Below are 72,089 nucleotides of genomic sequence, written 5' to 3' on the forward strand. Positions count from 1 at the left end.
AGCTAGAGAAGGAAAAAAAAAGTATGGAAATCACATTCTAACTTTATTGTTCTTCTCTCTTTCATACGATATTCTGTAATTAATGACTGCTGTACTTCAAGTTCTCATTGAAATGTCTACTGTACTCTCTTCCCTGCTGGTAACTTTCACAATGATTTGTTTCTAAAGTCAGAGGCAAAAAATAATACTACAAATTAGGCCGCCTAGTCATAAATGACTAATTGACCTCCCCCCCCCCCCAACACAGAATACAGTGCCTACAAACTTAGCCAGTCTCTAGTACTGGCTTGAAGTTACTCTCTACCTCTGTTCAAGAACAGTACTACTATGAATCAAATTGTCTTTAGGGACTCTCTCAGTAAGCCCATTAGAATTGATCATGAGGTAAAGGCTTGATTTTACTCTTTCTGCTAATATTATTTAGCTGCCAGGTTACCCACTTCTCTGGTCCTGTCCTCCTTCTGCACAATGCTAATAATTGTTGAAGCTAGGTCATATCTTCAAAAGTGTTCATTTTACTACTTCTTAGTGAATGTTTGAAATTTTCCAAAATACATTTTAAAAATGCTAAAGAGATTATTAATAATCTTTACATTTTACCAGAAGTTTTATTCAAACCTTTTTTTGTTAAAAAATTTTAAAGATTTTTGGACAACTTATCAACCTAGGAAAGTTTTAACAACTAATCTATGTATTCACCTCCCTTTCCTCTCCAGCCTGGTAAACCAACATATGGATGAAAAGGATAGTAAGAAAAAAGGCCATAATTTCTCCTTCAGTGTGAACTCTTATTAAGCACTAGTGAACTTTTAAATTGGACTGTCATAACTTAAGCACTCCTCAATGAATTCAATTTAAATGTCTTCCTACCACTCTAGAACATAAAAGTGAGCTCGCAGCCAAGCTTCTCTGCAGTGAGTTAACAACACTTTATAAAAAGATATCTAAATTCCTTAGCCAAACCTAATGCTTTCTTTCCCATAACTTTTACTTCCAATCCTTTCCTTCTCCATGCTATCTTTTAACATGACCCAGTAAAGTTAAATAACTTTGGAATAGTGGAGTCCTATTTCACATCAAACTCAGGTTCTACATTTACTTCATAACCAGAGTCAAAATTATCCTTGCAAATTTTTATATATTTCATCTTCATTTTCACAGACAATGCAACCTTGCTTAATAATGTCTTTAAATTTACAAAATAAACAGTAAAGTATATTTTACCACATAAAAGAAAAAAGGAGTGGAAAAGATGGACGAATAGTAGAATAAAATGCTCAGGATCTGTAAAACTGTCAGAATTAACCATATCCTTGCTTCTTGCCAGTTTTAAGTGTTTGGGACACATATTCATACAAGTAACAAAGTTCCTTTCTTTCTCTCTTATTCTCCTTCCTTCCTTCCTTCCTACCTACCTACCTACCTAATTGATATGAAGAAGAAAAGAAGTGGAGAGAGAGGTATAACTGAATCAGTTTAAGTTAGCCTATGATACAGCTTTATTATTTTTATTTTTTCTAGTTGAGCAATAAAATCATTTTTCAGAAGTTCAAAGATTGTGCCTGTGAATTCTCCTCTCCTCTCTACTTGCAATGTAAAACACAAGGTCACATACCATCATCTCATCAGTGTGTGCATAGACCAGGTCCATGAGACGCTCATTCTCATTTTACCATTAATGTTCTGGAATTTTTAAGTTTAATTTAGCAAAGTAAGCACTCCTACTATTTACCTGAGAAATGAATGCTGGTTATAAATGACAGAGACTTTAAATAGCTTAAGTGATAAAAAGAAGTACCTTAGTTCTCTTCACTGGGAAGGATCTCATGGTGACACAAAATCAAAAGAAGGGCTACAAATTCCAGGGCCTCCATAGCTTGAACCAGGATCTAGTTAGCTGCCAAAGAGTCTAGACACACATCCCTCAAGCATGGCAATCCTAGAAGAAATGGAGCTTCCTTTCCCAATGTCTCAGTATAGCAATCCCAGAGGAACAGACTTTAATCTTGCTTGGGTCTGCAGCTTAGCTCTACAATATTTATTACTACCTAGAAGATGAGTTACTACAATTGGCCATACCAAAACACACATCTATACCTACAGTCAGAGGGATGGATCTCTTATAAGAGAAAAAAAAGAAAAAGAAAATGAGACAGAGAGTACAGTTGACAGTCAAATATGATAGCTGCTTTGTGGCCCTTGAAATTTTCATTAATATACAAAATCAGCTTGTTTTGTAATTCTCTGTAATGTGTACTATAAGCATGTCCACAAGTGAGTCTCTAAACAGTCCAGAGATTTGCATTCTTAGAAAAAAAAACACTTTTATTTAAAATTCTACATCTCAGTTCAATGCTAATATGATGAGCTAAATATGTTTAGATAGATAACTGGGACTGCACACATCTGGAATTTTAAACCATGTACTGAGAAGGGAAAGGGCAGGGTTTTGGTGGGTCTAATGAAATGCAAAAAAAAATGTATAATAATAATAAAAGAATTCTGCACCAGAGAATAGAAAATTAAAAGTAATAATTATGACAAAACATTTAATTCAATCTCATTATACTTTCTTAAAAGTTCTTTGTCAATTAAAGAAACTATGTCAAAAAATTGGGTTAAAGCAAAATGGACTAATCGATAAAGAAACTTAAAAGAACGCAAATCAATAGTCTAGTTCCTTTCCAAAACCAAAAGCCACAAAACTAAAACTCATCTCATTTTTGTCAATAGTTTTTTAGAGTACTTTGGAAAACCATAAAGGATCGTTATCATAGAGGCGAATAAATGGCCTAAAATCCTGAATAATCAATAGCATATTTTTTCTTAAATTTATAAATATGTTTTGGATATCTTCTGCAAGATCAGAGAATGACTGGATATAATAACATATTTAACTGATTATTCAAAATCTGAAAAAAGTAATTAATCTTTAAATTCTTAAAATAAAACCACTTCATGAAAATTCATAAGCTATATACTCTTGTGTAAGGCCAAATATAAGTGCATAAAATATTCAGCTTTTTGAATTTAACATGACTTGTTTATACTGCTATTTAGTTTATTAAAGTTCCAGTCTCACATACAAATGCCAAAGCTTTACCCTTTCCTGTCTAAACAAAGTGTACAATGAAAATCCAGAAAATTATTAGGGTGTACATAGATATATCTGTCACAATCTTGACAGTAAGTTACTGATATTCTCATTGAAAAATAAGATTGATTATTTTCAGATGGTCTAAGAAATGGTAAATTGTTGGGCAGTTACTATGTGCCAGTTATTTTTAAGGCAATTTGAAACATAAATGCTTTATAATAAACAGTTCATCATAGAAATTAACATATTTTATCAATAAAATGTCTAAAACTTGGAGACAACCTGTAATCAACATAGCCAGAATTGAATCAGGCTTGACTCCAAAGCCAGTTGGAGTTATACACTAGACTCCAAAGCCAGTCTAGTGTTATACACTAGAGTAAATTGTCTCCTAGTTATATGATTATACTGATGGGGAAAATTGTTCCCAAATCTTTTTTTCATTCCCTCTGAGAGTATTAGACAGCTCTGTCCACTGCCATGTGATTTACAGCAGCTCCCTGAAAATATATTTCTCTTCTAAGTGTCAAGCGTGTCCATGTGACTTACCTTGATCCATGGACTGTGAACATGTGTGATGCATGGTATGTCTGAGCAAAAGCTTAAAGAGACACTGAAAGTTTCCACCACTTGTTCTTTTCCCTGTACCTTGAGAACAGCATGTGGCAAATTAGTTTGCTCCTCTTACCTGATTCCCAAAGTGAAAAGATATGTGCAGCAGAAACACAGCCAACAACATTCGGTATCAGTGAGAAGTGCTAGTTGGTGTAAACCTATGAGATTTGGGGTTACATGTCATTGCAAATGTCTGATGAGTACAATACTGTGAATATGGATGAACAGAATATTTGTTATCATTCCAAAAGTTACAAAACAAATATGGTGTTATTAGAATATTCTGATTTCCATTATAAAGATTAAATTTCAAGTGGAGAAAGATTTTGCATTCGCTGTGAAATACTGGTGATTCTTATGCCTGGCAGTGCATCTTGGGAACATGAAGACAAAACCACTTTAAGGATGGTGTAAAAAGACAGAAGTAATTTGGATACCCTGTGGCACTGCTGAGTTACCATCTCAGGTCTGGATTACAAATCTCCCAACTTCTTCTAGAGAGAAAAATAAACACCGTACTCATCCAATCTACTACAGTTAGGATTCTGTTACTATGGCCAAATGTAATCTTAAGTGTAACAAGAGGCCTTTCAAATACCTAAGGCTCCTTCATGTAATGCCTTTGAAGTATAATAGTGAAGAAAAGAATGAGGGTAGAAAGCAAGGAGGAGAGGAGAAGAGAGGCACAATTAGAAAGTTAACTAAATAAAAGATACAAGCTCAATTACAACACATTTATTTCTCCTAAATGCATCATTCGAGAATTTCCACAGAATAAAAAGATGGACCATAAAACTGCATCCTTCTTGAAAATCATTAATTATACTTGCCAAATATTTCTTGGAAATATTTCTTTCGTCCCCTGTGGAATAAAAACTTCAGACATGTTGATAGAATTTCTCATATTAAATCATTCTTTACTTTGTGATAAAATTTTGCTTGGTCATAGTATATTGTCATATATTACCATTATAATATATTATTCCTTAAATAAATTGCTATATTTGCTAATGTTAATGTGATAAATGTGATCTAAATTCATAAGTGAAATAAATTTATAGTTCTATTTTTTGTAGTATCACTACGAAATCATTATCAAATAGAAGGATTTCCAAATTTTATGACTTTGCATATTTTAATTAGTGTGTACATTACCAATTCAAAATATTAGACAAAATTAACATGTGAAGCTATTTATGGTAATCGGTATGTTTTAATGTTCCACCTATTGTCAATTTTGGACATTTGTATTGACTATTCTGCCAAGTCAGATTATTTGACCATAAAATTTGCCCATTCTTCCTAGGTTTTAATTTTCTTAAGTTATTTTTGAGAACAGGTTTAGACTTACAAAAACATTTAGTGGAAAGTACAGAGTTCCCATATAGCCTCTCTCCCATTCCTGCCACTCCCCACTTGCCCCAGATTTCCCCTTATTATTAACACTTTGTGTTAGTGTAGTACATTTGTTACAACTGAGGAGCCCATATCGATCTGTTAACTAAAATCTAGTTTACATCAGTATTCACTCTTTCTGTTTTACAGTCTATGGGTTTTGACTAATGTGTAATAACACGTATTTGCTATCGCAGTATCATACAGAATAGTTTCACTGTCCTAAAAATCCTCTATGTTCCAACTATTCATATTTCCCTTCCTCCCTTAACCCCAGCAACAACTGATCTTTTTACTATCTCCATAGTTTTGCCTTTTCCAGAATGTCATACAGTTGAAATCACAAAGTATGTAGCATTTTCAGATTGTTTTCCTTCACTTAGCTATATGCATTTAGGTTCCCTTGATGTTGTCTTCACAGGAGGCCTCAAGCAGCCCAGTGTAAAGGTGCTAATGAAGAGAAACTAAAGCCTTATGACAAAAGTCAGTAACAACTTGGTAGCCATGTAAGAGAGCTACCTTATAAGTAGATCCTCCAATTCTAATCGAGCCTTTGGATGACCTTATCCCTGGCTGACATGTAACAGCAACCTCATGAAAGACACTAAGCCAAACTGTGCACCCAAGCCCCTCAAATTTCTTACCTACAGTAACTCTGACAGATAATAAATGTTTTAAGAAGGTACGCTATGGTGTATTATCTATATAACAATAGATATTTCAGGGCTATAAAAGTTTTCTCTAAGAATAATTTTTGCTATGTTCCACATGTTTTGGTAAGAACTAATAAAACCATTGCAGTGTTTTTTTTTTAAAGCTGTATTCTCTCTTCTCATTTTCTTCTTTGCTATGTAGAATACATAGTTCAGAAGTCTGAGTGGCAAGGGTAATGGACAGGAGTAAACTGATGCTCATACTGCTTACTGAGCTGTGAATAATAAAATCTTTCATCTCTGTCCCAGGAGTTTCACGTTTCCTGTCAACATCCATGAATATTGTGGCCATCTAACATGTTAGCTTACAAGTATGGTAAAATCCCAGACCCTTCAGAGTTTAGGCACACCCTTATAACTGCCTAAGAATTACTAAGAATGTTACTTTTTTCCTTTTATCTCTTCTCAACAGAATATTGAGGGCATATACGTATGTGATCACATCAAATCTAAATTTTGAATGTACTGCAGACAAATTGTATAGACATGAGCCCAGTCAGGATTCTGGCCATGTCCAGGGTCACAGTTTACATGCATTGCTTAGGGTTCAGGCTGAATACTTGATAAAAGTGGAATAAAAGAGATAGGATGGTGGGTTTAAGTCACTATTTTCTAATGTACAAAAGAATACTGAAGATCACAAAGTTCACAATGACAAATAGAAAAATGATTAATATCTGTTAAGATTGCAGCTATTATATTCTGCTTCTAAACTGAGCTCTTTTTTTCAAGGTATTTGTGACATAAGCTAGGCAAATTCCAAATTATTAGCTCTTCGCTCCTTTTTCTTCTTCACATCATTCCCCTTCCTTCAGAATCATAACTGTGATTACTGAAATTTGTAGTCAAGGGCTCATCTTAGCTTTCACAGCACAGTTAGCCATGGGAAGTCTCTGGACAAAGGAAGAACCAATAATGTAGCACACTCGAATAGGAAAGGATGGCAAGTATGCAACACTAAGTGGCATATACTAGGTTTTATGTATACACTACAACAAACGTCCTGTCATACATAGCCAGTTTCACCAATTAGTAGGAATGTATAACTTGTTAATAACCTATTACCTATTATTATTTTTAATATAATGAATTGGAAAACTGGTAAATCATTCCCAGAAAATAAATTTGATTAAAAGTCTTAGATTCAGACATCTATATTTTTATGACCATGACATCTTCAAGACATTTTTATTATATTCACATACAGCTTGTAGGTGGTCATTAAATTAGCAAGAATTACCTACATTATGGCTGGTCTTTGAAAAGAATCCCCTTGAGGAATGTTAATTTACTGCTTAGGAAAGGTGCCACGACAACTTCACAGTTATTAGATGATTCATATTAGCTACTACATCAGATAGACATGACCTCCCAAATTTAACTATCTTCTAGTTTCTAGACTAAATAATAAGTCTTGAATTTCAACTGGAAGTACCTATCTTATAATATATAACAACAATCTCACATAGCTACAAAGCTTCTAAAACCTTGAACACAGTTTCCTTTTTACTATTATATTAGTACAATTTTCTAATTAATATATGCCACATTTTAAATTGTTCTACTTGACTTCTATAAATATATTTTACCTGTGTGGTCAATAAAATGACTATTCTCCATTTTGCATGATTCCTTGGACAATTATGTTGATGCCTTACAACAACAAATATTTCAGAAAATTTTAACTCATTACCATCCTATACATTATCACATTTCTTCATTTTGTAGATCATAATTAACTTCAAATTTTTAAGTAAGTAAAGCAATGGAGGGATTTCATTTTTTCCTTTATATTTCTTTAATCATTTATTCCATTAAATTGATTTTTTAAAATTATGGTAGGGTTTATATAAGAGTTCAACTCTTCTAGCAACATGCTCTATGAAAGTAAATAATTAAATAGAGAGGATGTATCATGCTAAACCAGAAAAAAATTATATTTGTAATGTAAAAAAAAAAACAAGTTACTAGGGAAGATGAGGTAATCATTTAACAACATGCAAAATAAAGCCTATTTTTTCTAAGAATATAAAAGGAACATTTCACTCAAACTTTGAAGACCATTGAGAAAATATGTTTTGTTAAACAGTTGATACTAATTACAAATAGGCTATGTCACAATAACATAATACAAGCAAAGTTTTATTGATGAGATGAATACTTACTTATTCACTTTCAAAATGTAATTTACTGGTAGCTTCTAAATCATGCAGCAGATGTTTCCTTTAAAAGGATAATTCAACTTATATATGAGAAATAGTATGGATTCAGAAACTCACAGATTACAAATGTAAAAAAGAATTATTTATCCTTTTGAAAGTATGCACACTTTATGACTTCCTCATAGTCATATTTTCCATTCTTTGTGAGAAGAACATTCTGAATAAAGTAATAACAAAAGAGTTTATCAGGGCACTTGAAAGGGGGGTTGTTAATAATGAATGTGTTTCTTATCACTAACTTTAACATGGAATATAAAATAAGCATTTTAATTTAAACATGTCACACCTGTATGTTATATTGAATCTTTAACATATTTACTCTCAAGTCCCCATTCTCACCTAGCTTTTTACATATTTCATAGATGCATGCAAGTAGGTAGCAGAAATATATTTCTGGAGCCTGAGAAAGCTACCTAAACCTCAGTACGGATTTAGAGTCTCAGGTGTGCTGTTTATAACTGAAAAAATTTCCAGTTGAAGAAAATGAGCTTGTGTTAATAACTATAATAAAAAAGAAAAGAAAGAAAAGAAAAGAAAAGAAAAGAAAAGAAAAGAAAAGAAAAGAAAAGAAAAAAGAAAAAAAGAGAATCCTGGAAACTTGAGGTATTTAAAGGATGTATAACCCAGCATATATAAACAGGAAGCAAGGGATGCAGTAAACACTGGCTGGAGGATATAACCAAAAAGGAACTTAATAAATTTTCAATGTACCTTACCTTTTAGTTTGCAATTACTTTTAAACAAGAACTATCGACACTTATATGCCTTACTCATAGGAAAAAAACCCAACAGTGGCATTTTACACACTAGTGTAAAAGACTAATATATAGAGGCAGGAGTAACTTCCAACCTCAAAGTATATCATCTGGGCAATGATACATCCTACTTTCCTCATCAATTTTTTCAAATAAAGATAATCTATGTGAAGGCTCTTTGTAATATGAAATCATTCTACAAATTTAAGTTGTAGTATTTACATACTACAATATGTAATATGTAATATGAAAATCATTCTACAAATTTAAGTTGTTACCTCTGCATCCAAAACGATATACATAGCAAAACAAATTTGAAGTCCCTTCGGAGGCATACAGAGGGTTAGAAAATGAATTATTTTTTACATCCAACCCAAGCTTATTTGGTGTCAGTATGTTAGAAGTGTGTGTGTGGTGGGGGGAGTGTTTATTCCCTTCATCATGTTTTTTTTTTAATTCTATCCAGATAAATGTAGAGGGCTTACATTAAAAATGAACATAATCTTTTCCTAAATCCTTAATGGATTAACTTGAGTTTGAAGTATTGATCAGCAGGAGAATCTATTGAATAGCTTAAGGGAAGGTTATCAGAATTAGCTAAGCAGAAATAAAAAGCATTGGAGTTTGTACAGTTTGGCCAAACTTTGAGCAGGAAAAGAGAGATGGAGAAAGAGAACCAACATACAGAACTGTACAATACTAGGGGTTGACCAAGGAACAAACTTCTCTGAGAAAATAGTTCTGCCTTGCCTTTGCAAAAGACCCCCACCTCCAGTAAATATTAGTATTAGAATGATAATGGAAAAAAGCCTGTTTCAAGTGAGTCTTGTTAGCTCCATCTTGTGGGAAATTTGGAGGTGTTAAGGGTAGTGGTGGTACCTCAGATAACAGTAAGTCTGCAGTGCACCAGGCCAGTGTACTCCAAGTGAGGACTACACTTCAACACAACAGGCATCACTCAGGAGATTGTCACAGGTGCAGTTTTTTAGCCCCACTTGCCACACACTGATCAGAATCTGCAAATTAACAAGATTTCAAGGGAATTTGTATGAACATTAAAGTCTGAGAAACATCGCTCTAGAGAGCATCTGTAAACGGCTAATTGCTACTGACATCGGTCAATCATGGACAATAAATCCTGTAGTTATCTGTTGACTCATCCATCCTCCTCTTTGGCATTGATGCCTGTGAGTCAACCAGAATGAGAAAGAAGTTCCCTAGGCTGGTGCCATGAGGACTGGCTGGTTCCCAACAATCAAGCACATCTGTGGGGATGATGCAATGGAGTTGCAACAGAATATGCATGGTTCCTGACTTACAATGTTTACTTTTTTTTACTTTACAATGCTGCAGAAGTGATACACATTCAGTAGACACCATACTTTGAATTTTGATCTTTTCAGGCTAGTGATATGCCACACGATACTCTCATGATAATGGGCAGTGGCAGTAAGACACAGCTCCTAATCAGCCACACAATCACAAGTGTTATTAACAATGATACACTTACAACCACTCTGTTTTTCATTTTCAGAACAAAATTCAATAAGTTACATGACACAGTCAACACTTTATTATAAAATAGTCGATGGTAGATCATTTTGCCCAATTGTGGGCTAATGTAAGCATTCTCAGCACGTTTAAGGTAGGCGAGGCTAAGCTATGATGATCAGTAGGTTAGCTATATTAAATGCATTTTGACATATTTTCAACTTATGATGGGTTTATCAAGACACAACCCCATTATAAGCCAATGATGATCTGTATTCATCTTGGCTTTAAAGTAGCAATACTAAAATGTTTCATAAAACACTTCCTAAAAAATACTACAAGCTTACACAAATTGAAATGCTTCATTTTTTTTGCAAAAAAATAATGGCTAATAGAGCATTTTCTTTAGAGATCAGGAAAAATGTTATTAATACATTTCTATGAATCACATGAATAAATATGTTAGTATATTAATTAGATACTGTTCTTTGGTTCTAAATAGAAATATTATCCTATTAATGTTTAATGCTCTATGAAAGAAAATAATTCACAAGTAAGCTGTTTAATTTCTCATTTTATGCTTGCAAGTTTTAAGTAGGTTTTTACATGTTATAATAAAAGATCTTGTCAGAACTTATTTCCTGGGGATTTAGCAAAAGATAATGAATGCACTTTCCAAAAAGTTTCAAACTCTAGTTATCATCTTTAATAAATGGTTTTTCTGTTCCCTCTTAGTCCATCTACCATATTCATTAAAAAGAGACTTCCATATTGAGAGTCCAGAAATCAATCCAAATACATTCCCCTAAATCAATTGCACCCAATGGGCTGATCTTCAGAGAGCATATACTTACACAGATTGTATGATAATGGCATTGGGGCCCATTATTAAACAACCTTTCCACTTTTGGAAAGATATTGGTCTGGAAATTTTCCAGTAGAGAGAGATTTCCAGAATAATGCATTTTCATTGTGAGTAATTCTGTGTTTTATGTAAAGCTTGAAATGAAAAAACATAAATCATTTTCTACTTACTTATAAGAATGAAGGTTGTGTTGAACTTAGAAAGTTACTCTAGAGATGAAAATACTTTATGCTAACTATAGAATGTGGAGAATTCTGAAAAATAAAATGAACAGATTTTATTCACTTGAGCATACACCATTTTTAAAAGGTAGTTATTAGCCAATTCAGAGATTATAGTAATCATTTTAAATATGTTATACTTACTAGAAAACAAGTGTTTGAGGTTAAAATTTTTTATTGTGTTTTCACCAACAAATTAATAAATTATCTAAGAAGACTTTCAAGATTAATGTAATTTTTCAGGATAATTTAAATCATGCCACAGTTAGGAATAATCATCAGGATACAGACATTATCTAAAATTAAAAAAAATGTATTTGTAAATAATAAAATCATTCATGATTCCTAGAATGTATTCCTCCTTATTATAACAAACTAGCATTTTTGAGATATGGAAGTGATGAGAATATATATGAAATTGCATTAGCTAACAGGTAGTTCTTATACTAATAACTTTCCAAAGCTATTGTTGCTATCTTAGTGCAAGCTCCCATAAATGACTAATAAAATAATCCTTTCCAATGATGCTACATAAACTGAATATTTCTAGAAAGCTCTATGAGTATATAATACAGTCACTGAACTTCATAGTTTAGATACTAAATAGCTAATGAAGAAAAGCTGAAAACTTCTTGACTGAAGATTTCCAACATTAGCCCAGACAAGAGTCCTATGAAATACACCTAAAATATAAAATGTACATGGCCCTCTGTAGCATTCAGTAGAACAGACTAGCTATCAGTGCAATAGTGCTGAATTAAAAAAAAAATACTAGAACATTAACATTTTTAGAAATAATCCATAGCTTCAATGAGGTCATATGCAGACTAAGAGCATGTGTATCTTTACCTTAAATCCATTTTTAAGTTTTTCAGCAACAATGTAATAGACACCAAAAAGGAAGCAGGGGCAAAAAGATAAGGTTGCAGTAGCCTGAACTGGAAGAAGTAGGCATCTAGTCCTGCTTCACCTTTTTTTTTTTTTTAATGTTTATTTAGTTTTGAGAGACAGAGACAGAAAGTGACTGGGGGTGGGACCAAGAGGGAGGGAGACACAGAATCCAAAGCAGGCTCCAGGCTCTGCACTGTCAGCACAGAGTCCAAAGCAAGGGTCAAACTCACGAGCCTCCATGAGATCATGACCTGAGCCAAAATCAGACACTTAACCAACTGAGCCACCCAGGTTCCCCAAGACCTGGTTCATTCTTAAGCTTCAGTTTCTATAGTGACCAGAAAAACTCTAAATCTAATATAATTCATCCCTGCCTCAGTGTCTTAGACTACTGATAACTTAAAGCAGAAAAACTGTAAGAAATTTTAGTGCAACATAATGGGATACATGATGAACTTACTGTCTGCTATTCTCACTGACTGGTATGTTTGGATAATTGGGCTTAAAATCTGTTACAGATTTTGCTATTTTGTACCCTAATTCTTATCATAAAAGTGTAACTTTGTTCCCTGTGCCCAAAACTCTGAATCTCTGCTTTGAAAATTGTTTATTTCCCAGGTTCTAGGATTGGAGTTTTGTCCTATATTAATCAACCTGTTAACTTCCATGGATTGAGCCCTGTCTTTGAATCCTAGTCCAGTAGAAGAGAGTCTCCTACTTGATGTTTCCCTTAAACCTTTACATACTTCTTACTCCTGAATTCCACATTTCTATGGTCTGGTCTTAGACCTGCTCACATGGTCTCTTTGTGAAGACAACCACCATTTAGGTATTGTTATGCCTTTAGAATATCCTACCAAATTTTATTAGGTCCTATGAAGTTGGCTATTTTCTTCAGTAAATATATAACTTTGATGATAGCTTTTCATATGATCTCCTCCAAGTTTTGTCCTCAGACACAGGAAGTCTTGACATGGTTTGAACTCTATTCTATTTTAGGAATGGAAAAACAGATGCTTATGAAATTCTAGGTATGTCCTATTAGATTAAGAAGATTCTAATAAACTGAAAATGGCATATTTGTGCCATGAAAATGTGCTTCAAAGATCTCTTATTTCAGGGAACATTATTAACTACTACCTACTGAATGTTTACCACCTTTGTGCTGAAGCCACACTTCCCCTGGAATGTTCACAGCCAGTAAGTGAGTGCAGCAAGGTTACTAAAGAAAAGCAATTCCTGTGATCAAGTCTGGGTTTGAGTACTCAGCACTAACCAGGCATAAAGCTTTCTTAGAATTGCTCTACAATCAAAGATTATTCTTCCCAACCATCCTTCCTGCCCTATCTCCTTCACAAGTGCCAGTCCTACATTGCAGTTTGATGTGCTCTCTTCTGACTCCCCTCATTTTTCTCCTATAAGTTTTCCCCCAATAAATCTCTTGAATGTTTAATCCTGCTGAAGGGTGGTAGAATATGCCACCCTAAAATATTCCCCTTTGGCATAAGGATTATTTTGAGTTGAAGGCACTTGTAAAACAGTAAACACATGGAGAGGCTCTCTGAACCCTTCTTACCTGTATAAAAACAGATCCACTAAAAGGAACACAATTGTCATAAATCCCCTACCCATGAGTTTCATCAACCAAAGAAGAGTGATTCATCACAGGAGAGGAGATTAGAAATCAATACCACATCTAGACCAACTTCATGGCAAACTACCATATCTCCCATCTATGCTTCTAAGGACCCATTCATCTTTCTTAAAAATCATTTGCTTTCCCTTAAACCTCCTCCTATTAAAAGACAGTACAGGGGTACCTGAGTGGCTCAATCAGTTGAAGCATGGAACTTCAGCTCAGGTCATGATCTCGCGGTCCATGGGTTAGAGCCGCACATCAGGCTTTGTGCTGACAGTTCAGAGCCTGGAGCCTACTTCAGATTCTTTGCATCCCTCGCTCTCTGCCCCTCCCCCACTCTCACACACACACACACACACACACACACACACACTCTCTCTCTCTCTCTCTCTCTCTCTCTCTTTCTCTCTCTCTCTCTCTCTCTCTCAAAAATAAACATCAAAAAAAAAAATTTTAAGTATATAAGCCCTCAAAATTCACCATTTTTGAGTTCACTTTTTCCTGTGATGTTCTCATGATGTAATATTAAAATTAATAAATTTATATAGCTTTTTCCTATTAATCTGCCTATTATCAGTTGACTTTATAGACCCAGATATTGAAACTAGAAGAGTAGAGATAAAGTCTTTCCTCCCCTACACTGCCCTGGTATCTGCTGCTCAGAGATCCCAAAAAAAGATATAATAGTGATAACAACAATGTCATTTAGATGACACATTATATGATTTTTATACATGTTACTAGTGAATTAAAAATTTATTTGCAATAATATGAACCTCTAAACAAAATAAGATTTAATATTTAGGTTTCTTTTTTCAATCTTGAGAAATTTTATTTTTGGTGACATAGTCATTAATTTCTACTAAAGCACTTATCTGGTTGGATTCTAATGGGAATATAGACTGAAAACCAATCAATATTTCAAAGAAATCCAACAATTTACATAAAACTATGCACTGCTCTAAATAATTTTACTTTTTAAAGCAATTAAATGAAGATTACACATTAAACCTGGCTGTTAAAAAAAAGTTCTACTCTATGTTACAACTATAAATAAATGTCCTAAAATTAAAGGAGAGATAGATTCTAAAGATAATTAAAAATAAAACTCATCTTTAAAGATATTTCAAAATACTTAGGTAAAATATTTCCTTTAAAAGGACTTAATTAAGAATAATGAATAGTAATATTTTACTACGAATCAGAGGTTAATATGCCAACAACAGAAAAGCATCAGAAAAACATTCATAGAGTTCAAATATGATATGCAATTGAACTTGTTAGCATAAAAGTTAAAGCAAAGAGGGGTGCCTGGGTGGCGCAGTCGGTTAAGCGTCCGACTTCAGCCAGGTCACGATCTCGCGGTCCGTGAGTTCGAGCCCCACGTCAGGCTCTGGGCTGATGGCTCGGAGCCTGGAGCCTGTTTCCGATTCTGTGTCTCCCTCTCTCTCTGCCCCTCCCCCGTTCATGCTCTGTCTCTCTCTGTCCCAAAAATAAATAAAAACGTTGAAAAAAGAAAAAAAAATTAAAAAAAAAAGTTAAAGCAAAGAAATGCTAAAATGTCTCTGAGCTATAGATTTAAGAAGTATTTAAAATGTATAGAATTTAAAAATACTCCCCAATGGTATAATAAGTGCATTCCAAATTAAGTAGAAGTTATGCTATTTCAACTGGAATTAGTCAATAGAAATCAGCTAAAAAATTATCTGCAAATTTCCTGAGTATTTGAAAAAGAACATAAATGGTAAAATAATACCTTACTTTTTGACACTATCCTTAAATGTTCATATAGCAAATTAAGCAGTAGAAAATACTGCATGTATCATAAGGTACAGTGTTAATGTTAGTGTTATTACATCTATTTTCACAGATGAGGAAATAAGACAGGTATATATTGTGTTTTTGTCACAAATTTAATCTAAAATTCCTAATCAGAGGACAGAATGTTAAATTTAAATTTAATTCAAAAATTTTTTTGTAAAAATCAGACTTTTTTAAAGCCAACCCAGAAACCCATATCATTTACCCTTTCCAACATCAAAGAGTCAAAGTTGTTTTCTATTCTTTGCAGAACAAATGCAATAAAACATTTTTTTTTTGGCTTGTTTTCTTCCCCTTTCCTTATGTGTGAGTGATACACAAGCTCATATCTATAGTAGAGACATTTTTTCTGAGTCAGAATACCTGCTTTGATCTCCACCCCCCAAAATGAAACATTTTGCTTTTATTATATTCTTACAGTTGTGTTTGTATATTACTCTATAAGATACTTTTATATGTGGTTTATTGGAACCATGTCTTTGATTTTTCTACTATCTACTTTTAAGTACCTAATACAGTGTCTTTCATGCAGCAAACATTCATGAAGTATTTTCCATCAACAGTGTGCATAATAATTAATATTAAGACTGCTGGAAGATGGATTTTTTATTAACATTTGTCAATGTAATAAATTGCCAGACAGAATCTACATCTCAAATGGATATTCATGTAAGTCATATTATCCTAGAAATCCCCATCTTTTCAAAACATTGTAATCATATTAATCAACATGGTACAAGACTCCTCAGTGAAAAACAGGGTGACATTAAAAGGGGGAAAAAAAACTAATAGCATTGACAATGTGTAAAAAAGAGTAATGTAAAGAAATTAATCTTTCACAAACTGTGCTCCCTCGATTACTATGATCCAGCATGTTGTAATCAATTCTAAAGGTTTATGCTATAATGACATGACAACTTGTTTCTAAGTCATTACTCTGGGGTTTACAAATTAAAAATGCTCTTTATTGTCATCTTAATGAGATGTAAAATTGTAAGTTCCCTGATCTCTCAAGTAGTGAACTTAGAACAATAGTTAACTTTCTTCCCCACAACAGACACTTGATAGATACTCCATACAGAGCTTGTCGAGTGGGTGGCCCCAGATTTGTGAGCCCCACAGAAGGGAAACAAGGGGAGCAGAGTACCATTTGATCTCTGCTACCTGGAATTTGAAGGATACAGGATCTAATAACCAACATTCTTCTGAAACATATATAGAAGTACAAAGCTGATTGCATCTGCAAAGCTGAAGGAGGGGCCTACATTGCCTAAATCCAATAACTTAGACAAATTCTGTGAATACAGGGGCACCAAGGAAAGCAACTGAATTTGAAACACCAGGTCCAAGAAATTGACATGTGAATGCAAAGTTAATCCATTAACAAGAAGCTATAAGGGTATATCATAAGAGAACCGAGGAAAGTCTCTTCAGTTATGATTTAAGAGAGGAGAAAAATGAAGAGGAAAAGAGAACTAAAGCTTCTCCATGAAAGTAAAGTTCCAATTCCACTGTGGAAATGTGCTTTGGGGCACCTGGGTGGCTCAGTCAGTTAAGTGTCAGACTTTGACTCAGGTCATGATCTCATGGTTCACGAGTTTGAGCCTCCTGTCAGTCTCTGTGCTGACAGCTCAGAGCCAGGAGCCTGCTTCAGATTCTGTGTCTCCCTCTCTTTGCCCCACCCCAGCTAGTGGTGTCTCTCTCTGTCTCTCTCTCTCTCTCTCTCTGTCTCTGTCTCTCTCTCACTCACTCAAAAATGAATAAACATTTAAAAACTTAAGAAAGAGAAATGTGCTTCATGATTAAATACTATATTTCCCTTCTTCTCCAGTTTACAACGTGCTGCTGCCAAAGATTATTACTTTGGGGGCATCTGGGTGGTTCAGTCGGTGGTTAAGCATCTGGCTCTTGACTTCAGCTTGGGTCATGATCTCACAGTTCGTGGGATTGAGCCTCACATCAGGCTCTGCGCTGACAGTGTGAAGCCTTCTTGGGATATTCATTCATATTCTCTCTTTCTCTCTCTCTCTCTCTCCCCTCCCTCTCTATAGATAAAATAAAAGGGAAAAAAAAAGATTATTGCTTTGGAGAATAAGAGTATACATTCATGTGTTTGTGTGTGATGTGTGTGGTAAGCACCTATGTCTGATGTAACAGTCACATGCTGGATACTGGAAAAAATAGAGGCATGTCATCACACTCACTTAGGTAAGAAAATGCTGAAGGTTAGAGATGAGCAGAGCTCATGACCATGCCTAGATAATTCCATTAGACTTGAACTGTCAGAGAACACCATACAATAACCTATTGCCTGTGCTTATTATTCCAACTCATTTTTTTCAATTTTTAACATTTATTCATTCTTGTGAGACAGAGCATGAGTGGGGGGAGGGGCAGAGAAAGAGGGAGACACAGAATCTGAAGCAGGCTCCAGGCTCTGAGCTGTCAGCACAGAGCCCGATGTCGGGCTTGAACTCACGAGCTGTGAGATTATGACCTGAGCTGAAGGCAGACGCTTAACTGACTGAGCCACCCCAGGTGCCCCTATTCCAACTCATTTTGAGGAAAATTTGCTTTAGGGTGGGAGTAGAATGAGATTCATCCATTTGATCAATATGTACTTGAAGACCTATTATATTCAGTGTGAAACTAAAATAAGGATGGCTACACAAATAAGATTACATTCTATGCTGGAAGATATATCTGATGCTACACTATAAAGAGAAAAGGATATGAAGAAGGATATTTTCAGAGTTAGGGCAATTGCCATTTTGTATAGGATCTATAGGGAAGGTCTCTGTAGGGGAGGAACAGTTTTTCTCACCCCTTTTATGGTCCCTGCCTGGGTCTGAAAAGTAAACGATTAACAGGAGAAGTATACAAATCTATTTAACATAAGTTTCCTGTGACTCAGAGCCTTCATAAGTCAATGAAGACCTGGAGAAATTAGACAATATTTTTTATGCTAGCTTTGATGAAGAGTGAACAGTCTTGGAGAAATGTGGGAAGTCAGAGTACAAGAAAAGCAAACTGGGGAAAATGTACAAGCACTGTTTGTTATAAGGTTATTCTCAGTGTCCCCTTTTTTTCAGAGATAAAGAAGCTGTTTTCTTCCTGGTATAGGGAGAATACTTCCTACATGAGGGTTTTATGATCTCTTTCAAGAGAAGGACAGAAGGAATATCAGGTCTTCTTGCTTCCGTTTTCTTTTAAACTCCTTCATCTTAAAATATTCAACATGCCAAGGTGTCCTATTTTGAGGTAGCATATTTTGAGACCCATCATCTCTGAGATGAAGTGACAGAATGGTGGAATGCTCTAATAATATTCAAACATTTAATAACCTCTAAGGCATGACCATTTCCCATATAGATAGATGTCTGATTAATTATGAAGACAAGTCGGCTGCAAGATAGTCAGCATGTTTTACTGGAAATAATTCCCTGAATTTCATCTCTGCATAAGAACCGTAAGAATCACCCTGGAGTAGGTGGCCAAAAAAAAAAAAGGCAAAGTATCAAGTTAGAAAGTTATCAAGAATTATTGAGCGGACACATGATCGTAATGCACAGTAGGATACAGGAGAGGAGCTGAGAAACAGTCAGAAGCTTTAATGTATATTTGAAGATAGAATATATCATGGCAAAACATTTGATAAAACTATAGCCTTTGATAATTTGGAAGGCAGACCATGTGCCTTTAGAGACTATATTTCTGAGGGAAGAGGATAGAAAAAATCTGATTATTAGTGTGTAGACTAATTTGAAAGAAGACAGTGGGGGCACCTGAGTGGCTCAGTCAGTTAAGCGTCTGACTCTTGGTTTCAGCTTAGATCTCACAGTTTGTGAGTTTGAGCCCCCATGTCTGGCTCCGCACTGACAGTGCACAGCCTACTTAGGATTCTCTCTACCCCTCCTCTGCTTGCTCTCTCACTCTCTCAACATAAACAAACAAAAAAAGGGAAAAAAAGATAGTGAAAATTCATATTTAGGGCCTGTGTTTGTTAGCTATTGCCACAATGTTGCTGCCTAACAAACCCTCAAAAAACCTAAATTCTATGTAACAAGTGTTTATTAATCAAATATCTATTGATCAACTGTGGGACTCTTGCAAGTATTCATAGTCAGCTAGGATGTCAACAGGGAGCTTCCTCAGATGGTCTATAGTGGGAAACTCAGTACAACTCCACAGGCTCCCACTCTCTCATAGATTATGCTATGTTTGTTCTCATGACATGGCAGAGTTTCAAGAGATAAAGCAGAAATATGCAAAGGCTTTTGTAAATTCCTATATATGTACGCTAACCTATTATTGGCCAAAGCAAGACACATGAATAAATCTAGAGTCAAAGGAGGAAAAGACTGAAAAGTAAAAAGGCAGAGTATAGATACAGGGAGGCCACTGATTAAAGCCATTAATGAAACCAGAGGGCCTCAGAGGTTGTAAATAACAAGGCACAAAAGGTAATATTTTTTGCCCAAATCCTTTTTCAAAGGCCAAGTAAGATATGAGAATCAACTATCAAAAATCTGTAGCAAGTACCTTGTCTTCCTGTTGTACCCATTGTTTGGAATAACTTTAAGGTAGCTGTGTCAGATGTGATTTGCTAGAAATATTCATGACTCGGTAAATCTATTACAGGAATGACTACTATTTATTATACCAAAAGGAATGAAATCAGCAAAGGAAAAAAGTGCATGGGACAAATTCCATAAAAAAAACAGATGCAAGCTTCTGAATGACCTTTCACAGGGGAATTGCATGGATGCACTTAATTTTCTGAATAATGATGTATGATAACACATCCAAAGCATTGTTAACCAGGAAAGATCACCCAAGCCTTGGTTTCCAGGTTTCCCACTGGAGGTGTCATACACGCATGTAGCATCTGTGTGAGGGACTTCAGGTACCTAGACATCAGTCCCAGAGAGCAAAAAATAGGAGTTCACCATTAATCACATTATTAGCATAAACTATCTTATCAACCTGACATCTCATGGCCCAAGGCCTCAGGCATACAAAAACAGGTGCACACTACAAGTTATATTGTTAGCATAAACTATCTGATAAAACTGGCACTGGCTGACATCAAATCTCAGGCATACAAAAAACACTCCTATCAGGAGGAGTATTATAAGGGCACAGAGCTCATCTCTAGGAAACTGGCCAAGGGCCAATCTTGATGACAAGCCTTTCTTGAAAATGTGAAGGGTCGGAGCAACCCAGGCCTGCTGAGTTAACTCTTTCCAGCCCAGTAATCGAAAATAAAATGAGGCCAACTGGGAGAGGTCAAACACAAAAGTCAAAAACATAAAGCAGGCAAACATCCATGGAAAGAACTAGCAGTACAGAAATAGGTACTAAAAGTCAAAAGCTCAGAAAAAAAGCCAAGTACTTGAAGAAATTACTTTGATAAAGAAAGAAAGAAATGAAGAAAGGAAGGAAAGGGCTTGTTTGGCAGAATATCTGATAATTTTCTGATTTCTAAACCAGCGCCAATGTAGGACGTACTTTCCAACCCCCTTTCCTGATGAATGACACACATAGACTGTGCAAGAAAAATAAATGTTAACTGTATGTCATTGTAGTGTTGGTCTCTTTAACTTTCATTCTAAATAAAATACTAAAAATCAACCTATGAAAATATGTTCATGTCCCATATGAAAAATGATACACCGTGTACTGGAATATAGTAAAAAAAAAAAATCAAGAGAGGTCTCATGTTTATGGGTAGAAAGATTAGTATGATAAAGATATTAATTTTCTTCAAACTGATTCATAAGTACTTTGTAACTCCAATTGTTAACATGAATTGAATGGTTCTAAGATATATATCATATATATATGAGCTATATAATAAATATATGTATAATATATATAACTATGTATATTTAAAGTATTCAGTTTGATACTTGACAAATACATATACCCGTGAAGCAATCGCCACAAATATTATGACAAACTTCCGACATACTCAAAAGTTTTCTCCTGCCTCTTTGTAATCCATGTCTTCTCAATCCCTTTTCCCACAAGCAAAGAAATGGTTTGCTTTTTGACAGTACAAGACAGTATGTGTTTTTTAGAGTCTTATACAATTAAAATCATACTGTATAATTTTTTTCCCTGGATTCTTTTATCACCTGTAATTGTTTGGAGATTCATCCACATTTTTACCTGTATTAATTGCTTGTTCTTTCTTATTGCTAAATAATATTCTATTATACAGATATATCTCAAGTTGTCCATCCATCACCTGTTGATGGACATTTTTGATTGATTCCAGGTTTAACGTATTACAAGTAAAGCTGTTGTGAACATTTGGATGCAAGTCTTTGAGTGAACATATGCTTTCTCCTTGGTAAATACATAGGACTAGGTTTGCTACGTCATGATAGCAATACATATAACATTTTTAAAAAATGAGACTCTCTCCAAGATGGTTGTATATTTTACATTTCTGCAACCAATGCATAACCATTACAGTGGCATCCCATCCTAACTAACACTTGTTTTCATTAGTCCTTTTGAATTTATCCACTTTGAAAAAATCCATTTAGCCATTAGTGAGCATGTAGTGAATGATACTGAATTTGGGGGATTGGGGGTAGGGGTTGAGGGACTCATTTTTAAATGAGAAAAGGCTTACATGTAATTAAAGCACATGAGTGAATTTTCATGTATGTGACTTTTTAAAACTTATTATTGAAGGTTAGAATACAATGTTATATTAGTTTCAGGTGCACAGCTTAGTAATCTGACAATTCCGTACATTTTTCAATGTTCGCCGTTAAGCATAGTCCCAAGTGAAATATGGCTTTAATTCATATTTCTCCAGAGATCAATGACATTGAGTACCTTCTCATGCAGTTATTTCCCATCTGCATATCTTCTTTGGTGAAGTGTCTGACTCTTTTGCCTATTTTTTAATTAGATTGTGTACTTATTGTTGAGTTGTAAAAGTGTTTTATATATAATAAATAAAAACCCTTGGTCAAATCTATATCTTGCAAATATTTTCTCCCAGTATATGTCTTGCTTTTTTATACTCTTAGCAGTGTCTTTTGAAGAACAAACATTTGTAATTCTGATGAAGTCTATTTTCTATTTTTTTTTTTGCTATTTTTCTTTTTAAAGAAATCTTGGTCAAATAAAAATTTGATTTTGTAAGATTTTTTTACCTATGATTCCTTCTAGAAATTTAATACTTAGATCTATACTGACGTCAAGTTAATTTTGTACATGGTTTGAGGAAAGGTTGTCTCTTGTTTTTAATGGCCATTATTGGTCCAGCATTACTTGTTGAAAAGTTATTTTTCCTACTGAATTGCCCTGGAGCCTTTGTCAAACTTCAATTAGCCATATATGCATAGGTCTTTTATGAACTCTCTATCCTGCCCATTGAGCTAATTGCCATTGTTACGCCATTTTGATTACTATAGTCTTATTCTAATTCTTAAAGTCGGGTAGTATAAATCCTAACATTTTATTATTATAATTCAAACTTCTCAGTTATTCCAGGTGCATTTCCATGTAAAGTTTTGGAACCAGCTTATCAATTTCTACAAAAAAAAAGTGTGAAGTTTTGAATGGGATGGTATTGATCTTTATGTCAATTTAGGGATAAATGATATTGTAAAATATTCTCTTTCATTCTCTGAGCATGGTGTATCTTACTATGTATTTAGATGGTATTTAATTTTTATCAACAATGCAATTGTTCAAGAATACAAGTCCTGAATATCTTTTGTCAAATTATCTTTAAATATTTCATAATTTTTGATATTAGAATAAGTGGTGCTGTTTTGAATTTCAACTTCCAATTACTTGGATACCTATAGAAATAAAATTGTTATTTGAATACTGATTCTGTATTTTTTTGTACTTGCTAAACTCAATTACTTCTCTTAGATTTTGTAGGTTCCTTAGACTTTTCTGTGTAGATGCTGTCTGAGATAGAGAAATTTTAATTCCTCCTTTCCCATGTTTATGTTTCCATTTTTATTGCTGATAGTATTGTAGAAACTTCAAGTAAGATGTGATGAGATCAGATATTTCTGTCTTGTTCCCATTCATAGAAAGAAAACATCCAGTCTCACCATTAAGAATAATGTGAGCTATAGTTTTCATGTAGAAGCCCTTTATTGGATTGAGGTTTCCTTTTACTAGAATTAGTCTGATCAGAGATTTTTTCTTCATGAATATATTTTGAATTATATCAAAATTTTCTCCTAAATCTGAGAGGATTATAGGAGTTTTCTCTTTTAGCAGGTTAATATGAATAACTGCAGAATTGAATGTGCCATTTCATTGCTGGTAGAAGCTAGATTTCTATGATTTTATATCCTTTCCCATATATTATTAGATTCAGTGTTACAATATTTGTTTAAACACTTTATCTATGTGATTGATAGTGTTTCTGTGCTTTTCTTTTTAACAATCTTTTTCAGGTTTTTGTCTTAGGGAGATGTTGACATCATAGAAAGGTTTTAAAGTGTTCCCTTCTGTTCTATTTTCTGGAAAGTTGATATAGAGTTATTATCATTTTCTCCTTAAATATTTGTTAGAAATCACCAGCACAGGAATCTAGGTCTGAAGATTTCTTTGTGGGAAGGTTTTAACTACAAATTTCATTTCCTTATGATAGAGTATCAGGTAATCTATTTCTCTGAGTAAATTTTTATAAGAAAATATGAATTTCATCTAAACTATTGAAATTCACACAAAGTTGTTCATAATATGCTTGCATTATCTTTTTAGTGTCTGTAGGAACTATAATGATGCCTTTTCTCTCATTCCCAATATTAACCATTAGTATCTCCCCTTTTTCCCCCAAACTTGGCTACAGTTTTATATGTTTTAATGATTTTTTCTAGTCTATTTGGGCTTTTGTAACAAAAATACCATGATTGAGTGGTTTAAACAATAAATATTTATTTCTCACAGTCTGGAGGCTATGAAGTCCAAAGATGAAGACATCAACATTTCCTGCACCTAATAAGGGCCCATTTCCTTTGTTCATAGCTGACTGCTTGCTGTGTCCTAATGTGCTGGAAGGGACAAGGGAGCTCTCTGTAACCTTTTCTATAATCCCGTTCATGAGGGCCCCTAATCACCGCCCATGGCTCCATCTCCAAGCACCATCACACTGGGAATTAGATTTCAATATGTGAATTTTGGAGAGACACAGTCATTCAGTCTATAGTACCTTCAAAGAACCAGTTTTTGTTTACACTAATTTTCTCCATTTTTTGGTTTTCTTTTTTATTGATTCTGCTCTTACCTTTATGAATAACTCTCCTCTGTTTAACTCCCTTTTGCTTTACTAGTTTCTTAACGCAGAAAATTATGTCATAAGTTTTGGAGTTTTCTACTTTTTTAATATATATATATATATATATATGTGTGTGTGTGTATATATATATATATGTGTATATATATATATAAATATATAAATGATATTAACTTACCTTTAAGTAGTGCTATAGATGCTTCTTACAAATTTTAATACGATGTTTTAAAATTTTTACTCAGTAAGAAATATTTTCATTTTTCCTTTGTGATTTCTTCTTTGAGCCATGGCTTATTTAGAAGTATGCGTGTTTTTGTTTTTTAGGTTGCAAATATTTGGAGACTTGCAGATATTATGCTATTACTGATTTCTAATTTAATTCTATTGTGGCCGTCAATAATGACTGGAATCTTTCTCAAATACAATGAGGCCTTTTTTATGATCCAAAATATGGTCTACCATGAGAAACATTTTTGTACTCAAAAATAACAGTTTCTGTTGGATGGAATGTTCTATAATGTTCTATAAATGTCATTTAGATCAAGTTGGTTGATTAATCTATCCCATCCATCCCTGATTTTCTCTATACGTTATTTAAATTACTGAGAAATTATCTCACTGTAATTATGAATTTGTCTATTTCTCTTTGAACTTCAGTTTTTGCTATGTTTACATATCTTGAAACTTTGTTGTTAGATGTGTAAGGACTTAGGACTGTTAAATCCTCTTGATGAATTTACATCTTTATCATTAGTAAGAGACCTTCATCTGAGATACCATTTCTTTGTTGCTGATAGCAGTACCCACATATTCAGAGGGCTCTGAGAGCCAATTATAAATCTGTCATGATTGGGGTAGAGTTCAGGACAGTCCTAGGGTTATCAACAACCCATCTGCAATCTTACCAGGGGGAATATCCTTGTTAGAAATAGACTAAAGACACTTAAGAAAATGTAGTCCATACAGATAGGTGACAAAGCAGATGAGTGGAGACTTTCACAGCAGAGACTGGAAGACAGAATCATTGAGAAATTTGGAGAGTGGCAAGGTTAAGAAATAGGATATACCTTTGAAAGGACAATTCTATGAAATATTAAGCTCTTTGATTTCTTTTTCCCTTAACTCTTACAATAGTTATATTTTGTCAATAACTGAAAACTCATTTCTTTATATATTATAATCCCCTTTGAGTTTTTCCCAAACCTACAGGATACTATATGGGATAAAGTAATTCTTCAAACCAAAGGGAAGTTATTTCTACCCCCAAATTAAACAGCCACACATGCCCCACATCCCTGTGTTCTATCCCTATAGGGCCACCCTGAACAGAGTGCAAACAATGGCTTCTGTGCTTCAACAACAGTGAAGAGATAGTTGTCCTTGAGAAAACTATATTTAAGAGGAAAAGACCTGGGCTGTATTCAACTTACAGCTTTTCTAATCTCTCACTATATATACATAGTATATATGTGTGTATATGTATATAAAAATGTATATGTATGTGTATATACACACATATACACACTACACATATACACATATATGCTACACATATATGTATATACAAGATGACATATGCATATATGTGAGGGATATATATATACACACACACATACATATATATGGCATGTATACAGTAAATTATCTTAAATTAATAACAAAAAATATGCAGAGAAGAAGATGATAATAGGCTGCCAAATATATAATTATGAGTATTTCTCACAATAGAAAGAAGTTACTGTATGGCTGAATTAACAGCAACTATCTCATAAGATTTCAAAAGTTAACAGTAAAATTACTCAGAACAGTTCTTTAGTTATGAAGAGCCCACAATTAGAAATAAGTCCTCAGTGGTATTTCTTTATTTCTCTCCTAGTCTAGAATGACTATTCAGATAAGGCCAAAGTCACTAATAATGATAGTGATGAAAATCAGAATCTCTTTTATGTTAATAAAACCCTGGGGTAAAAGAGCTAGACATTTAAATTAGATCATACAATGATCCAATTGAGGGAGATTTAAAAATACTCCTCATAATAAGTATTTTTGCAGCCTTGACTCAATTTGAAGGTAATAGTCTGCTTATGAAAGATATTTTAAGAATTTTAAAACCTAAAGCTTTATCTCTGACATTTTCCTCTATGAAAAGATTTTGTATAGAAGGAGGCTTTTCCTTACGATTCTAACATAGCAAAGAGCACTTGCAGAGAGCTAGGTCAGTTCTAAGTAGTCCCATGAGATTTGTGTAATTACTTTCCCATTTTATAGATAAAGAAACTAGAGGCAAGAAACATAGTAACTTGCCCAAAACCACATAGGTAATAAGGTATAGAATTCAGATTAAAAAGTCTGACTCTAAAGCCCTTGAACTTACCTTAAAACATTTTCTGATACTCTAGTGCTCATTTCTCAGTACCTTTAATATTTCCCTTCAAACATTTTTACTTATTTCCATTTTCTCTTACAATAATTGTAGACATACTTAAGATCAAAATACAAACACTAAATTAAAAGACATTGACAACAGTATTAGAATCAAGGGGGTACTTTGAAATATAAAGAGTTATTACAACAATAAGTAAAATATCAAAAATTAATAGAAAGAGAAAAATAAACAGGATTTGTTTGAACAACTAATGCTTTAGGAAGATCTATGAGGTCCAGCAAAACATAGTACCAAATTAAATTCTGGTAAAAATATCTGAGGAAAATGAATGACTTAAAATAAGAGTAGGGATAATGCTTAGATCTAAATAATGATTATCCCTACATAGAGTACAAAGGACATGGAATCAGTAAAGATGACCATTTAAGTTGATGAGTTTATATTTTATCTGATTTTCTACATGTTTAAAGTGAGAACGTAAATCTAGTCCCTCTTACTCCATCATAGCCAAGAGTGAAAGTGTCTAATGGCATCTACTGGTGAACAGAACAGAGCAGTAAATGGAGACAAATTGCCATAAAGTTCTTTCATTAGTCAGAAAGTGTAGAGGGACTAACTTGGGGTAACTTTTCAAAATAAAAGAAAATGATCCAAGATGGAAATATTATGGTAGCTAGCATAAACAAAAATCAATTTGAAATAAATCATAAATATAAATATAAAAAATATACTTCATGCAAATAAATTTATGAGTATATATCTGTAATCTTAGAATAAGCCAAGTTTAGAAAAACAGGATACAAAAACATTAAACTAAAAGAAAAAACACATAAACAGGACTTTATTTAAATAAGAAATTTATACCATTAGATAATCAAATTCTGGGCCATAATAAAGTGACACTCACTTTATTTTTTTTTAATGTTTGTTTATTTTGGGGAGAGAGAGAGACAAGTGTGAGCAGGCAAGAGGCAGAGAGAGGGAGACACAGAATCCAAAATAGGCTCCAGGCTCTGAACTGTCAGCACAGAGCCCGACGTAGGGCTTGAACTTGTGAATCACAAGATCATGACCTGAGCCAAAGTCAAACGCCAAACCAACTGAGCCATCCAGGTGCCCCAACACTCACCTTAATATGAAAATAAACCAGAAACTTAAACAAAATAGATGAAGCAATGGTTTTAAGACACTAGATACTAGTAATAAAGTGATCCCTGAGAGAACAGAAACAAATGAGGTGGAGTTTACAATTAACTCAGCTTACTGCCTGGAGAGAATTTCCAGGTAAAGCAGAGAAAGGAGGAAGTAGACTTTATAAATTATAGAAGCAAAGGGTAGAGTTCTGAGAGGGCAAGTTCTAGAATTTGAGAAAGAAAGTATACAAGAGGAGGGAGTGATAAAGGAAGGGGAAGAGGGAGAAGGACAAAGGGAAAGAAGGTGATGGGGAGAGAGGGAGCTTCAGGATCTGCAGAAGGGTCCCTTCAAGCCTTTGGCTGAATACTATTTGGTGCATGTATGTGAAAAAATGACCCAAACCCAGAGAAAGAACAACCATAAAATATCAGCAGTACAAATATTAGAACTACACAAGCGTGAGAATAGTTCATGATCCCCTTCCAGCTAGAGCAAAAAAATCCACCTAATAGAGAAGACATCATTGGGTAAGTCCTCAGAACTATTTTCTTTTCTTTAATAGTAAGATCTAAATAGCATGATTACATAGGGGTAATACAAATCAACACGTTTGGTATAATGCATAGAGCTGAATACACACACACACACACACACACACACACACACACACAAACACACACTCACATAAATGAATGCATATAAAACTTGGAAAATGTGAATAAAGCTAGTGTACTGTATCAATGTCAATTTTCTGGTCAAAATATTATACTATAGTTATACAATATGGTCCCCCTCACCATATGAGGGGGGAAACTGAGTGAAAGGCATATAGGATCTATCTACAATATTCTTTCAAATGCATGTGGATCTACAATTATCTCAGAATAAAAAATTATAAATAAACTAATCAACAAGGAAATTTGGTCTTAAGTTAATTATGTATAATTAAAATATACTTATATAAATGTGTTTCAAGAAGTGTATGCCTTAATGTAAAAGGGAATATATTTAAGCACAAAGGCTGACTTCATTTCTAGGTTTTTAGGTTTAAAGTACTTTTTTTCCCTTTGGGGCCAAATATTATTACCCTTTATGAGATAAATTAAGCACTCTATAGATTTGTCAATGCCCTCGTTGCATTTTCTCCCCTTCAAATATCTACTGCTACAATGTCCTGAACACAGAAATTTTCCTTTTCCTTCTCCAGAAAGGAAAATCTTACTACTGCTTCACTTCTTTTAGTAACATATGATTCATGCAAAACTCTAGAAACTACCTTGATAGTATTGATTTGATAATTCTCTGCTAATGGTTTCCACTTAAAAACAGAAACTACAATGTCCAAGCTTACTGGCCTATCACTTACTTAAATTCACTATATCTTTCCAAATAGCTGAACTAATAGCTGAACAATTGTCAGTCAAGCATACTAGTTAAAAAATGAAAGAAATGGACTGATGATTTTCCTTGTTGGAGATATACATTTCCTTTGAACTATTATTTTAAAGTTTTGTAAAGCCTTGCCTTTTACCTAATACTGCACTCACCATCAATTTTCCTCAATCTTGCTATGTGAGTATGAATGTTATCCCTGTTCCTGTCTCTTTTCTATTGCAAATTTAAGTGGAAAAGGACTCATACAATATGCAACTGAATCTCTGTAACATACGAGATAGCTTTTACAACATTTTCTTAGCCTGGAATTGGTCATCCACCTCTGTGTGTTCAAGACTCTTTATAAGGGCTAATAATTATTTTATTTCTGATACTTGTCTGTACTGCAATTTTCTAATGTATCCTGTCCAGTCTTAAATGATTCTTCATAGTTACTGTAAAGTCAGATAATTGAGTAATTCATGCTCAAACAAAAGGAAAAGGAGGGAGTTACTCTAATATAACTATAAACAATATTTCTTAAACTTTATTTATTTTAAAGAGGGGGAGGGACAGAGACAGAGAGAGAGGGAGGGAGGGAGGGAGAGAGAGAATCCCAAGTAGGCTCTGCACTGTCAGGGCATAGCCCAATGCAGGGGTTCAAACTCACAAACTATGAGATCATGGCCTGACCTGAAATCAAGAATCAGACATCTGACAAGAATCAGACAACTAAGCCACCCAGGTGTCCCAGTAAATGATATATTCTAAACACCCTCCTGTTCAGTAGAGTTTTGGCAATGGTGCAGTCCTGAACACCATAGATTAATAACATGTAGGGGTAGGGCCAAGATGGTGGAGCAGCATGGAAGTTGACTTCTCTCATCCCTTAAAGGCAGCTAGACTAGCACTAAACCAATTTTCACACCTAGGAAATTTATCTGAAGATTAACACAACAATCTGTGTAACTTGAGCCACAGATCTTGGCTGATACACACTGTGTGGAGAGATGAACTGGGGGAGAGAGAAGCCATGGAGGGTAGGGAGCTGTTTTTGTTGAGAGAGGACAGAGAAAGTGGGGAAAAGTGTGGCATGCCAGGAAAGTACATAAAAAGCATTCCCCTGAAAGCAGCTGGAAAGAAAGAAAAAGAGTGGAAACACTCACAAGGGACTAAACAAGAAATCTGTTTCCCTAAACCACTGACCTGGAGAAAGGAAAGGTTTCAATTCCATTAGTACTCTATAAACAGGGGAGTGCAGAGTGTGAAATTCTGGAGCTCAATACCTGTCAGTGCTCTGGTGGGGAGTAAGATCGAATCTCCAGGAGTAGGCAGTGATGTCCAAGGGGTTCATGGGACAAAAAGGGAGAAGCAGTTCCCCTTCTTGGAGGGCATTTGGTAGAGGAACATGGTCTCCCACAGGCAAAGGTCCCAGCAGACCCTGGAGAATAGCCACATTTTCTGGAATTGGAACAAAGATGATAGAGTGTGGTGAAAACTGGTGCTGGCTATGTGTTGTAATTTGCCATAATCTCTGAACCTTTGCCACTGCGTGATTGCATGAATTTATTCTGGGGTAAGCCAGTACCTGGCCACAATCTCAGAACCTCTGCCTCAGCAAGATCACATGAATGTTCGCTGGGGCAAGCCTGCATCTGACTATTGCTCAGTGAGACCCTCTCCCAGAGGGTTGGAGCAGGTCCAAGCCACAGGGTTCTCAGAAGTGAGGGCTTTGGAAACACAGTCCCATCTGAGATAAAATTTGGGAGGGAGGTGCCTGGAAGGCTGACAGCTTGGACACAGACAGTGTAGAAGTGGGGAGTGGACAGAATCCTGAGACAAGGGATGGGTGTCTGTTTGTGGGTTGGTATGAGTGCAGAGTTCCTGTGCCAGAAACTAGGAGGCTGGGTGATGCTATTTTCACTTCTCACGTGCATGCACATACACGCTCACACTGATCCACCCCATTCTGTTTTCTGGTTCCTTTATTTGTTGTTGTTTTTGCTTTTGTTTAAATTGTTTTGCTTTTTTTTCTTTTTCTTAGATACAGAAAGAGAAAATTTTATTTTTATTTTCCTTTTTTTTAAAAAAATATTTTAAATTTGGGGCACCTGGGTGGCTTAGTCAATTAGGCATCCAACTTCGGTTCAGGTCATGATCTCATAGTTCTTGAGTTCGAGCCCCACATTGGGCTCTGGGCTCTCAGCTCAGAGCCTGGAGCCTGCTTCAGATTCTGTGCCTCCCTCCCTCCCTGCACTGCTCATGCTCTGCCTCTGTCTCTCAAAAAATGAATAAGTGTTTTAAAATATACATATATTTTTTTTTTGCTATCTTTTGTAATTTTTTTATTCTATTTCACTTTCTTCATTTCATTACTTTTTTTTCTTTTCTTCTTTACTTTCCCTTTTATCTCTATTTTATCAAGCTTCTTTCAACAAGCAGACCAAAACACTCCTAGGATCTAGCTTTCTTTGTTTGATTTTTGGGGTTGTTTTCAATTTTTTTTATGTTTTAAAATTTTATTTTATTAATTCTTTTTCTTCCTCCAAAATGACAAAACAAAGGAATTCGCCCCAAAAGAAATAATGGGAAGAAATGACAGTCAGGGGCCTAATCAACACACATATAAACAAGATGTGTGAACTAGAATTCAGAACTATAATAATACTAGCTGGGGTTGAAAAAAAGCACAGAACCCCTTTCTGCAGACATAAAAGAAGCCAAATCTAGTCAGGATGAAATTAAAAATTCTACAACCCAATGCAATCTTGAATAAATGCCAGTGATATAGAAGGTGTAATTATGGAGAATAATGCAGTAAAAAGAGGGAAACCAAGGCAAAAGAACATGATACAAAAATTAGAGAACTCAGTGACTTCTTAAAAAGAAATAACATCCATATCATAGGAGTCCCAGAAGATGAAGAGAGAGAAAAAGAGGTAGAAGGTTTATGTGAACAAATTATAGCAGAAAACTTTCCTAATCTAGGGAAAGACACAGACATCAAAATTCAAGAAGCATAGAGAACCCCCCAAAAATTACCATCAACAAGGCATATCATAGTCAAATTCACAAAATACACAGATAAGGAAAGAATTATGAAAGTAAAAAGGGACAAAAGTCATTAACCTATAAGAGAAGACAGATCAGGTTTGCAGCAGACCTATCCACAGAAACTTTCTAAAGAAGGTAGAAAGGTCTGATACACAACTTAATCTTACAGCTAAAAGAGCTGGAATAAGAACAGCAAATAAAGCCCCAAACCAGCAGAAGACAGGAAATAATAAAGAATAGAGCAGAAATCAATGATATCAAAATAAATAAATAAATAAAAACCCAGTAGAACAGATCAATGAAATCAGGAGCTGGTTCTTTGAAAGAATTAACAAAACTGATAAAACCTAGCCAGATTGATCAAAAAGAGAAAGGAAAGGACCCAAATAAATAAAATCATGAATGTAAGAGGAGAGATCACAACTAACACTACAAAAATACAAACAATAATAAGAGAACATTAAAAGCAATTATATGCCAATAAATTGGGCAAACTATAAGAAATGGACTGATTCCTAGAAACATATAAACTACCAAAACTTAAGCAGGAAGAAATGGAAAATTTCAAGAGATCCATAACCAGTAAAGAAATCAAATTAGTAATCAAAAATCTGCCAAAATACAAGAGTCCAGGACTGGATGGCTTTCCAGGGGGAATTCTACCAAACATTGAAAGAAGAGTTAACACCTATGCTTTTGAAGCTGTTCCAAAAAATACAAATGGAAGGAAAACTTCTAAACTCATTCTACAAGGCCAGCATTACCTTGATTCCAAAACCAGACAAATACCCCACTAAAAAGGAGAACTACAGACCAATTTCCCTGATTAACATGGATATAAAAATTACCAACATGATACTAAGCAACCAGGTCCAACAATAAATTAAAAGAATTATTTTCCATAATCACTTTATACCTGGGATGCAGGGCTGGTTCAACATCCACAAATTAATCAATGTGACACATCACATTAATAAAAGAAAGAATAAGGACCACATGATCCTCTCAATAGATGCAAAGAAAGCATCTGAAAAAATACAGCATCCTTTCTTGATAAAAAGCCTCAAGAAAGTAGAGATAGAAGGATCATACCTCAAGATAAAAAGCCAGATATGAAAGATTCACCACGAATATCATCCTCAATGGGGAAAAACTGAGAGCTTTTTCCTAAGGTCAGGAACAAGGCAATAATTTCCACTCTCACCATTGTTATTCAATATAATGTTGGAAGTCCAAGCCTCAGCAATCAGATAACACAAAGAAATAAAAGGCATCCAAATCAGCGAGAAAAAAAAAATCAAACTTTCACTCTTTGCAGACAACATGATACTCTATTGGGAAAACCCAAAAGATTCCACCAAAACACTGCTAGAACTGATCCATGAATTCAGCAAAGTCACAGAATATAAAATCAATGTACAGAAATCTGTTGCATTTCTATATAACAATCATAAAGCAGGAGTAAGAGAACTCAAGGAATCAATCCCAATTACAATTGCACTAAAACCCATAAAATGCCTAGGAATAAACCTAACCAAAGAGGTGAAAAAATCTATACACTGAAAACTACAGAAAGCTTATGGAAGAAATTGAAGATAACCCCCCAAAATGGAAAAATACCCCATGCTCGTGTATTGAAAGAATATTATTAAAATGTGGATTCTACCCAAAGCAAACTACATATCCAATGACATCCCTATTAAAATAATACCACCATTCTTCACAGAGCCAGAACAAACAATCCTAAAATTTGTATGGAACCAGAAAAAACTCTGAATAGCCAAAGCAATCCTGACAAAGAAAAGCAAAGCAAAGCTGAAGGCATCATAATTCTGGACTTCAAGATGTATTACAAAGTTGTAATCATCAAAACAGTATGGTACTGGTATAAAAACAAACAGTAGAACAGAATAGAGAACCCAGAAATGAGCCCACAAATGTATGGCCAACTAATCTTTGACAGGGAAGGAAAGAATATCTAATGGAATAAAGACAGTCACTTCAGCAAATGGTAATGAGAAAACTGGACAGCAACATGTATAAAAGTGAACCTAGATCATTTTCTTACACTATACACAAAAGTAAACTCAAAATGGATGAGACCTAAATGTAAGATAGGAAGCTATCAAAATCCTAGAGGAGAAAGCAGGCAACAACCTCTTTGACCTCAGCTGCAGCAATTTCTTACTCAACACATCTCTGGAGGCAAGGGAAACAAAAGCTAAATGAACTACTGGGACCTCATCAAGATGAAAAGCTTCTGCACAGTGAATGAAACAATCAGCAAAACTAAAACACAAATGATGAAATGGGAGAAGATATTTGCAAATGATAAATGAGATAAAGGGATAGTATCCAAACTCTATAAAGAACTTATCAAAATCAACACCTAAAAAACAAATAAGCCAGTGAAGAAATGGGCAAAAGACATGAATAGACACTTTGCCAAGATGTGGTATACATATACAATGGAATATTACTCGGCAATCAAAAGAATGAAATCTTGCCATTTGCAACAATGTGGATGTGTATTATGCTAAGCGAAATTAGTCAGAGAAAGACAAATATCATATGACTTCACTCATATGTGCAATTTAACACACAAAATGGATGAATATAAGGGAAGGGAAGCAAAAGTAACATAAAAACAGGAAGGGGGACAAACCATAAGAGACTCTTAAATACAGAGAACAAACTCAGAGTTGCTGGGGAAGTTTTGGGTGGGGAGGATGGGCTAAATGGGCAAAGATCATTAAGGAGGACACTTATTGGGATTAGTGCTGGGTATTATATGTAGGGGATGATTCTCTGGATTCTACTTCTGAAATCATTATTGAACTACATGCTAGCTAACTTGGATTAGATAGATGATAGAAAAATTAGATAGATAATAGATAGATAGATAGATAGATAGATAGATAATCTAATGAAGCCTTTATCTACCTTTGGCCAAAATGGTAAACAGAGAATAACACAATTACCCTGACAGCTGACAACTGGTAGCTTGCCTAGAAATTATACCAATCCATAGTGTCCCTGCTGAATTTAAACAACTTAACAGAATATCAACATATGATGACTTAACAGAATAACTTAACAGAATATCAACATATGATGACATTACTCCATGGCTGTAACAGAACAAAACAAAATACAAAAGACACAAAACAAAAGACACAAAAACAAAAATTACTCTTTCTCTCTCCTAACCAAATACTTGGCCACTGCATCTATAACTATGACAATTCTAGCTCTACTTTTCCACTTTACCTACTAGATTAAAAATTATTAAAATACACATAGTAATTTGCCAACATTCCATAACAAATACTAATCCAGAACATAATCCCCTTTTATTTTCCTTCTCAAAAATCACCTAGGATAAACCAAAAAACAGTAAAGGCCCATGCTATCCTTTACTGACACAACCTACAATTCCACACTTGTCCCATCATCATTGCTACAGCAAGTTAATAAATCTACTTTGACTCTAGGTGTGTTCCTGATGGTCTTTAGACATTATGGTTTATTAAGCTCACACACAAAAGGAGGGCTTAATTAGAAAGACTATGACTGCGGTACCTGGGTGGCTCAGTTGGTTAACCTTCTGACGGTTGATTTTAGCTCAGGTCTTGATCTCAGTGTCATGAGTTCAAGCCCTGCATTGGGCTCCATGCTGGGCATAAAGCTTACTTAAAACAAAAAAGACAAAACAAACAAAAAAAAAAAAAAAAGAGAAAGGCTATGACTATGACTATTCCAAACATTAGTTAGCCTGTATATTAAATGGAATTTTCATGGTTTGTTGATGTGCATGTAAATTGGTATGACCACTTTAGAAAATTCTTCAGCTATATCTACCTAAGCTAAATATATAACTATTCCATGTTCCAAGACTTCCATCCTAGGTTTATGGCCAAGAGATAAGGAAATACATAGCCACTAAAAGATAAGCATGGAATGTTCATGGCTCTTCTATTCAAAATAGCACCAAACTGAAAGCAAGCCTAAAGTTTATCCCCCCCAAAAAATAAAAAGGTAAATCACTTACTTACTACACAGCAATATGAATGAACTAATTAATATTATACTTCATATGAATTAATCTCAAAAACATGTTGAGCAAATAAACCGGACACTAAATGTACATGCTGGATGAATTCCTTTATATATAAAGTTTAAAAAGAGATTCTAATACAGCTATAATTTAGAATATTGGTTATACCTAACAGTTAGTTACTAGAAGCACAAAGGGGATTTATGGAGATCTGGTAATCCTCTGCTTCCTGATCTGGATTACATGAGTATATAATGCTTGTGGAAATTCATAAATCTGAATAGATGTCCACTTCTCTGTTTGCTAAAATTTTTGTTTTGTTTTGCTTTGGGGATTTGCAGAGTCATCTATCTGAGGCTTTATTTGGGAAAAGACACTTGAATTGGCTTTTAGTAGGGGGTACTGGCAAGAGGGGGTACCCAGGGCCGCAGACTCCCTGCTAAGGGTAGGCTGAGGACCTGTGCTGAGCCTCAGGCATGTCTCCTGTTCTCCAAGGCTCCCCTGTATAGCTCCTGCCCACAAAGGTTCTATGGTAACCACAGGAGTAGGAGGCCAGGAGGGACCACAGATGTTGTTCACTTGGACAGAAGGATATTAGATGATTGCACACCAGCTTCCCATGATAGGTCTCAATCTTCTTCACAATCATTGCCATGGAGAAGCTGACAGGGCTGAAGGAACTGGATCCCTCACCAGAGCTGAAGTTACACTAGAAGAAGCTGAGGTCATAATTGAGGCCAGGGCTTGTGAGGCCCCAGTAAGCCAAGCTCAGCCCACCTGAGTAGCCATTGGTGGTCTTAGCTTGGATACTCATGTTCTGCATACCAGACTCCAACCAGCTCTCCTTACCCTCCAGGAGCTTGTTGTCGGTGGTGATCTCCATGTCCAAGGCCAGCTTGATGTTCATGAGCCCCCTCAGCCACCATGCCACGTCCTCCTTGGCTCACAGCAGGGTGTCCTCCAGCTTGGCCAGCTTGGCACTGGTGTCCTTAATGGCCAGCTCCCTGCACTGCTAAGCATTAGCTGTGGCAGACCCCAGGGAAGCCCTCTGGCCTTTGAGTCTCTTGATCTCAGCCTAGAGTTGTCTAATGTTCTGTTTCATCTTGGAAATCTCCATCTTCTGTGATGGAAGTCATCCCTGTGCTTCCTAGCCAATATCTGCAGATCTTCCCACTTAATCCAGTACATGGTCTCAGTCTCAGCCCAATTGCAGTTGGCAATGCCCTCATACTAGGCCTTGACCTCAGAGATAATGCTGTCCAGGTCTAGGGAGAAGATGTTGTCCATGGACAGGACCACGGACATGTCTGAGATCTGGGACTGCAGATTAAAGATCTCCTCTTCATACAGCTGCCTTAAGAAGCCAATCTTGTCAGTCAGCTCTTCCAGGCAAACTCCATCTTCAACTTGTTCACATAAGCTTCCTCCAAATCCTTCTTGATAAGAACAAACTTACTCTCCATGTCTACACTCACTTTGATCTCCTCCTCCTATTCTTGAAGTCCTCCACCAGCCCCTGCACATTGCCAAGCTCCACCTCCTGCTTCAGCTTCTCCTGGCCCAGTGTGTTCAGCTGCCATGCAAGATTGTTGACATAACTCTTGAACACATTGCCCATGTTGCTCCATGCTACCGTAGAAGGTTCCACCTCATCTCCAGAATTTTGTTCTGCTGCCCTAGGTGCTATTTTATCGATGAAGGAGGCAAACTTGTTTTTGAGGGTCTTGATCTACTCCTTCTCCTGGGTGTGCACAGTCTGGATGCTGGGGCCCACTGCCAGCTTACAGGGGTTCAGCAGGCTTTGGTTCACTGAGAGAGCTGTGATGCGCCCCCACACCCCTGGCCACACCACAACCCCAACTACATTCGTGCACGTGACCAGACCACCCTGGAAGCTTCTGCTGCTGCCGCCCACTCAGGGAAAGGCAGAGGAGGTGATGTGGGCAGCAGGCACACTCGTGTATGAACGGCTGCTGAAGGCCTAGGCTCTGGAGGTGGACATGTTGTAGGACTTCTGGGTCACCCTGATGCACATGGTAAAGGCTGGGGTGCAGGTGAGTAGGCTGAACCTGACAGAGCTTTGAGAACGAGCTGAGAAGCTGCTTTTAGGTAGGCTAAATTTTTTGAATTTACATGTTTTCATAAAAATGTAGAAGGCACCCCAAAACTGAACTCTCATTCTTGCATAGTAAAGATTCTATTAAAAAGAAAACTACTTTAGATATAGTTACTGTATTATTCAGAGTCCCACCATGAAACACACAGCACATCAAAGGTTAGTTGAAACAAGTTTAAGGAAGAAACAGTCTGTAGAAGTGTAGGCAGAATTCAGTGCAGTATGCCATGGTGATGCACCCAGGAGCTAGCAAGAGTAGGAAACTCTTACGCCTCAATGAGGAAGGGGTAAGAGTTACCAGACACCAGCAAATACTGTAGTAGATGATGAGCACCTCAAAGGGAGCAGCCGCTGCTAAAACCTTACTCTGGCAGGGAAAGGAAAAAGGAAATAATTACTTTGAGCTTTCTTTTTCTTCCCACAATCAGCTCTCCAGTTGCTAATCCAACCAGAACCTGAGTTAAAGGGATTTCAATAGGTACAATTTATAACAAGTAGTTTCCCAGAGTATAGAGCAGAGCAGAGGAGGGTAGAGAAAGAACCTGCAAGGGTAAATGGAGAAAACTAGCAGTTGTAGAGTCTATAGAGTAAGTATTTACAATGTACTTGTACTGGATACTGTCTGCCTTCATTATAAGGAAAACGTATACTTTTCATCTTACTCCATCCTCTCTCATTTTTTTCATCTTTCTTTCTATGAGGCTAATTGCTATTTGAATTGTTGTATTTTCACTGCTTCATTTTTTGAAACACAGTATCTTTAAATTTTGATCAAAATAAAGTAGTATGATAAATCAGGAGAACAGAAATTTCTCCCCAAATAGCAGAAATTGTGTATTTTTGTGGATCTCAAAAATATTGTTTCCTGTTTAATGTGTTACAAAACTTGTGCTTCTAGGCATTTTGATTTTCAACCCATAAGCCAGAAAAATTAAATAAGCAAATACTTAGTTCAAACTAGTCACTGGTCAGGATAAGCATAAAGTAACAAGATAACTGAAGATTCATTTACAATTATTTATTCTTTGACTTGGAATAGAGAGTTTTTTACAAACAGCTCAATTTGTATTTTAGGCTGCCTTTAAAGAATATGTTTTACCTGTAATTACCCTCCCCCAAAGAAAAGCATTTTTTAATGTTAAGCAATAATAAAGTATTAGCCATTTTTCCCCATCAGCTAAAAAGAATAATATACAACTAATTATGCTTGTATGAGTAAAAAATAAAATCCTGAAATTTGTTCTAAACATTGATATAAATAGTTAAAATTTGACATCTATAACAACACTAAAGTTTATCATCTCTATGGGATATTTTTAAACTTTTTAAGACATAATTTTTATGTTTCTAAAATCTGATTATTGGCATATGCATAAAACAGTTTTAGAAAATCTAAATGATTATCATTAGCTAAATATTCCTTTTAAAAACTTGCCAAATAAGAACAGTTCAAAAATGTGATCACCCTAATCTAAATTCGAATCAAACATCTATAAAGGGAATTCAGGACTTTAAATTAAAACTATCTTCTGAATGTGTAAATCAAAGTTATGCTTATACGTACTAATTAGATTGTATTTAATTAAATCTCAGTTATTCATAATAGAATTTTTAAATATCATTAAAATTATATGCCAGAAGTAATTACTGAAAAAAAAATTTGGTTTAGACAATCTTGCAAAAATCCCATGCAAACACAACTTTCATTTCACACTTCATAATTTTACTTTACATAGTGTTCTTAAATGGGTAAATGTGGACATTATTTACACCTTACAAAATAAATTTCCTTCATTCTCAATACCAAAACAAAAAATTAATACCCTCTATTCAATTCACCTGTAAGATTGGTTGAAGGCAAAGCCTTAAAATCAGAAAAGTGTGGTAAGGGGCACCTGGGTGGCTCAGCCAATTAAGCGTCTGACTTCTGCTCAGTTCATGATCTCACAGTTTGTGAGTTCAAGCCCCATGTCAGGCTCTGTGGTGACAGCTCAGAGCCTGGAGCCTGCTTCAGATTCTGTGTCTCCCTCTCTCTCTCTCCATCCCTGCTCACGCTCTCTCTGTCTCTCAAAAATGAAAAATTACAAAAACTTTAAAAAAAAAAGTGTGGTAAGACATTCATAATGATCCCCACATCCCTATCCCCACCTTCATCTAGTAAAAAGCAAGAATGGAAACACAAAGTCTCACAGTAAAATCTCACATAAAATAACAGCTACAAACTATAAGGCAGATCTATCTTAAAATGGTAGTTTTGTAGCTTTTTTTGTAACAAAACACACACAAAAAAGAATCATGTGTCCAAAATAATTAAGGTGTTGTGTAAGTATCAGATACAAGCTATTTTCTATTAAAAAGCATATATTTTCCCCCAATGTCTCCTGTAAATTAACATACAATAAAATATTTGCTTTTAAATGTTCACAATTTTTCTCAGGAGGGTAAGCATGCATTTCCATCCCATGTCTAATGGTAGCTTATTTTAATCTCAATAGGTCAGTGATGAGGAACTAACTTCATGCTGATGATTGATAGTACCGCTTCAGAATAAGCAATGACGGTTGCTGAGCTAATACAAAGGTACATATTATCAAGTCACACTCACACAAACCAGAACCCTTATCCACTCTCAAGAACCTTACTACCAATTTCAGAGATGCAAAGCAAGGAGAAACACGCATGTCTCACTTGGTTTCCTGGTCTTTTTGTCCCACATTAATAGGTGAGGCTGAGGTAAAACTGAGTAAAGGTGAGTTAATCAGTAACTCCTATGACCGGGAAGGGAGGAGACAACCTTCTTCATCATGTGTAATAGGCATCCCAACTATGCAGTTAAAAAAGTAACATAACCATCAGATGATCTCTTTGGCCAAACTTTCCCCTTTTTTGTTGTGTATTTATTCATTTTTGAGAGAGAGAGAGAGAGCGAGCATAAGTGGAGAAAGGGCAGAGAGAGAGGGAGACACAGAATCACAAGCAGACTCCAGGCTCTGAGCTGTCAGCACAGAATCCAACATGGGGCTTTGAACCCACAAACTGTGATATCATGACCTGAGCTGAAGTCAGAAGCACAACCAACTGAGCCGCCCAGGCAACCCAAAAATTTCTAATTCATAACATCACCCTTACCTTGAATGCCTCCATCATTGTGTTTTCTACTCCCCCAGTTTCACACGGAAGTCTTGAAGAGCAACATCCATATTCCTCATAGGGATTACTAAGTATCAAGTTTCTCAACCTCACCACTATTAATATTTTGGGCTGGATATTCTTTGCTGGGAATGGGTAGGCTCTTCTGTTCATTGGTGAATGTGTACCTCTGGCCTCTACCCAGCAGTTGTCAATGACAACTACTTTGTTGTGACATATCTCTAGACACTGTCAAAGGAATGGTTCTGAACTGCCAAAATCCTCCCAGCAGAGAATCATTGCTATTTACTGAGCACCCTCATATGGCAATCCTAATGAATTTTGTATGCCAGACCCCAGACCACTACATCCAAAGAATTGCAAAGGCCTAAGATCTTTTATTACAGGTTGTGCAAGCTGATCTCAGATTCTTAGACAACATTTTCAGATTCTAGGGCTTTTTACGAGGATAAAATTCAGCCCCCCATCCAAGTACTTTTCATTCTAAATCACAGTTCTCATAGTGAGATTTTAATTTATCTAGACTAGAATATAATGAAATTGCACGGTGTTTTAAGTCATAAGAGTATTCTTATAACTTAAAAAGTCATATATACAGAGTCCTTCAGTTAAGTAATTTATCATATGTGTATGTCTCCCCTTCAGCCCTTTTCTTTATGTGAACTGGAACCCTTTCCTCAACGTGATCTAAATCTTTTATCCATCCTGCACCCTACACAGGTAACTGAGTCTTGTAGTCATTACTTCCACCTGAATATTCTCTTGATTTACTAAGAATTAGATTACAAAAAGCTCTCAAGATTAGGAAGCACTCCAGATCATACATCTAACAATCTATATCAGTGGCATTTAATTAAGTATGTCTTTCTGGTCATGATAAAGGAAGTTAAGGTCACAAGCACTTGTCACATTCCAAATGCTTAGGAAGGATTATTCCATTTAAGGATGGGAGAGTTGGTGGGACAGATACTCCTCTCAGGGGGGTTCTGTCACCCCTTGCCATTATCCACAGCAACAAATTAACCGTAACAACAACCAGATTTATCTGCTTGCAGAAATTTACAACCACTTGGGGATCCATTGTCAAGACAAAAGATTCCTTCCTTTTAGTAGAACTGAAAATTAGCAACATAGCCCCTATATTAGTTTCCTGGGGCTGCCACAACAAATTTCTAAACTATTTGGCTTAAAACAACAAAAATTATTCCCCTGCTGTCCTGGAGGCTAGAAAACGTAAATTAAGGTGTTGGTAAGGTCATGTTGCCTCTGAAGTCTCTTGGGGAAAATCCCTCCTTGCCTCTTCCTAGCTTCTGGCATTTGTCAGTAATCCTTGGTGCTTTTAGTTTACTGATTCTTCATTCCAGGCTCTGTCTCCATCTTCACACCTTCCTATATGCCTGTGTGCAAAGCTCCCTCTCCTTATAGGGATAGTAATCATTGGATCTGAGCCTACCCTAATCCACTTTGGTCTCTCATTAACTTCATCACGTATAAATTGATTGCCAAATAAGATCACATTCATAGGTTATGGGTGGACATGAATTTGGGGAGATAGTATGCAACCCAGTACACTCCTTGATCATTAATTGAGGAATCCATACCAAAAGTAATTCACCAGACTTTGTCTAGTATTTCTTTGTAAAATGTCTAAATTCCTTAACAGATTGCTCCTGGTAGTTTTAGTCACATGACCTTAGCCTGCAATTGGTTGTATGGTTTTACAAACAATGGATTTACTGGTGTTATTATGTAAATGAACAGGACATCTCACCACAAAGCCATAGAAGCATAAAGAAGCCTTCCAGTATCAAGAAAATTCAGTCTTAAAGTGTTTCCTATTGTTATCTGCTGCTTGTCAAAGGGTCTTCATTTTTTTTCCCACAGGGCTGCCAATAAGAGTCAAGAAAAAAAAAACTTTTTACTCTTTTTTCCATTGCATGTCACTCTCTGTCAATCCACCTAGCCAGTCCCTCAGTTCTAAATCTATTTCCTCCAATTTCATTGGCAAGATTTTCGCTTGTAATGTACCTCATTTTTCTCTCCACTTCATAAGAAAGCAGTTACCCAAGCATCAGTTTTTCACATATTTTTTCATCCCCTCCTCCTTCTTGCCAAAAACTGCCTTAGCCTTTCTTTTTTCATGAATCTGAAAGAAAGCCTGGCTTATCACACCAGCTAACACAAATAACTGTTCAGTCAGACTCATACAAATCAGAGATTTTATAAAACATCAAGACCTTCTTGCGATCTTAAGCATATAAATTAAAAGGTTCAAGCAAAGCAGAAAAATGTCTCTGATATGCTGTTTGCATCTCCAAGTCCCTCCTTGCTGCAAGTGTCCTTTGATTTCTGGCCCAGAATTAGATTCGCTTTTTAATGAGGCTGGCACGTTAACATACAGAATTATGAGTGTTTGGACTATGAAACATTTCCATTTGATACTCTACAGAGTTGTGTAATATTCTTCTTAGGCTTATTATATATCCATTAACTGTAGGCTTGTTTATCAAAAGCAACCCTGAATCAGGGACGTCATTGCTAAGACCACTATTCCACAGAGACTCTTCTTCTAGCAAATACATGGGCAAATATGGGCAAAATTTGCCCCAAGGTTCAGTTACCATAAACCATGTCATCTGGGTCCTTCTTTGGGGGGACAGGAATGGATCACAAGAAAACTGCTTTATCTCCTTCTACCCCAGATGCTTTCTAGAGGTTATTATTGCTGATGACACAAGATATTAAAGAAGTAAAATCTTTTTCACCTTACTAAAGGAGCAAAATGTCTTCTAATGGCAAAAGAGAGAAGTCTGTATTTGATGTTGTAGAACAACTAGTTTTAAGGAAAATTTGTCATGTTCAAGCCTATGTAAAAGAAAAATATTTGGAATACTTAAAAATGAACAAATGAATGCATCCCTGAAAGTGGAAATGCCAATAAGCAAGGTTGTAGACTGTCTAGTCATCTTCAGCCCTGATGGCATCTTAATATTACATAAAACATTGTACCAGATGTTAAAGAATTACACAATCCAAAGTCAAAAAAGTTTTTTGGAAGATTTAGATATATTCATGAAATTATTAGAAGTTACCAAAAATACATTTAAAATATTATAAAATTTTAAATATTTACAAAATACTTTAAAAAAAATAGACAAGGGGTAAAATAATCCAAACATCATTTTTAAGAGATTTAAAGATAAAATAGGGAGACTAAGAAAGGATAGTGGTACAGTGGTACATTAGAAAAGATGGGTTCAAGGGCATGAGCTTACAGTCATATATAAATGACAAGACTAGTAATGAAAACAAAATGGATTTTAATAGCTGAAATAGTATCCACATCGTAACCACTGCCTGCAAGTGAATTTATTTTATTAGAGACCTGCTTGATTTTCTTAATGCCAGGGAATTCCTCAGTTTCACTGGCAGCCTCTTCAGTTTCCAGGAGACTTAAATGTTCAGTTATGTGTAATATATCCTGAGGGAATTTTTTATTCTCATATACATGCATATGCCTATCTATATTATAAATGGTGACTGCACCTGCTTTTTAAAACAGTGATCATATATAAAATAATTCATCACAGAATTAAATTTCTTCCTTTTTAAAGATTTAAAACCCTGATAATTGTGTATTATAGAAAAATATTTTCAGATAAAACCCAGCTTTAAATTCTAACCTTTAAAAAATAACATTTACTGGAAAGCCTACCAGACCATTGTTCTTTTTAATTTTTAAAGCAGTGGTAGTCCAACAAAATAGTTGTATTTTATTCTTAGACCTTTATTACTTACATATAATATCATATATATTTTTAAAACAAAAAAAAGGTCAAATTGATATGATTTAAACCAAAAACTGTTGGCTATATTATAAAATATATGCAACAGAGGCTCTTACAACACAAGAGAAAAATTTTGTCACTACTTTAGACTTTGAAGTTTCATTAGTATACAAAGGTTCAAGCTTAAAGAAAATTTCTTGTATTGATTTCTCTCAATTTAGAAACTTTTATTTATTTTTTTAAATTTTTTTAACATTTATTTTTATTTTTGAGACAGAGAGAGACAGAGCATGAACAAGGGAGGGTCAGAGAGAGAGGGGGACACAGAATCTGAAACAGGCTCCAGGCTCTGAGCTGTCAGCACAGACGCGGGGCTGGAACACACGGACCGCGAGATCATGAACTGAGCCAAAGTCGGTCGCTTAACCGACTAAGCCACCCAGGCACCCCTCAATTTAGAAACTTTTAAATGGTTACATTATTTTTTTCTTAATATGGTCAAACATTCTCTCAATGGTTTATACAAAACATGTCTCTCTGGAATAAATATAATTATCTCAAAGTTCTTATTTAATGATAGCAATCATAAAATCAAAATAACAAAAATAATGAAAGCTCAGCTACCAAAAAAACTTGGATATTTTTCCAGTATTTATTATAAATCAACTGGCTTCCTGGAATTGTTTTACAGAATCATGATTGAATAAATAACCCTAGTGGTGCTAGTCATTCCTGTGAGAAAGCAGCCAGATTTCAAATCAATACGTACTGTTTCGAGCATTTGTTCTTGCTGTTCTAGATGTAGCATTCATACTGAAGCCACCTATTTCCTCTACCTGCTATATTTACTGGTCAGGCCTATCTCTCTTATTAGAAGCCATGTTGGCCTCTCTTGATATCTTGATTTCAGCTGTCCTAAGCATAACATAAGTTGATATAATTAAGTTCACATAATTAATGTATGCCAATGCAAGAAATTAATCCTATATGATATATAGCCTATATTTTATTTTTTTTTAATTTTTTTAACGTTTATTTATTTTTGAGACAGAGAGAGACAGAGCATGAATGGGGAAGGGGCAGAGAGAGGGGGAGACACAGAATCGGAAGCAGGCTCCGGGCTCTGAGCCATCAGCCCAGAGCCCGACGCCGGGCTGGAGCTCACAGACCGCGAGATCGTGACCTGAGCCGAAGTCGGACACTCAACCAGACTGAGCCACCCAGGTGCCCCGCTTTTATTTTAATTTAACCACTCCGATTCTAGAAACTGGAAATTTAGGATTTAAAATTTTATAAAAATTCACTTAGCCATAATTCATATAACTTGGTGATAAGCAAGATAATTTTTTTTTAATTTTATAATGAAGCCAATTCAGTATACAAAAATATTGTGTAATGAAGTCTCTCTTACATGGTTACCTAGTTACACATGTATCTATCTATGGATAAATAAATATAGATATAAATGATATAAATACGTGTGTGTGTGTATGTGTGTGTATGTGTGTGTGTGTGTGTGTGTGTGTGTGTGTGTATATATATATATATATATATATATATATATATATATATATATATCAGCAGAGAGTTGCTTAACTTCGAACTAATTCCTTACTCCCCTCCACACTTCATGTATTTGGTATCATAATTTGCATCCTTTTTTTTTTTTAACATTTATTTATTTTTGAGAGACAGAGCATGAGCAGGGGAGGGGCAGAGAGAGAAGGAGACACATAATCCGAAGCAGGCTCCAGGCTCTGAACTGTCAGCACAGAGCCCGATGTGGGGCTCGAACCCATGAACTGTGAGATCATGACCTGAGCTGAAGTCGGACGCTCAACCAACTGAGCCACCCAGGCACCCTTATATCCTTTTATTTTGTGTTTCTCTTGACTTATTTTTACAGAAATACTTACTTTTTTTTTGCTTTTGTTCTTCCTATTTTTTTTTACTCTTACTTATGGTTTTTGTTTCCCACTCACAGAGTCCCCCTAAACATTTCTCTTAGCACTATTTTAGTGGTAATTAATTCTTTTAACTTTTGCTTATCTGGGAAATTCTTTCTCTCTCTTTCTGTTCTGAATCATAGCCTTATTGGATAGAGTATTCTTGGTTGCAGATTTTTCCCTTGCAGCACTTTGAATATACCATGCTGCTCCCTTCTGACCTGAAAAGTTTTTGCTGAAAAATCCACTGATAGCCTTATGGGGTATCCCTTGTATGTAAGTATCTTCTTTTTTCTAGCAGCTTTTAAAATTCTCTGTTATCACTGTTTCATGTAATTTTAATCTATCTGGACTGCTATATGTGGAAGATGTTATATATAAAACCAATGGTAACCACAGATCAAAAAACGGTAATAGAGATGCAAAATATAAAGAGTACGGAATCCAAGTATTTCACTAAAAAAGCCAATTTATCATGAAAGAAAGTAAAAGAACAGGATCAAGAGGAACTACGAAAACAACCATAAAACAAGTAACCAAATGGCAGTAAATACACTCATATACATGTAGAAATAGTCAACAAAATAGTAGCAAACCAAATCCAACAATACATTAAAAAATCAACTACCATGATCCACTAGCATTTATTCCCAAGATGCAAGGGTAACTCAATCTTTGTAATTTGATCAACATGATACATCAGATCAGTAAGAGAAAAAATAGAAATCATATGATCATTTCAATAGATGAAGAAAAAGCACTTGACAAAGTACCACATCCATTCATGATAAAAACCCTCAACAGTGTAGGTCTAGAGGGAACGTACCTCAACACAATAAAGGTCATATAGGGAAAACTCACAGTTAACATCATACTCAATGGTGAAAAACTGAAAGCATTTCTCCCAAGGAATAATACAGGAATGTCCAATCTCACCAATATTAGTTAACATAGTACTGAAAGTCCTAGCTACAGCAATCAGATAAGGAAGTAATAAGATGCATTTAAATTGGTAAGGAAGAAGTGAAACTTTTACTATTTGCTGACAACATGATACTACATATACATACATATACAATACGTATACATATATATGTATATGGGAGCAGCATGGCATATATGTATATGTATGTGTATATGTATGTATATGTATATATTTATATATATGTGTGTGTGTGTATATGTATATATATATATATATATATATATACACATACACAGCACACTAAAGACTCCACCCAAAAACTACTAGAACTGATAAGTGAATTCAGTAAGGTTTCAGGATACAAAATCAACATACAGAAATGTGTGGCATGTCATATGCTAATAAGCAACACAAAGAGAAATTTAAAAAGCAATCCGATTTAAAATTGCACCAAAGATAATAAAATACCTAAGAATAAATTTAACCAAAGAGGTGAAAGACCTGTACTCTGAAAACTACAAAACATTGATAAAATGTATAGAAGATGACACAAACAAGTAGAAGGGTATTCCATGCCCATGGATTAGAAGAACACATGTTGCTAAAATGTCCATACTACCCAAAGCAATCTATAGATTTAATGAAATTCCTATCAAACTACCAATAATATTTTTCACAGAATTAGAACAAAAAATCCTAACATTTGTACAGAACCAAAGAAGACCCCAAATGGAAAAAGCAATCCTTAAAAAGAAAAACAAAGCTGGAGGCATCATAATTCTAGGTTTCAAGTTATATTACAAAGCTGTAGTAATCAAAACAGTATGGTACTGGCATAAAAATTGGCACATAGATCAATAGAATAGAATACCCAGAAATAAACCCACGGCTCATATGGTTAATTAATTTTTGACAAAGGAGGAAAAATATGCAATGGGAAAAAGCTTCATCAACAAACAACGTTGGGAAAACTGGAAAGCAACATGGATAATAACGAAACTGGACCACTAGCTTACACCATACACAAAGATAAATTCAAATTGGATGAAGGATTTAAATCTGAGACCTGAAACTATAAAACTATAAAAACTCTTTCTAGAAGAGAGCACAGGCAGTAATTTCTCCCACATCAAATGTAGAAACTTTTTTCTAGATGTGTCTCCCGAGGCAAGGGAAACAAAAGCAAAAATAAACTATTAGGACTATATCAAAATAAAAACTTTCTTCAAAGTGAAGAAAACAATCAACAAAACTTAAAAGACAACATACAGAATGGGAGAAGATATTTGCAAATGCAATCTCTGATAAAGAGTTAGTATCTAAAATATTTAAATTACTTATACAACTCAACACCCAAAAAAACAAGTAATCCAATTTAAAAATGGACAGAAGACCTGAACAGACATTTCTCCAAAGAAGACACACATATATACAGCAGACACATGAAAAGATGCTCAACATCACTCATCATCAGGGAAATGCAAATCAAAACTACAATGGGATGTCACCTCATATCTGTCAGAATGGCAAAACAAAAACAAAAACAAAAAAACACAAGAAACAAGAAGTGTTGGAGAGGATGTGGAAAAATAGAAACTCTTGTGCACTGTTGCTGGGAGTGCAAATTGGTTCAGCTACTGTGGAAAACAGTATGGAGTTTCAAAAATTTTAAAATGGATCTACCATACAATCCAGTAATTGCACTACTGGGTATTTACCCCCAAAATACAAGAAATTAAATCAAAGGGGCACATGCATCCCAATGTTTATTGCAGCATTATTTACAATAGCCAAACTATGGAAACAGCTCAAGTGCCCATCAATAAATGAATGTATAAAGAAGTAGTAGTGTGTGTGTGTGTGCGTGCGTGCATATATATATATGTATATATATATATATGTATATATATGGAATATTATATATATATGTATATATAATGGTGTATTATTCAGCCATACAAAAGAATAAAATTTGCCATTAGCAAAAACATCGATGGAGCTAGAGAGTTAAAGACAAGTGAAGTAAGTCAGTCAGAGAAAGACAAATACCCTAAGTTTTCACTTATATGTGGGATTTAAGAAACAAAACCAATGAGCAAACGAATGAAAGAGAGAGAAACCAAGAAACAGACTCTTAACTACAGAGTACAACCTGATGGTTACCAGAGGGGCGAAGAGTGGGGAGATGGGGAAAATAAGTGAAGGAAATTAAAGGATATACTTGTCATGATGAGCACTGGTGATGTATATAGAATTGTTGAATCACCATATTGTAGACCTGAAACTAATGTAATACTGTAGATTATACTGAAATTAAAATAAATTTGGAGTGCTTTGGTGGCTCAGTTGGTTAAGTAACTGACTTTGGTTCAGGTCATGATCTCACGGTTTGTGGGTTCTAGCCCTGCATCAGGCTCTGTGTTGAATGCTTGCTCGGAGCCTGGAGCCTGCTTCAGATTCTGTGTCTCCTCCTTTCTCTGTCCCTCCCTTGCTTGTGCTCTGTCTTGCTCTGTCAACAATAAATAAATGTAAAAAAAAAATTTTAATAACAAATTTAATTAAAAAGGTTAAAAAATAAATATATAAAACTGCAGCAACTCAGATAAGTCAATGATGCTTTACACCTCCAAACTCTTTTTTGCAATATTTCCTGAAGCAGGATTATACAACCCTCAGTCCCTGTATGCACAGTATGTTTTTTGATAAATATTTATTGGTTTCTTCTGTGGAACACACTGGGAGCTAAGCTCTAGTGATGCAAAGTGAGCCAAAGAAAAGAATCCTGCTTTCAGGAAGCTCACAGTTTAGTGGAGGACATATACTAAAAACGAGTAAACAAGTAAACAAAAATGACCAATTGTGGTAACTGATATAAAGAACAGGATGCCAATCTAGACAAAATAAGAATAGAGTGAAAGTATGAACCTTTGTCAATAGGGTAGTCTGGAAGGGTAACTTTCTGGCTGAGACTTCAAGGACAAAATTGGATACTTCCACAAAAAGCGCAAACAACCAGAGCAAAAGCCCTAAAGCCACAAAGAACTGGTTTTATGCAAGGAACTGAAAGAAAAACAGTTTGCCTGCAGTCTGGGGGTAAGAAGGAATAGTAGCAAGCTAAGAGTTTGGAGATAATTAGGGATCACATCAGGAAGGAACTCACAGCACATAGTAGCGAATTAGGATTGGCTTTATTTACGGTGAAAACCAATGAAAAAATTAAACAGTGAATGTTAAATTGTATTCAGGCTACTCTGATTGTTAATGGTGAAATGATTGCAAGAAGATGAAAATGAAAGGGAGAGTAGTTGGTTCTTTTGAGAACCAAGAAAGAGATGATAATCTTTGAGACAAGTATTAAGACAACAAAAATATATGCTGCATTTCTTATGGGAATGAATTAACAGAAAGAGTCAAAGACACTAAACAACCCAGTCACTGGTTTAAGCAATTGGTTGAATATTTCTGCAAAATTCTGAGATGGAAAAGTCAGGTAAAGAACAAGGAGGAAGGGGTTGGAGGAAAGGATCATAAGAGAGTTCAATCTTAGAGTTTGAAAGGTTTCTGATAAACCAAATCTGAAACATCTCTAAGGCATCCAAGTCTAAAAGGTTAGTCTGGAGCTTAGCAAAGAGATCTGGAATCTACACATTTGGGAGTCATCAACATCAAGAGTAATTAAATCCAGACACAGAAATCCCTGTCCACTTTTACATGGTTTTACTCACCATTACTGAGTTTACCTTGAAGTTATTATAATTTACTCAGATTTCAGTAGTTTTAGTTTGTGTGTTTTTTTTTGTTTTTACTGATTCCTACTTTGTTTTTTCCACAGTATGGAATCTGGTACAGTGCTTATTTTGACCTAACATACTCCATGTTACCTAAGACCTTCCCTGTGCCTGGAACTAATACCTAATGCTTGTGGTCCCTCAACTGTTTCCCAACCGTTTTTTTCAATATTACCTTCCATAGTAGCCTTTATAGCCATTTTTTTCCTAATTTATCCCCATAATATTTTACGATAGATTATATATTTGTCGATATAATGTCAGATAAAATATATGAGCTCTGTACATAAAAAAGAATAAGTATATGGATAATCTTTTTACACATTGCAGAATAAGAATGACTAAAATTTTTCCAGTAAAAACTTAAAACTGGAAAGGCTACTAACTTAATACTGTTTATGGTAATTTTTAATGTAAATCATTTACTTAAGGAAATTATATCGAATTATATATGCAAATTAGGAGCATATATCAATACATAATAGCAACGTAAGAAGAATTTAAAATTAATAATTCAAAACTTATTTTCCAGCAAAATAAGCAGTAGAAAAACTAAATAATTACTTAAAAATTACTTTTAGTGAACTTAACTTTTAACTTTTGCTTTATATGAGGAAATAATTAGCTGACAGTCTGACAGTCATTCAGATACTACAGCTTTCCTTTTTCTTTTTAGTACTTTACAGAATTCTAGGTTGATACGGATGTAGAATTAAATAATAAAATATAGACTATTTTTTATTTAATCTTCAGAACCAACCATACACACAAACCCATTGTGAATCAAACATAAACCACCCGATCCATAATGCAGACAGTGGCAGACAAAAGGCACTGGAAAGTGACCTCTCATATAAGATTTCTATACTGAGCAAATGACTGAAATAAAGTCCTCTGGTTGCAGCCATATAGTCACTACAATTTTGTAGCAATATCTTGCAAACATTTTGTACATCTTCCAAGAACTCAATGTCAGTGCAATTTATGTGATATGCAAGAAAATCCCATGAGAAAAACTAAAGATTGAGAAATACAACTTTGTAGGGTACAACTGAGCTTTAGATGGCCACATACCATTGTAATAACATTCCTCTCCAAGAACCAATTTTTATTTATTTGAGGGTGATCTTATTCTTACTGAGAATCTAGGTCTTAGATCATCTGAGGTCCAAGAGACTATAACATTGCCCCCTTTCCAGCTCTACTGCTGTAGACTGAACTCTTTAATTGGTAAGTTTCTAGAAGAGGATATCCCATATATCTGGCTTCTCAAGACTTAATTATCCCTTTACTATTAAGTAACATATGCAATAACTATAAAAATAAATAAATCATAAATTCAAACCTTACTTAAAATTAATTTCAGAAACTATGACATATAATTAGAAATATACATATAATAATAATAATAATAATAAACCACTAAAACATTTTGTTTTAATTCTACGCTGAGTTACACATAAACAGAGGTGTCAGTGGAAGACGGTCCAAAAATATAAATGGTATTTGGAAAAAATATTTAATGACTGGCACAGTTTTAAAATGTATGCTTTTATTCATTTCCTTTTCTATTTCAGGATACCTTGACCTCATTCTTCAAGGTAGAAGTATTTTCTTTACAGCAACTGCTGATCCATGGATAACCTAGTCCAGAGCTGTCTGAAAGCTTGTGAATCACTCCACTAAACTAGGCTAAATTCAAAATAACCCCAAAATCTTGCTGGGGAATAAACATCTAAATAAAATCACTGTTTAGAGGAAGATCTTTTATATACGATGTTATAATTTGAAAAAAGAAAAAAAGCAGGCAAGTAGTTAATAATCACTACCTCTGCTTTTTCTTTTTACTCTTGGAAAAATTCAACTCCCCAAAATGCATTTTTAAATGCAGGAAAAATATAAGTGAATTATCTCTGAATTTTTTTTCTTAATTATTCAAGTATGAAAAGTTGTGTGGTTAAAAATAGCAGGATTTTTTAAGGAGATAATATTTTTAAGTAATTGGCAAAAATCTCAGCTGGAAGTGAAATAGCCTTATTATCAAATTTAGTAAAGTACAGGGCAAGGCACAAGTGGCAATTTGCTGATCACATGGAGAGGGATGAATTTGGCAGAGCTGAAAGAAGTAGACAGCTCCGGAGTTGTGAGGCTCCTCAGAATTACATCTACTCTCTCAGCAACCAGAATAGGCATATTCTACCTAATAATCATATCTCCAGAAACCTTTCTAGTCTTTAAAATAGCTAGTGAATAGTTGTCTAGATCTGCCAATGATTGAAATAGTTTAGGACACAGTTACATAAGGAATAAATATCCCATGCAAGTTCAGTTTGGCATACATTAAGGAAAATAGGCTTTCAAAATCTCCCCCACCCCCCTCCAACTTTGAAGCATTAGACTGGTAGCCTAATGTCCTGAAAGCCTCTAGTTTGTTAAAAGCAAGGGTTTTGTTGTTCTTTTTTCTTTTTTCCTTTTTCTGTATTTGAACACTGTAATCCTCTCAAATTTATAATTCTCACTTTTTTTGTGACAATAATTTTCACTCTTATTGTTCCATCTTCTGTTTTAAACTCCTTAAACGCAACCTCCATTACTTTTAACTTACTCTGAAAAGCATCGAATATAATGTCACTTGCAAATAGGTACTTAAAAGGCTCTGAATGATAGAATGTTGATGTCAACAGACGTAGGGTCCCAGCAAAGAATGAAATTGTTAAAAAGTGACAGAAAACTATGAACCTGGTACAAACAGGATTTTCATCTCTAAATGTTGATTGAGTTACCTAAAAGACATGTTTTAGTAGAGGCAAAAATACATAAAAATAATTAGCCTGGTATCTCCTAACACTAGCAACTTAAAAACCCTAAGGCCAGAGGGCCCAATCCTTAGAAAAGTTAAGAGTCCTGTACCTATTCCCCAGAAGTTGGGTTGGATTAGGGATATAATTATTGCAACTACCAAAATCTAATTTTGATATATAGTTTTTGTGTTTTTTTTCAGAAATATCTTTCTGATTATAATATCTAAAACCCCGAAGATTTTAATCAATGGACATTTATAGCTGCTTCTTAACAAATGACTGACAATAATTCTTTATTCAAAGCACTCCCCATATTCGCAGCTCATAAAGCTGGGTAATTTCACCACTTGGTAACCATGTGACTTAAAGAAGGTCATTTTATTTCTCTCAAATTTAAAAGTATCTCTTTTATATATTATAAAAATATTTTCTCTGGTTTCCTCACGCAAATTTCAAATGAACTAAAACAAAGTGTTTAATATCATCAAAAACATGATCATACTCTTGATGGTGACCACAGTGAAAAGAATGAAGTAGACTAGTTTTCATATATACTTTCTACAAAGTAATCATAAAGACTTTCATTAAAAAGATGTCATCAAAGGGAAAAAAAGTTGACAAAATTCTAAATTTGTATAAGTGATCCTCTCACTGTCTATAATCCTAGTTTAATGGGATCATATGGTATACATTGCTTCATAATTATTTAATTATTTTTTCTCAACAATTTATCTGTATTCTATGTCAGAGCATATAGATTTATTGTTTTAAATTTCTATCTTTTAAATTGCTATATAGTGTACCAGAATTTAGGAATATTAAGGCTTATTGCCTAATAAAAACTACTCCCATTTATAAAATGAAAAATTATATTTCTAGTATTTTTTATTTACCCCCTTATTCATATTAGAATTACCCAAGAATAAATGCCTGGAATGAAATGACATGTAAAAAAAAAGTTATATTTTCAGAAAAACATGCATTTTTATTCTGCTTTTTTCTGCATTTTATTCCACATACTTAAGACTACACTTTGCAGCTCTATGGATCTGGATGGGATCATGTGACCAATTCTGGAAAAGAAAATGTTGGCAGAAAAAGTATTGAGCCATGTCTGGTCCCTAAAACTCCCACGAGATCCTCTGTTTGTTTTCTGTTCTTTAGTCTGGCCACATGCAGGATGCTAAAAAATTTTATGTTGCCCAGTCATTTATATTTCTTCTCCCATGTCTTACTCATGAATACTGCTTTTCTATGTTTTTTATCTCTTTCACTTTTATTTGCAAGATTTCTACATCTGTTTGTGAAAATACATTTGTGTCATGTGTGAGTCAGATAGCATTTCTGTGAATCTACTAAATTTGTTTACAGAAGTTTCTATCATTCATCAAATCTATTTCTTCACTTTTAGCTTCCAGTTATTACACTGTATTTAAAGAGCCCCACTTAAATCCCTCACAAAATACTCATAAAAAATTGCTCAACCTCGGGGCTCCTGGTTGGTTTAGTAGGTGGAATATGTGACTCTTGATCTCGGGGTTGTGAGTTCAAGCACTACATTGGGCATAGAACTTTAATTTTTTAAAAACAAATGCTCAACCGTTTCTCATGATAGGTCTTTTATAATTTAACAGTCATTTTGCAAAGTTGCTCAACTTTTTTTATTCTAAGTCTTTTATATTTTCATTTTTAGAAGTAATTTTCATCCATTTTTAATATTTGTTAAGGGAATTAAAACAGGAATTCAATATTTTTCTTTAAATGATTAACCTTTGACAAAACACCACTTATTATATAACCTATGTTTCATCTATTTGAAGTGTGATTTATCTACTAAATTTTTCCATGATATTTTTCTTCCAGATGATATAATAATTCTTCCTGGATGCTTTCAGGATTCTTCCTCAAAAGTCAGTCCATTTTCCAGGATATATCATAATCTCACTATTTTTTCTAATTATTTTATTAGTATATAAACACTTCCAAGTACTGATTTAATTATTTTACATAAGATGTCTTCCAAATTTTCTTTTTTTTTTTATTTTTTTAAATTTTTTTTTTCAACGTTTATTTATTTTTGGGACAGAGAGAGACAGAGCATGAACGGGGGAGGGGCAGAGAGAGAGGGAGACACAGAATCGGAAACAGACTCCAGGCTCTGAGCCATCAGCCCAGAGCCTGACGCGGGGCTCGAACTCACGGACCGTGAGATCGTGACCTGGCTGAAGTCGGACGCTCAACCGACTGCGCCACCCAGGCGTCCCATAAATTTTCTTTATTTATTTGTTCCATTTGTTCTATACTCTTCTTTACAAATGCCAAGTATGTATATATTGATTAACCATTTTCTGGCTCTTACCTCTATTAGCTTCTCTGGAATAACTTTTATCTCCATTATTTTCCACCAAATTATTTCTCAAAAACTGTCTTTGCTAACAATCCTGCTTTTGACAGATCCTAATAATGTTTTGATTCCTGTAATTGTTTCTTTAATGTCTAATCCTTTCCTTTTTTCTGACATTTTTTAAATCTCCTCTGTCGTAGCCCTTATGTTTTTACTCTTTTTTTTTTTTTAATTTGAATTGGCTCCACGCCCAGTGTGGAGACCAACACAGGGCTTGAATTCACGACCCTAATATTAAGTCCTGACCTGAAACCCAGAGTCGGACGTTTAACCTACTGAGGCACCCAAGCGACCTTCTCTTAATTTCTCTTCTATTCCTGAAAATTTGCACTTTGCAATTTCCTTAAGATTTTTAAAAGTATACTTTGATTTTTGGTAGCTATATACTTCAAAGTGTCTGGATGAGACCTACCTTTTGCTTATGTTATTTTCCTTCATTTTCTTAAAATTATAGGCAAATTTGATTTGGATACTTTCTATTACTTTTATTTGTATGACTTTGTTTCCCATGAAAAATGAAGCTGAAGTATCCTTGACTTTATTACTGGGCACTGATTTAACTGTGTCTTTGGAATTTGAGTTGTAGGACAGAAGACTGTTGGTTTATAATAATTTTTGAGTCATTTATTTGCTCAGGGGCAGCAGAATGATATGCTAAGTAAACTGAGCAGCTCCACTTGGGTTTTGTTTGTTTGTTGTTGTTTTTTTGTTCCATCTTTTGTCACTAAATTCTATTTATTCCTTTGTCCTAAGAATGCCGTTTCAAAGGCATTCACCTCAGAATTCAGCTTTAACAGGCTGGAGGCCACTCTAGATCCAAGTGGCTATATGCATTTTGGATTTTTTTTTGGTAATTTTCAAGAGTTTTCTGCATACATAACTGTGGTCAGCAGCTTCATGGCTATGTTTCACATTGCTACATTTCTTCTGCCACTACATCAACTCCATGCTATTTATCTTTTTTTTCCGGTGGTCCACCACTAGAACCTTACATTTCTTTCTTTCCTTTTCTCGCTTTTTCTTTTTTTCTTTGTATGTGTGTACATATGTGCGTACTTATAGATACTATTTTCTGGCCTCTTTCTTTTGGACAAGGTTATGCTACGGTGGGATCTGGGAGTTGCTTGCCAAATCTCAATGATTTAGTCTAAATTTCAGTCTCTAATAAATATTCTTTATAGTCTATTGGACAGTGTGACTGTTTCTTATTTTTTTAGTATGTGGGCTGTGGGCTGTGCTTTTTTCTATTTCAGATATTTCAAGGAAGGGAAATTAAGTGCAGGTACTCTGCTATCCCTACTAGATGCTCTGAATTCTGACTCTAAGAATTTATTTCTAGCTACTTCAAAATGAGTGATAAAAAATGAAACTGATTTTAGTATTTTTAAAAGATATGACTCTATTGCTCTTATAGCCAGGCTGACGACCAGGAAAATTCTGGCTTTAATCACTTAGAGCCATAATTCCTGAATATAAATTACTTCTTAGTGACTAAAAATCAAATATAACAGACCAGAGGAAAGAACAAAGAAGCAGACTAAAGACAATGCAAATGGTAAACTCACTGGAGAGAATTCAAAGAACAGAGTTATGAATGTTTATTCTTCCCAAGAATAAAAAAACAGATCACCTACAAAGGTGAATGATTGCCCCAGAAGAAACATTGAATGCTACAAAGAGATAGGTGGATACTTCCAAAGATCTAAGAGAAAATTATATTTAATCTGGAACCTGTAACCAAAGCATAAATTAAATATTAGGTTAGAATAAAGGCACTTTCAGACATGAGAGGACTCAAGAGATTTGCCTCCTAGACATGCTTACCAGTGAAATCCAGAAATAAAATGATGAAGAAAACCAGAAAGATGCAAACTTGGGATACAGAGGACAGGAGAAACAGCAAAGACATGATCCAGGTTGAGGGCCATGCAACAGGTCTGTGGCAGTCAGATCAGACCAGGCAAATGCAGAGCCCCAAAAGGGAAGACAGAGAGAAACCTGAAAAACTGACTGAATGGGGAATTTGGAAAAAGTGGAGGTTATGAATAAATAGGGGGGGAAATGGCAATTTAAAATACCAGATAACTATTCTTAAGCACAAAGATCTGTGCTCTGCTGTGAAGAGGATTTGGATGATCACAATAATGAAAACACTGTTTACAGAATGTTGACTGAAATAATGAACTAATGTACAAAGCACGGAAGACTTAATTGTGATCATCATAACATAAATGTTATCAACCCTCACAATATAGGGGTAAGCTCATATATAACAAATAAAGTATAGGAGGGAGGAAACCTCAACAAGAAGTTTTGCAAAATACAATTAAGAACAAAGTCTTCTCCCAAAACAAAAACCTCTCCACAAAGGTAGTAGAAGAAGAAATCACTTTTGTTATTAAGTATTAAAACAAACTGTGATACATACCGCAGGCAATCCACTAAGAGATTCCAAAAAACAGAAAAAAAAATCTCACCTTATATAGCTTCTTATATACCCTATTGCATGCAAGTTATCAAGATAAACAGTAACTAGTCCTCAAGCAAGAGGATGCGACACCACCATTTGCAATGCATAATTCATCTCCTAACTTTAACTGGTGACCATCTGTGTTAGCTAATTGGCATTATCCAGAGGAAAACCAAACTTCTCATATCTTTATGGCAGGAGATCATTTTGCAATTTGGAGCAAGGTGCTTACTGAAGTTAGGCTCCCACCTTTGCATAGAAATACTGATGATTACGTTTCAAAAATGTGACCTCTGTCTTTAAGACATTCCTAGGTCATGAGCTTACAAAGGGCTTATTTATCTTTCAAAAGAATTTGTATTCGTTTCAAGGAGAGGAGAGAGTACTTAACAATTACAGGTGTTCTAACGTAAATTTTCTAAGTAAAAGGAGGAGTGTGGAAATCTCTTTCTTTCCAATGGGATGAATTAAACCTCATTTTAACCATGTATATGCAGTTACAGAAGATCATTGTGTCAAGAACCCCTTCTTGGAGAGTGGGCTTCAAGAGACACGGCCTTGACTTAGTCAAACACAGCATAAACATGTTCAGATTTTTTTTTTGAAGACAGACAAGAAACTGAAATAGCAATAAAGATTATTAGGAATTAAAGGAAAGCAAGGTGAGAGTATTATATAAACAAGATAATTTGCTTTCTATGTAGCTAATAATCAGATATATCAGGAAAAGCACCAGAATTCTAGTATCTAGATGTTTTGAGAAGTGTACGATGAAAACAACTGAGAAAAGTAGATACGGTTGGCACTGAAAAACAAGAATTGGGTGAAGACTGCTGCTTATCCACGTACATATGACCTTTTTTATAATATGAGAAAAAAAACCACGGTACATTTTTTAGTGACCCAACTAAGATACATTAAAACACAACAATAAAATAAGTGGAGAAATGGCAAGAAAATAACCTGTTTATCTTATATGATTTGAAAAAGCACATTTACAGCAAATAAAACATTGTATGTGTGTGTGTGCACTAGGGTGTGTATATCTGAAAACATCTCAAAGAACTTATTTTAAAAAAATACTTCAAAAAAATTTTATGTAAGACGACATCATAAACATCTCCATGCCCATCACTCACGCTTTACCAAAGCCTCCTGTTGTACTTCCTTCAAAACTTCTGGTTCGTTCTTTAAAACTGGATCTTCTTGTTTTTGATCTGCCTCAGAGTTTCCATGTTTCTGATAAAATTGAGGCTTATCAGTCCATTATCAGTACCAGTTCTGTTTTGGAGCTACAAGGAATTCAACAACATTCCTGCCCTGGCCTGCCCCCTGCAGACACAATTCGTTGGCCAGTCAACTGAACCCTGCTAGAGGTCTAGAGTGTCTCATACATTTAATTTCTGGCACACAAGGATCAAGTGGTAAGTAACATGATGTACTTACATTACCTTCTCCCATTGGTTGTTGAGGTACACTGCTCCCAGCTGGGCTTTCTTCCCCAAACTTCAGTATTAGCAGTCCTAACTAACTACTGGTTTAAGGATCAAGCTTGATTCTTTGAGAGTTTTAATTTTTTAACTTAATATTGGACTCACACTACACATCTGAAAGTGAATTCCTCAAGTCTACCCAGAAAACTTGGCCTTCTCCATCTCAGTAAATGGCCACATCTTCCTTTTGCTTGCATAGGCCCAAACCCATGGGTAACCTTGACTCCTTTCTTTTTCTCATATTCTGCAACCACCTATCAGCAAGCAACTCCTCTTGGCTCTAGCATTTCTTTGCTAATCCCCACTTACAATCAGAAGCTTGAAAATGTTTTTAAGTTCATCAGATCATGCCTTTCACTCAAAATGTTCCCTTTCACTCAGACTACAATCGAAAGCCATTGCAATGGTTCACAAACCTCTGCTTTCTCTCTGACTCAGTCTCTTGCCATTTTCCTCCTCTCCCTTAGTTCAGCTACACTGTCTTTGTTACTGTTTCCTCAAACACATTAAGCATATCCTCACATCTGGGTCTTTTACCATGTATTCCTTCAACCATGCAACATTTATTTATTTCCTTTCTGTCACTTGAAAAGAAAACAGAAAGGAAATAAGGAGTCTTCTAAGGTTAAGGAATCAATGAGTCTTCCTTATAAAATTAAATGATAAAGTGAAGTCCACCCTCTGGGACCCCAATTCTCACCTCCTCTGCTTTGTGTACCTGCATGGTAATTATTACCAACTGATATGCTACATAGTAACATTTGCTTATGCATATATATTATGCCCTTAATCCCATTAAAATGCAAGGTCTAAAAGAGGAGGAGGTGTTTTTTTTTTTCATTTACTGTTTTATTCTCAATACTTGTAAAAATACTCATGTTAAATGACACTTCTTCATGGAAGCCTTTCTTGACCAACCCATACCAAACCTTAGGTTAGTTCTCTGTTATACATTCTTATCAAAAGCTCCCCTGTGTTGTGCTCACTGCCTTGCAAATTGCATTAACATAATGATCAGTGGATAATAAAGGTTCCACTAAAGGTTAAGCTTTAAGAACTTTTTTTGGCTTTGAGTACAGGAGCATTAAAAGTGTCTGGCACAAAATATTTAATATATATTTCTTGATAGAAGGATGGTTAGCTGAAAAAGTGACTTCATGAATCCTGCACTCTACCCATGTCAGGTTACTTATAGTTCTTTGGGGTCCTTCATTTCTCTCTAAAGTAAATATGCTATTTACTATCCCTATCCTACCTACATTGAACCTACCCCCAGTCCATTTATTTATTCACCCAACAATCAATTTTAAACAATTTTTCGTCACACTGATCTACATGTTATATATACACCAGTCAACAAAACAAAGGTCTTATCCTCATAGAGCTTATATTACAATGGCGGGGGAGACACATGGAATCTTAAAGAAGTATATAATATAAAGCCATAGATTAGCAAGTGCCATGATGAAAACATGAAGCAATACCTTACTTTGTGGATAAAAGGTATGAGTGGGTATCTTCAGAAAAGGAGTAAAAGAAGTTTTCTTTGGGACGTGGAACAAGACAGAGAGTACACCCTGTAGAAATGCATGGTGTCCTTGAATCAGGGTCCGTATCTTAGCTTCCTAGTACTTTACCACATATGGCTCAGAGCAGAGACCTTCTCCCATTCTGACATCAATTCCAAGGTGTTTTTTATTCCACACCATCAAGCAATTAACTCAGTTCTGACACTGTGAATCTGGAGATAGCCTCAGATCCCGTAGGTTAAAGACTCGGTCCTACAAGAATGTTCCCCAATCCACCCCTACTTCAAACACCAATCCCAAATCCAGGTTGTCACCTGCTTCTGACCAACTGGCCATCAATGCAAGTTCCAAAGTCTCCCCCTCCCCCCAAGTACACACACTTTCCGCTTGATTAATTTGCTAGAGTGACTCACAGAACTCAGAGAAACAATTTACTTAAAAGATTACCAGCTTATTATAAAAGTACATAACTCAGGAACAGCCAGATGGAAGAAATACATAGGGCAAAGCATGTAGGAAAGGACACAGAGCTTTCCTGCTCTCTGGGCAGCCACTCTGATTCTCCACATATTTACCAGCCTAGAAGCTCTGTAAATTCCGTCATTTTGGGTTTTTACAGAGGCTCATTACATAGGCATGATAGATCAAATCATTGGACATTAGTGATTTCACTCAGTCTCCAGCTCTTCTCCCCTCTCTGGAGGTTGGAGGTAAAATTGGAAGTTCTAATCTTCTAATCACATCATTAGTTACTCTGGTGACCAGCCCCCAGTATTACTTTCCAAAAGTCTCTTCACTGACATAAACTCAGATATGGTTCAAAGAGGTTTGTTACGTATATCCAGATAACTTCATCATTTTTATCAGGAAATTCCAAGAATTTTAGGAACTCTGTGCCAGGAAGAGGGATGAAGATTAAATATCTATTTCTTATAAATTGCAATATCGTACCTTCTTTAGAGTATTTTCCTTAGGTAGAGAGAGCCAAGTGCCTGGAACATTATATTTACTGACCCCTACCTCTCCCTCAAGCATCCAAAGCTAATGACTGAATAGTGTGAAAATACAAAAGTCTAGGTCCTTTGTTCAGATGCAATTCACGCTCCACTGGGGAGGAGCTTCTCCCCAGAGCCTTCCTTCCCAGTAAGGCATTACCTACACTTGAATCCTTGGCTCTGGATTTACTTCTGAAAGAACCTGACATAAGACAAGACAAAAGAACATTCTAGGTATAAGAAATGGCAACTACCAACATGATTCAGAATATCGTTGATATACTTTGAGGAAAAGCAAGAAAGCTCATATGGCTCAGGTATGAGAGAAGTGTGGTAAGAAATAACATCAGACAGGGTCTAGACTGGTTGGTTTGATCCTCTCCACTTCTCCCATGCCCAACCATTGCTCTATGAGCTTTGGGACAGTGATTGTGTCTTGCTCATTCTGCTATCTCTGGTGCCAATATTCTTTAGCTATTTAATACATACTTACCATTTTTTTTTCTTTTAGGAAATTATCAAGTGGATATTTATTTGAACCTATTGTCTTATAGCTCATTCAGTTTTCAATTCACATTTTTATAATGTAAAAAACGAAAGACTGATAGAACTGCAGCAATATACACAGAAACAACTTTAGTGTCATAGTGAAGAGACTAACTAATTGAACATTTGATAAGGTGTAAAAGAAAGTGTGAAAAATCACTTAAATGGCTAGGGTATTTGTGCTATATAAACTGTCATAGTGTTCAAAAGAAATCCTGCATTTTTCTTCTGATTATGAGTACTTCTTTCCATGCCCATTTAAAATATATATATATATATGCATTATATATAATATAATAATATATATAATAATAAATATAAGTATATACATATATTTATGTATGTTTATATATAAACATATACACTGATATATATGTAGATATCTATCTATACATATATATGATTTTATTATATTTCTTAATCATTTCAAATTCATGATGCAATAGAGTGAAATGTAAGTATTCAATTATGTGTATTTTGAGATTATAAGAATGGATACTGATACAAATATTTCAGATGAGCTATGTCATACAAAGTCCCAGTTCCAAATGTTTTAAAAAAAATTCCATTACCCACACATGACAATAAAAGTATTTCCAAGAGCAAAAAAAGTATCCTGTGGGTGAACTTATCCATACCCAGGTAGGTAGTCTGGCAAGCATAAAATAAATCATTAAGTATTAATAACTATCAATTTCCTGTATAGCTGTCCTAAAAACATTTACCATATCTAATAAGCTCTTCGTCACTGCCCATGAGTCACACTTAGCTTCTGGTGTTGGACTGGATCCTTCAGCTGACAACATAGTACTTTTCATCTTTAGCAAAGCTAAGGGTAAATTCTGGACTTTCAATTAGATACTTTTAATAATGTGCAGGCCTCCTATAGGGTATATAGACTTTTTAACAATACCTTTCATTTACCCGTCATGCCATACCATGCCTTCTTACCAATAATTTATCTTTTTCTTAGATAATAAATGTCCTCATTATATACCATTAGTAATAGCATACCATATTAGTTCACGGCGGCTGCCATAAACTCACCACAAACTTGGTGGCTCAGAACCACAGAAATTTATTTGCACAGTTCTGGAGCCAGAAGCCTAGAAATCTAAACTCAGTTTTGCTGAGTTCACATTAAGATGTCAGCAAGACTGCACTCTGAAGGCTTTAGGGAGAATCTGTTTGTCTCTTCCAGCTTCTCACGGCTATTGTCATTCCAAGGCTTGTGGTCACATCTCTTTCTTCTCCATCTTCACCTTGCCTTCTCCACTGTGTGTTTGTGTCAAAACACACCCTGTCTCTCTATTTTAAGGATACATGTGACTGCATTTAGGGCTTACCTGTAAAATCAAGAATAAGCATTTCCTCTCAATATCCTTAACCTAATAAATCACATCTTTTGCCATACAACATAACAGTCACTCTTTTACCATATAGAGTACAATTCATACATTCTAGAGTTTAGGTTACGAATGGGAAAATATTCATAACGTGCTGTTTTTGATCTTCTCCACTTAAAACTGTAAACATACTAATAAGGTTTTTAAAGATATATAGACATTTAATTAGAAAAGCTCAGTCTTTGGCAAGGAGAAATTTAGTAAAATTGTTCAATGTTCAGTTTCTTCTCCCATGCTGCAGTGTAGATTGCTCTCAACTGCAAAATTATATATCCTAAATAATTATTTAATGGCCTACCTGATTCTTCCTTCTTGGGTTTCTATACATTTCACAGAAAAATCTTCATCTTACACAATCTCGGTCTCTGAGCCCAATGGTTCCGTGGTAAGAATGTGAATATCCCTATGACTGAGATCAGCAGTCAACCAAACTTCACAACTACTCCAGCCAAGATCCCAAGGATACATTTCTTGCCATTTCCCAATTAACCACACCTTTGAAAAACAGATACTCCAGTTGCAAGCTATTTTCAAGACTTATATCTGTTTTCTACCTAGAACAACAAGACTTACACACCAACACCTGCAGGATCAGCAATATAATTTTAAGGGCCCGCTGCAAAATTAAAATGTGGGACCCTCTGTTTCAAAACTATTATGACTTTTGAGATGATGACATCAGAGCATTAAGCTAACCATGGGGTTCTTCTGATTGTGAGCACCTGTGCAACTATACATGCATCCTCATGAAGCCAGCCCTGCCCCATCCTTAGAGCTTTGTATCTAGGTAGATGCAAAGGTAGACCCCTGACTTCAGCTTCCTCAGTTTGATTTGCAGCAAAGCTACCCTCAAGTATTAACACTATTGTGCATCCTCAGAAATTCCTTTTACTAAGCAATCAAAAACTTTATTTTGCTAAGTGTTGGGAAATATCTTTAAAAGTTAAATGTCTTCGCATGTTTCACTTTGGACATCATTTTTAAGTAATAGGAAACTCAAACTAGGTTTTAAAAAAGGCAATTAATTGTTGGCTAATGTGCTTGAAAACAATCTAGGGATAGGGTTAAAATCAGACATGATTTGATTTAATAAATGTTCCTAGTCCATTACTGTGAAGCCTCTTAGCCTTACCCTCTTCTGCCTACTGCCTCTGTTCTCCAACCAGTGGCAAAATGGCCTTAGAATATTGATATTTGATATATACACACAATGTCCAGAGATAAACCATCTTTTCAATAAATACCTTCTTATATTAGAGTTATCACTGGCAGAAGCCTCTAGTAAACGTTCCTAGAACTTCACTGACGCATTAAAAGCATGTGCTCATTCCTGAACTAAAATTATAGTGCCAGGAAAATTCCCCATTCATGCACGGGTCTAGGTTTCTGAACTATGGTAAGGAGAATGGGGTTTCCCTTAAACAATGGAGACTTGGACTGAGCACATAAGAGCAGATAAACTGTGAAGGTGAGTAGGGAGATAAGAGCTGGGCAATACACCAATAATTTTTACTGAAAAACCTCTCTGAATTACTAACATATGCATGTCTAAACTTTTGTTTAGCATTTATGTTAAGATAATTGCTACTTAAAATTAGGATAACTAAATGATAACTTTTTAAAAATTTTTATTTGAAAGATAGGTGACATATATTAGTTTCAGGTATACAACATAGTGATTTAAGAACTATAGGTGTATTAAAAAATCCTCACCACAGTAAATTTAGTTACCATTTCACCAAAATTATAACATTATTGATCAAATTCCCTACACTGTATGCTTCATCCCTGTGACTTATTTATGACTGAAAGTTTGTACCTCTCAATACCTTCTACCTATTTTACCTATCCCCTAAACCTCATCCCTTCTGGCAACTACCATTGTGTTCTCTGTATTTATGAGTCTGTTTCTCTTTTTATTGTTGTTTGTTTTGGTTTTCTTAGATTCCACATATTTACATATAAGTAAAATCATATGGTATTTGTCTTCCTCTAATTTATTTCACTTAGCATAATACCCTCTGGGTCCATCTATGTTGTTGCAAATGGCAAGATTTCTTTCTTTTTTAATTGCTGAATAATATTCCATATATATTATGTATATATTCCATACACACACACACGCGCGCGCGCACACACACACACACACACACACACACACACATCTTCTTAATCCATTCATCTATGGATGGACACTTAGGTTGCTTCCATATGTAGCTGTAGTAAATAATGTTGCAATAGAGGTGTATATATCCTTCTATATTAGTGTTTTTGTTTTCTATGAGTAGTAAATATCCAGAAGTGGAATTATTGGATCACATAGTATTTCTACTTTTAGTTTTTTCAGGAATGTTCATACTGTTTTCCACAGTGGTTGGACCAATTTGCATTCCCAGCTATAGTACATAAGGGTTCCCTTTCCTCTACATCCTTGTCAACTAGTTACCTCATGTCTTTTTGATACTTGTCACTCTGACTGGTGTGAGTTGATATCTCATTGTGGATTTCATTTACATTCCCCAGATGGTTAGTGATACTGAGCATCTTTTCATGTGTCTGTTGACTATTTGTATGTCTTCTTTGGAAAAATATTCAGGTCCTCTGTCCATTTCTAATTGGAATTATTTATCTGATGTTGAGTTGTACGTGTTCTTCATATATTTTGGATAAGAACCCCTTATCAAACCTGTCATTTGCAACCATCTTTTCCTATCCAGTAGGTTGCCTTTTCATTTTGTTTAGTCAAAAAAATATTAGCAAATGCAAATTCAAAGATACATTAAAACTATCATCCATCATGACCAAGTGGATCATGTCCATCACAGATACAAGGATGGTTCAATACATGCAAATCAATCAGTAAAATATACCACATTAACACAGTGAAGGATAAAAATCATGATCATCTCAATAGATGCAGAAAAAGCTTTGACAAAATCCAACATTTATTCATTATATAAACTCTCAACAAAATGGGTATGGAAGAAAAATACCTCAACATAATAAAGGCCATACATGATAAACCTATAACTGATATCATACTCCACAGTAAAAAGCTGAAATCTTTCTTGTAAAATCCAGAACAAAAGACAAGGATGTCCACACTCACTTTTCTTTTCTTTTTTGAATATAATTTATTGTCAAGTTAGCTAACATATAGTGTATACAGTGTACTCTTGGCTTCAGTGGTAGATTTCCATGATTCATTGCTTACATACAACACCCAGTGCTCATCCAAACAAGTGTCCTCGTCAATGCCCATCACCTACTTTCCCTTTTCCCCTGCCCACCCCCCCCCATCAACCCTCAGTTTCTTCTCTGTATTTAAAAGTCTCTTATGGTTTGCCTCCCTGTTTGAAACTATTTTTTCTCCTTCCCTTCCCCCATGGTCTTCTGTTAAGTTTCTCAAATTCCACATGAGTGAAAACATATGATCTCTGTCTTCCTCTGACTTATTTCACTTAGCATAATACCCTCCAGTTTCATCCACGTTGTTGAAAAGGGCAAGATTCCATGAAACCACATCTTCTTTAACCATTCATTAGTTGATGGACATTTGGATTCTTTCCATAATTTGGTTATTGTTGATAGCACTGCTATAAACATAGGGTACATGTGCCCCTATGCATCAGCACTCCTATATCCTTTGGATAAATTCTTAGTAGTGCTATTGCTGGCTTGTAGGGTAGTTCTATTTTTTTAATTTTTTGAGGAACCTGCACCCTGTTTCCAGAGCAGCTGCACCAGGTTGCATTCCCACCAACAGTGCAAAAGGTTCGTGTTTCTCTACATCCTTGCCAACATCTGTTGTTTCCTGAGTTGTTAATTTTAGCCACTCTGACCAGTGTGAGGTGATATCTCAGTGTGGTTTTGACTTGTATTTCCCTGATGACAAGTGACATTGAGCATCTTTTCGTGTGTCTATTGACCATCTGGATGTCTTCTTTGGAAAAGTGTCTATTCATGTCTTCCGCCCATTTCTTCACTGGATTATTTGTTTTTTGGGTGTTGAGTTTGGTGATTTGTTTATAGATTTTGGATACTAACCCTTTATCTGATATGCCATTTGCAAATATCTTCTTCCATTCTTTCTGTTGCCTTTTAGTTTTGTTGGTTGTTTCCTTTGTTGTGCATAAGCTTATTTTGATGAGGTCCCAATAGTTCATTTTTGCTTTTATTTCCGTTGCCTTTGGAGATGTGTCGGGCAAGAAATTGCTGTGTCTAAGGTCAAAGAGGTTGACTGTTTTTTTTCCTCTAGGGTTTTGATGTTTTCCTGTCTCACATTTAGGTCTTTCATCCATTTTGAGTTCATTTTTGTGTTTTGTGTAAGAAAGTGGTCCAGTTTAATTCTTCTGCATGTTGCTGTCCAGTTCTCTCAGCATCATTTGTTAAAGAGACTGTCTTTTTTCCATTGGATACTCTTTCCTGCTTTGTCAAAGATTAGTTGGCTATACATTTGTGGGTCCATTTCTGCATTCTCTATTCTATTCCGTTCGTCTATGTGTCTATTTTTTGTGCCAATACCATACTGTCTTGATGATTACAGCTTTGTAGTAGAGGCTAAAGTCCAGAATTATGATGCTTCTAGCTTTGGTTTTCTTTTTCAACATCACTTTGGCTATTCACGGTCTTCTGTGGTTCCATAAAAATTTTAGGATTGTTTGTCCTAGCTCAGAGAAAAATGCTGGTGCAATTATGATAGGGATTGAATTGAATGTGTAGATGGCTTTGGGTAGTATTGACATTTAAACAATATTTGATCTTGTAATCCATGAGCACGGGATGTTTTTCCATTTCTTTGTGTCTTCTTCAATTTCTTCATAAGTTTTCTACTGTTTTCAGCATACAGATCTTTTACAACTTTGGTTAGATTTACTCCTAGGTATTTTATAGTATTGTAAATGGGATCGATTTATTGATTTCCCTTTCTATTGTTTCATTATTGGTGTATAGAAATGCAACCGATTTCTGCACATTGATTTTGTATCCTGTAACTTTGATGAATTCATGTATCAGTTCTAGCAGCTTTTTGGTGGAGTTTTTTGAGCTTTTCATGTAGATTATCATGTCATCTGTGAAAGTGAAAGTTTAACTTCTTTGCCAATTTAGATGCCTTTTATTTCATTTTGTTGTCTGATTGCTGAGGCTAGGACTTCCAACACTATGTTAAACAACAGTGGTGAGAGTGGATATCCCTGTCATGTTCTTGACTTCAGGGGAAAAGCTCTCAGTTTTTCCCCATTGAGGATGATCTTAGCTGTGGGCTTTTCATATATGGCTTTTATGATGTTAAGGTATGTTTCTACTATCCCGACTTGCTTTAGGGTTTTTATTAAGAAATGATGCTGTATTTTGTCAGATGCTTTTTCTGCATCTATTGCCAGGATCATATGATTCTTATCCTTTCTTCTATTAATGTGATGTATCACATTGATTGATTCATGAATATTGAACCAGCCCTGTAGCCCAGGAATGAATCCCACTTGATCATGGTGAATAATTATTTTAATATACTATTGAATTTGATTTGCTAGTATCTTGTTGAGAGTTTTTACATCCATGTTAATCAGGGATATTAGCCTGTAATTCTCCTTTTTAGTGGGGTGGGGTATCTCTGGTTTGGAAATCAGGGTAATGTTGGCTTCATAGAAAGAGTCTGAAAGCTTTCCTTCTTTCATTTTTTGGGGGACAGATTGAGAAGAATAGGTATTAA

General features: G+C 35.1%; 1 pseudogene; it reads right to left on the reverse strand.

Moving 5' to 3' along the window:
* Window positions 1-37,458: 37,458 nt before the first annotated feature.
* Window positions 37,459-39,054, reverse strand: LOC125171602 (keratin, type II cytoskeletal 8-like; annotated as a pseudogene).
* Window positions 39,055-72,089: the final 33,035 nt, after the last annotated feature.

Source organism: Prionailurus viverrinus, chromosome C1, assembly GCF_022837055.1.
Source record: "Prionailurus viverrinus isolate Anna chromosome C1, UM_Priviv_1.0, whole genome shotgun sequence".
Taxonomy (NCBI): Eukaryota; Metazoa; Chordata; class Mammalia; order Carnivora; family Felidae; genus Prionailurus; species Prionailurus viverrinus.